Source organism: Penicillium argentinense, assembly GCF_028826775.1.
Source record: "Penicillium argentinense strain IBT 30761 chromosome Unknown utg000003l_segment0_segment0, whole genome shotgun sequence".
Lineage (NCBI taxonomy): Eukaryota > Fungi > Ascomycota > Eurotiomycetes > Eurotiales > Aspergillaceae > Penicillium > Penicillium argentinense.
The window spans coordinates 2,228,540-2,298,444 of record NW_026622662.1 but is presented as its reverse complement, the minus strand read 5'-3'; the positions used below and the strand labels follow the sequence as shown (position 1 = coordinate 2,298,444).

At 49.5% G+C, this 69,905-nt stretch overlaps 14 protein-coding genes across 14 annotated transcripts in view; 9 read left to right on the top strand and 5 right to left on the bottom strand.

Annotated features, from left to right (window-relative positions):
- The window catches only part of N7532_002949 (N-acetylglucosamine-6-phosphate deacetylase), a gene marked incomplete at both ends in the record, with an annotated part of 1,523 nt that extends 1,015 nt beyond the window's left edge, over window positions 1-508 (bottom strand). The window contains 2 exons of the mRNA XM_056615443.1: window positions 1-38; window positions 158-508. The exon at window positions 1-38 is cut by the window's left edge and continues 669 nt beyond it. Coding sequence (XP_056478415.1) covers window positions 1-38; window positions 158-508 — 389 coding nt within the window. The remainder of the gene's footprint in view (window positions 39-157) is intronic.
- Window positions 509-1,146: 638 nt separating this feature from the next.
- Window positions 1,147-3,064, top strand: N7532_002948 (hexokinase family protein; the record flags this gene model as incomplete). The annotated part of the gene is made up of 4 exons (XM_056615442.1): window positions 1,147-1,661; window positions 1,720-1,834; window positions 1,901-2,376; window positions 2,434-3,064. The coding sequence occupies 4 exons, from the start codon at window positions 1,147-1,149 to the stop codon at window positions 3,062-3,064; spliced, it is 1,737 nt and encodes a 578-aa protein (XP_056478414.1).
- Window positions 3,065-3,157: 93 nt separating this feature from the next.
- Window positions 3,158-4,660, bottom strand: N7532_002947 (uncharacterized protein; the record flags this gene model as incomplete). Its single annotated transcript, XM_056615441.1, has 1 exon — window positions 3,158-4,660. The coding sequence occupies one exon, from the start codon at window positions 4,658-4,660 to the stop codon at window positions 3,158-3,160; it is 1,503 nt and encodes a 500-aa protein (XP_056478413.1).
- Window positions 4,661-5,470: 810 nt separating this feature from the next.
- On the top strand, window positions 5,471-7,753 carry N7532_002946 (short-chain dehydrogenase; the record flags this gene model as incomplete). The annotated part of the gene is made up of 1 exon (XM_056615440.1): window positions 5,471-7,753. One exon carries the CDS (start codon window positions 5,471-5,473, stop codon window positions 7,751-7,753), a length of 2,283 nt encoding a protein of 760 aa, XP_056478412.1.
- A 2,797-nt stretch (window positions 7,754-10,550) lies between these two features.
- Window positions 10,551-11,697, top strand: N7532_002945 (bZIP transcription factor; the record flags this gene model as incomplete). Its single annotated transcript, XM_056615439.1, has 2 exons — window positions 10,551-10,637; window positions 10,705-11,697. The coding sequence occupies 2 exons, from the start codon at window positions 10,551-10,553 to the stop codon at window positions 11,695-11,697; spliced, it is 1,080 nt and encodes a 359-aa protein (XP_056478411.1).
- Window positions 11,698-13,681: 1,984 nt separating this feature from the next.
- Window positions 13,682-14,707, bottom strand: N7532_002944 (uncharacterized protein; the record flags this gene model as incomplete). The annotated part of the gene is made up of 2 exons (XM_056615438.1): window positions 13,682-14,041; window positions 14,231-14,707. The coding sequence occupies 2 exons, from the start codon at window positions 14,705-14,707 to the stop codon at window positions 13,682-13,684; spliced, it is 837 nt and encodes a 278-aa protein (XP_056478410.1).
- A 6,545-nt stretch (window positions 14,708-21,252) lies between these two features.
- On the top strand, window positions 21,253-22,613 carry N7532_002943 (epoxide hydrolase family protein; the record flags this gene model as incomplete). Its single annotated transcript, XM_056615437.1, has 4 exons — window positions 21,253-21,509; window positions 21,573-22,119; window positions 22,187-22,262; window positions 22,330-22,613. 4 exons carry the CDS (start codon window positions 21,253-21,255, stop codon window positions 22,611-22,613), a joined length of 1,164 nt encoding a protein of 387 aa, XP_056478409.1.
- A 2,271-nt stretch (window positions 22,614-24,884) lies between these two features.
- Window positions 24,885-26,769, top strand: N7532_002942 (MFS transporter; the record flags this gene model as incomplete). The annotated part of the gene is made up of 3 exons (XM_056615436.1): window positions 24,885-25,333; window positions 25,399-25,523; window positions 25,583-26,769. 3 exons carry the CDS (start codon window positions 24,885-24,887, stop codon window positions 26,767-26,769), a joined length of 1,761 nt encoding a protein of 586 aa, XP_056478408.1.
- Window positions 26,770-36,038: 9,269 nt separating this feature from the next.
- N7532_002941 (cupin domain-containing protein) lies at window positions 36,039-36,428 on the bottom strand (the record flags this gene model as incomplete). The annotated part of the gene is made up of 1 exon (XM_056615435.1): window positions 36,039-36,428. The coding sequence occupies one exon, from the start codon at window positions 36,426-36,428 to the stop codon at window positions 36,039-36,041; it is 390 nt and encodes a 129-aa protein (XP_056478407.1).
- Window positions 36,429-39,206: 2,778 nt separating this feature from the next.
- On the bottom strand, window positions 39,207-40,535 carry N7532_002940 (putative methylaspartate ammonia-lyase; the record flags this gene model as incomplete). Its single annotated transcript, XM_056615434.1, has 1 exon — window positions 39,207-40,535. The coding sequence occupies one exon, from the start codon at window positions 40,533-40,535 to the stop codon at window positions 39,207-39,209; it is 1,329 nt and encodes a 442-aa protein (XP_056478406.1).
- A 5,962-nt stretch (window positions 40,536-46,497) lies between these two features.
- Window positions 46,498-47,714, top strand: N7532_002939 (uncharacterized protein; the record flags this gene model as incomplete). Its single annotated transcript, XM_056615433.1, has 3 exons — window positions 46,498-46,573; window positions 46,635-46,736; window positions 46,792-47,714. 3 exons carry the CDS (start codon window positions 46,498-46,500, stop codon window positions 47,712-47,714), a joined length of 1,101 nt encoding a protein of 366 aa, XP_056478405.1.
- Window positions 47,715-48,021: 307 nt separating this feature from the next.
- On the top strand, window positions 48,022-49,641 carry N7532_002938 (Aldehyde dehydrogenase N-terminal; the record flags this gene model as incomplete). The annotated part of the gene is made up of 3 exons (XM_056615432.1): window positions 48,022-48,149; window positions 48,208-48,573; window positions 48,639-49,641. The coding sequence occupies 3 exons, from the start codon at window positions 48,022-48,024 to the stop codon at window positions 49,639-49,641; spliced, it is 1,497 nt and encodes a 498-aa protein (XP_056478404.1).
- A 7,760-nt stretch (window positions 49,642-57,401) lies between these two features.
- On the top strand, window positions 57,402-63,572 carry N7532_002937 (uncharacterized protein; the record flags this gene model as incomplete). Its single annotated transcript, XM_056615431.1, has 5 exons — window positions 57,402-59,247; window positions 60,100-60,574; window positions 61,427-61,665; window positions 62,530-62,689; window positions 63,545-63,572. 5 exons carry the CDS (start codon window positions 57,402-57,404, stop codon window positions 63,570-63,572), a joined length of 2,748 nt encoding a protein of 915 aa, XP_056478403.1.
- Window positions 63,573-65,733: 2,161 nt separating this feature from the next.
- Window positions 65,734-66,232, top strand: N7532_002936 (GFA family protein; the record flags this gene model as incomplete). The annotated part of the gene is made up of 2 exons (XM_056615430.1): window positions 65,734-65,972; window positions 66,049-66,232. 2 exons carry the CDS (start codon window positions 65,734-65,736, stop codon window positions 66,230-66,232), a joined length of 423 nt encoding a protein of 140 aa, XP_056478402.1.
- Window positions 66,233-69,905: the final 3,673 nt, after the last annotated feature.

The window sequence follows — 69,905 nt, the reverse complement described above, 5'->3', positions numbered from 1 at the left end:
TCTCGTTGTGCACCATTAGGGCGGACAATAGGCATGGCCTGTAATAAAATTCAGCTGAAGATAACATGACGGGAAGTATTCAACAAGAAGAAATTTCAATCCCAAGAAACGGATTGTCCAGATGTCTTGCGGTTGATGGAGTGGCATTACGACTTACAATCTTGAAGGTTTGAGCTTCAGAAGTTACCAGTGTTGGAAGGAAGCTCGTGACACCCATTTCAAGGATTCCTTGGGATGTTCTCCGGAATGATGACGCATAAGACTCCATGTTATCCACAGGAACGTCCGAGAAGTCAAACCCCTTGGCTCCGTTCAGCTGCACCTCTAATAGGCCCGGCGAGAGGATGCGACCGTTCAAGTTCACGACCAGGGCCTTATCAACGCGAGGATCGCTCTCATCGATGATCTTTCCTGTGCCGGTATCAATGAACAAGTCCTCCCGCTTGGCCTGACCGCAGCACGCCAGCACACAGTTGGTGAAGCGGACGATCGATGATTCGGTTGCCATTGTGTTTTTCTTCAAGGTGGTTCTGATCTGATCTAGAGCAGGCGTACTGATATCCGTACGTTATCTATCGCTTCACAAAATCGGACAGGGGAGAGCTAAGTTAGGAGGCAATGAGTAATTTTCCTGCGCTGAGGTGCAGCCTCCCCATTCCTCTTCATGTCACCCTGCCGACAGCCTCCGTCCCACAGACTGCAAATCTGTGATCATGAGGTGAACGAGCCATAGCGAGAGATATCACTTGGAACTGGATTTTGATTGGACCGTCGGAGGAGGCTCTTGCCCCAACGAGGCTACAACCTAATGACCCGCCGTACCACCGTTGCACAAGTGGGGCATGGAAACATGAAGAAGGCAGCTTTGTTGGGGGAAAACAGTACGGACAAAGGAAATGTTGCGTTGTTTGGTCTGTCGTACTCTCGTCTCCACTTTGTGTGAACTAGATGATCAAACACACTCGGGTTCCACCTCATGGTATTTTGCACGGCACAAGAGAGAATGCTGATGATGTCGGTCTCAGTTTTAGGGAGATAAGACACGTCCCCAAGGCGGCTCGCCATCTTCAGCCATGCCTCATTCAGTCAGACAATGTAGGTAGCCGGTAAATTCAGACTCGTCTCAGTTCTCACCGCAGCCGCTTCATGATGCAGTGCACGTCCAGCCCGGCCGAAGCGCCCGCAAAACTATCATCGCCCCCGACATCAACCACCAAACAGCAGTTCATCGACCATGTGGTTTCAAGCTTCACGGTGGCCCTCGACGCTGAAACGCTTTATGAACAATCATATGAACTCACCCGGTCGTTGAGGAGTAAGGTGGATCTCCCAGACTCATTAGCCATGCTACCTTCCTTCGTCGACCATCTCCCGACTGGCAAAGAGCAAGGAGACGTCTTAGCCATTGATATTGGAGGGTCCAACATGCGAGCTGCCATCGTGTCTCTGGAGCCATCCGCAGTCAATCCAATAAACCGGCTCAGAGTCCGAAAGCATCAAACTTGGGCGATCACAGTGACTGTCAAATCGCTCTCGGGCTCGGAATTCTTCAGCTGGATAGCGACCAACATCCAGAACTTTCTATATGAGCTGATGCGGGCTGATCTGGGCTTCGAGCTTGCTGCCCTCCCTGCCGGCCTCGTGTGGTCCTTTCCACTGGAGTAGGCGTATCCCGCTCCTTTTGCTGACGTCAGAATATGCCTAACATGAGCTGAACAGACAATTTGAGCTTAGCGATGGAAATCTTCGGGAGATGGGGAAAGGATTTGTCGTTGGCCACGAGCTACAAGGGCAGTCGATTAAGAAATGCATGGACAAGGCATTTGCGGAAATGGTGTGTTAATTCCTCGCGGCTCGCAGTTGTCTGGCGCCAATATCGAATCTGACGTTATCGTACCAGGGCCTCGAGATCCGGTTAGAAGCTATTTTGAATGATAGCGTGAGCGCGCTGCTCGCTCTGTCCTACGTCGATCCCTCTACCGAGCTTAGTATCATAGTAGGGACCGGGTTCAACGGCGGACTGCGACTACCGGCAACTGCTTTCAACGCCTCGAAGCTGAGACATCGATCAAACCGTCAAGAAGATGCGACGCGAAAGAACCTGGAGATTCTCGTTGACGCTGAGCTCTCCGTTGTAGGGCAAGGAATTCTCCCTCGTGTAAGAACGACGTGGGATTCTCGGGTAGCCGCTTTGTCGCCATTTGGGCCCGACGTACTCGGGTTGGAGCTTCAAGTTGGAGGGCTGTTTCTCGGTGAGCTCGTTCGCCAGGTAGTTGTCAACGCGATCAACACTGTCGGTTTGTTTGATGGGCATTTGCCTGACCTGATTCAAGCACCCATGACTTGGGAACTGCGCCATGGTGCAATACTGGAAAGGTAAGAGGAGCCGTTGTCTAGTTTTTGTTTGTACGCCGCTAACTAAGTTTTGTGAAGATCTGAGCTGACAGCAGCGGACGTCGACCTGCCACAGTCCGTTGCAGAATCCTTCGGTCTTCCTTTCAAGCCGTCCCTGGAAGACACCTGCCTGGTGCGGCAAATCTGCCAAGCAGTGACAGAGAGAGCTGCTGCATATGTCGCGGTTGCAGCTTACTCGATGAGAAGTCTTCAGGTTCTATGTCGAGATGTAGAAGATGACGTAATTGGCATAGACGTATCGAAAGTGTCTTGCCTCGGTTCTGTTATCGAAAAGTACCCAGGCTTCATGAACAAGAGTCAGGAATATCTCGATCAACTTCAGCGGGTTTCCCCGATGTCTGGGCCGAAATTCGGTGGTCTCCAACTTCAAGCATGCTCCAATTCAAGTCTGACAGGTGTAGCCGTCGCTGCCCTGTTAGGAAAGATGCCAGGGTCTGATACAACGAGCACTACAATATCGTCTCCACCGCCGCCGGACGCCTTGGGAAGAACGAACTTGCCGGAACCATGTGTTGCTGTTGACAAGACGACTGAGGATTTTGTTCAGTCGATGAGCGAAGGCTGCGGCATCGATGAAGATCTACCAGGAAAACGACTGGGCATCTGGGCTTGGTTTCGAAGATTTGTTCGTTGTCGCGGGCGTGCGTAGATCTTGACAGTTGTTAAAAAATTACATTAGAGCGAGCCACAAAGTGTCATCGTCGTAACACGTTGAATGTATCATGTGGAACAGTCTATGTTCTTATACCCTAACTCGTTTGTGCTCTAGGTGCGTGTAGTATGGTTTGGTACGATACAAATCCCCAATAACTTCCGAACCCCTTACAATATGAGACCAAGGATGTGGCCAGTAAACTGGCTCAATAGGAGGCTGCCAGCCACTGATGCCGATGGGTATGTACTTATAACGGGATTGGATCTCGCCAGATGTTCTTGGGGTGCTATTTGGCTCCGTGCGCTGCTTCTTAGAGGCATCGCTTGTCTGTCCTTCGACGGACACAGTAGATGTAGTCGCACCCCTAGGAGATGATGTATGCTCTGGTAAGGCGGAATGATCTGGGGTAAATGCCGAAATAGAAACCGAATCTGCGGGAAGAAGTCCATGTCCAGGGCCTTCGTGGAGACCAGGTGCCCAAGACACTTCATCTGGGTTGAGTTCGGCGATGGCACCTTGTCTACATGGTGCGGCCATAGACATGAGATGATGCCCCGACAACTGCCTGTAGTCTGGGGTATCGGTAACACAGTGCTGACTCTCATAGCCTGCACAAACAATGTCTGCCTCTTGCTCCATTGGTTGTTCGGTGTCCAGAATGCTAGTCGAAGTTGTGAGCAGAGACACACTTGGATTCATCCAGTCCCACATCGTTTGGGAATAAACGAGTTCTTGAGAAGGATCGCTGAATATATATGAAGCATACGGATCGAAAAACGAGACTTCTGGAGTTGACGTCCAATCTGAAGCCGAAGGGCCAGGAAGATGCATGTCCAGTCCAGTCACATCGTTTTCGGGCTGGTACAAATCCAATCCAGGCACCTGAGACGCTTCAGATGCAGCAAAGCTCTTTGGGCTTCGGCCCCGGACAGTCAGAAAGGATGATGCGAGCTCGGCGATGAGAATACACGTCCCGTCTTCCTTCGATCCCAATATTGCGATAATCACCTTGAATTGCTGTCGAATTTCTTTCCTTCGCTTGCCATTGTTTGCTGTGGCCGACCGAAACTGAAGTCTCTCCCATGAGAATTGAATCTCGAGATGCTCCGAGCTCGTCCCAGAGGCATCTCCATCTCGACTCGGCGGAAGCAGGGGGATATCAGCTGGCCGCGCACCCCTTTCAGTTGTAGCATTCGATCTGTTGGCGCCTGAGGTGATAGTAACCTCGGTCGAATCCCAAGATTCCACAGCTTTGAGCCGAGCAAACAAGCCCGTGATCTTGGAATCTTGTCCGCTAGGATCGCGAACCATCCCGGATGGCAATGCCCATGTCGGCCATTCGTCAATCGAAAGCAATCCAGCAACACTAAATAGATTGCGTCGGTAACATGTCAGGAAATCCCCGTCGTTGCCCCCTTCCAGGGGCTCCTTAGCCAGAAGGAACCTCCCGCCAAGGCGTGCTCTAGGAAGAAAAGAGACACGTTGTCCATTCTTGCCGTAGAGTATGGAATCAGGCGTTGCCTGCATGGGGAGGAAGTCTAGCCAAGTTTCTGGGACATGACCTGCTGATTCATCGCCCAGTGCTGACATTATGGCCAGGGTTGATCAGTGAAAGCAGCATGAGAGAAATAAAGAACGAATTTATTGACCGAGAACAAGAATACGACGTGAAATGCCGGCCCTGGTGTCCGCGATGATCTGACTGATTGAGATGCGTGACGGGATGAGATGGGGTTCCCGATAACGGTCAACTAGTTAGTTAAATAACCGGGTAACGTGATTATTAGTAATCGGCTGGAGCGTTAACATAACTAACCCCCGCCCAACCGGGCCACCCCCCTGAACGGGCCACCCCAAACCACATACTAAACACGATTTTTGTAGTACCTTATATTTCAACGCTCAGGGCTTATTATCTCGTCGTAAGATATTATATGTTTATTGTACGATGAAAAGTAACCTCTCATGTACGAGAAATATTTTAGAGGGTGATAAAATAGACATATGTATCCACACCCACGAAATTTCGCGAAATATCACGTGACCCCCAGGATATCTGAGATATCTGATCGCACCCACCCATTTGACCCCCATCCCGCGCAAGATATCTGACCGCAGATCGAGCCTGCGAAATCTTGGCAGTAATCCTGAAGCCAGGGATAGCTTCGTACGCGCCCTTACGGGGCTATGACAGTACCTTACGATGAATCAAGGGAGGGGGGGGAGGGGGGATTAGGGATGATGGGGATAGGCGGTAGGAAGGGTGGTAAGAAAGGCAGCTGGTTACTGTGTGAATTCCGCGTCGCGTTCCTTCCTCTCTTGTCATTACTCCTACCTATACGCATCTCATCATCAAGAGAAAGAGAGAAAGAGAGAACACTATTTCGAACCTAATCAAAAATGGCTTTATCATCACCTTCTACTCCCTGCTCCTCTCCTCCATCATCACAGACCCAGGAGCTAGCGCAGATTGAGCTCCAGGACCGATTAAACCTCCACAGCATCAAAGCCCTACACTACATGCGAAGCCAGCGGCCTAAGAATACATCCAAGGCTTATGTTAACAAGCATAAGGAATGGCAGGTAAAGGAACACCCTTGTGACCTTGTCTCTAGTTCGTACGAGAAGCTAAACGAGATGCTACAGAGCTTCTGCAAAAAGCAGGGCTTCCCAGACGGCGAACTAGTCACAGAGAAGAAGCTTGTCTACTTTCTTGACACTGAGGTTCTTAATCGACCTCTTCGGTCCTCTCAATATAAGAAGGATCGTACACGGCCAGATGGATCAAAGGTAGAACAAACCCTAGGAAGCAATTCAATCACTCAATATATCAATGCTATTGTGGACCTCTGGAAGTTCCAAAAAAGCATTGGTACGAATAGCTTCCCTAACCCCCGTGGATATGCTGTTTCCGCCTTGATGACTGGCCGACTACATAAGGAAAGCGAGCGAAAGCGCGAGCAGTATCTTGACCGAGCTGCAGGCACCCTGCAGGATGGATATTCCAAGGATAAAATCAAGGACTTCGTACGATACTGTTGGCAAGGATGGCGAACAAAAGATCTTAAGCATCGAAAGCCTCAAGCTCAGGAGTCCTATCTTCGCACGGCCGTGGATTTCCTTTTCAGTCACAATATGCTCCTTCGTGGAGAATCGCGCCGGCAACTCCAGTTTCCTGACCTGTTCACTATCTCCTTACCCAACGAAGGACCGACCCCCTGTTGGCCAATGATCATGATTATGAATAATGGAAAGACTAACCAGTTTGGCCGCTTGCAGTATATGGGGGTAATGCGCCATCAGGATCCTCTCCTTTGTACGATGAGCCAGGCGGCTTTTTATCTCTTTTATCGCTGGCAGATAGTAGGGGAGTCGCCACCTCGGTTTCGGAGCCGACCAGAGTGGTATAATTTCCACTTCTTCAAGGGCTCAGATCGAGAGAAGCCAATCTCGTACGAAATCCAGCTGAAATGGGCCAATGAGGTCTATAAGGCAATCAATCTCTCTACCGACAAGAAGACACATGCAGGCCGAGCTCAGGGGACAAAACAAGCCGAGCTAGAAGGCGTGGAAGAGAACCAGATCCGCCGTGCTGGTCAATGGAATCAGGATGCCTTAACTAACTGCTATCTGACGCATCTGCCGCGGAAATTCCTTCGTTCTATGGCTGGTTTCCAGCCTGATGCAATTGGGAACTACTATCTTCCTCGAGCAAAAATTCAACCTCCAGATTCCCTCGTACGAGCTCTCTGGCCATGGATCGATCAGTGGCTTGCCTGGTTCCAGTCCAACGATCCTACAAATGAGCCACCTAGCGGGGCTACTAGTCAGGAACAGGAAGACCGAGATGATATGGCAGCCCAAGGCTTTTTCCGGCTACTGAATCAACTACGGATCATCCTCCTCCAGGACTCGGTTCTCCTACAGGCGCAATTTCCCCGGCATTCAATGTGGGATGACCCTATTTTTGCACGAGAAGACTATACTGCATTTGCAGAGCAAATACGGCAGTCCCTTCTTTGTACGGAGACCCCTCAGGAGATTCAGCTCCGGCAGACGCTTCCTATTATTGCCGACCGTCTTAGTGTCCTCCAGAAGGATATCCATCAGGTGGTTGATCTTCATGGTTATCAGGCCCATGAACAGCTTAGAAAGATTTCTCGCCAGCTTCATGATCTCCTTTCTGGTCACGTTACCTTTGCCGTACGAGCCATGGATACCTCTATTATCGAAGCGCGGACACCAGACTCGGACTCATTCACACCGTCCTCTCAGCTAGCAGCATGTCTATCGGAGGCATCATCTTTGCAGCCTCCTGTAGATAAGCAGCAGCTTCTCCCACAGGGGATCGATACTCCCTCCTCTTTATTATCCCCCTCTCGGTCTCTCTACTCGCTCTCTCGTACGATACAGACTGTGCCGGAGGTCTGGAGAGAATGGACATGTGGGTTAGGTGCAAATCCATCTGTCCAGTCATTAGAGAGATCGTATGGTGCGACCTGGCGGCCTTCCTCTCGCGAAAGGGTCATGTTTTGCCGCCGAAAAGTTATCATCGACGAGATCTACGCTAGATATGGTAAGGGCCTGTCTCTGGATGCAGCTGTTGAGGAGCTAGAGCTTGTACGGTGCAGAGGCAAGCTTTCGCTTTACCAGCTATCTCAGCTTCTCTCAAAAGCTCGCTAGCGACTCTATAGTGAATTGATTTTTGATTTTCTGCCGGCAGAAGAAGGAGGGGGGATTGGAATGTAAAAACGGCCCTCTTACAAGGTCAATACAGAAATCTGACCCCCATTCCATGGGTCATGTATTGAGGGCTTGGCGGTTTCGCCATAATAACGCGCGAAATTACGCGGCAAATCTGACCCCCATATATCCTCTATGTATAGTAAGTGTACTGTTGATGTGTGGCCCACTCGTTTCGGTGGCCCACTCGTTTAGGAATCACGTTACTGGAAGTTGACTGTATTCAACCGCAGGCAACTACTGGCATCGGCTGAGTGAATGAAGATATGTTGCGAGAGCTGTAAGCTGTACGCTGTACGCTGCGGATGAAGGTATTTCGGAGCATTGGAGATGGAGAATAGTGGAGTAAGCTGAGGTCGATGATTCGATTTATATTCCTCGATGCGGCGTGCTCGGTCTTGATGATGAGTTGATGACGTTCGGACGGAGCATGAGAGCCCGTTACAGTCAACTCTCGCTTATGGCACACCCCACCATCCAACAGAATTTGCGTGCCATAAGTGAATTGTGCTTATTGTGATCGGATGACTAATTTGGTTATATTGATCGACATACATTAATTCCTAATTAGGAAGTCATCCAATGTCCTCTGTTTCCTCCCATCCAACTGTAGCCTATTGAATAGACGTTCTAACCCCTCTATTTGACGTATATTTTCCTCAGTAGTGCCCTCTTGATGCTGAGCCCATAGGAGAGCTTTCTGAATACTATTAATAGCCTCAGCACCAGACGGAAGCTCTATTGGTGGTCCACATATATATTCGTCATCCTGGTCATCATCATTACCACCATCACCACCACTACCCTCACCAGATATGTCGGCGATGATATCAGATAAATCAGGCTCACCGAAGTCATTTTCATCTGATGGATTTAAGAAATTATCCAATGTCATGACTGTATGTGTATCGCTATCCACATCTGCAGGAAACCGGTTGATTACGCTCTGGTATAGAGGCATTAATTCAAGCGGTTCGGGCCTTGGCGCACTTTGTATCTGATCAGTGCAGCGACTAACGATAGTGCTCTTAACAAAGCAGTTCTGTATAGTCTGATCAAGAACATCATTTCGCCAGGCCTGGGTAAGCCAGCGGAGGGTGTAATTGAGGCTCATTTTCTTGTTCGGATCGAGGTTCCGGTCAAGGATATTAATCATCCATATCATCCATTTCCTCCGATAATGGTGCTTTAGATTTTGGATGATTCCTTGATCTAATGACTGATAAACCGATGTCGCATTTGCTGGGAAAAATACCACCTTGATATTAGATGGTGGCGGTGCGTCTTCAAGCGCACATAGATGTGCGCTAAAATTGTCTAGCAAGAGCAGAACGCGTCGTTGCTTGCCAATATGCTTATAAAACGCGCGAAGCCATTCACCCATAATACCACTGCGCATTCACGCTTTCCTATTCCAGCGCCAGGTACATCCGATAGCTCGGATATTTACCCCCCGAAGAGCGCGTGGTGTCTTTGCTGTACCGATCAGCCATAGAGGCACTCGGTCTGATCCAGTAGAATTCGTCGAAACCACTATAGTGATTCGGGCCTTATCTCTCTTTTGACCAGCATAACCATCTGTTGATAGACCACCGTTTGGCATACGGCGCCAGTAAAGCCCAGTTTCATCCATATTATATATATCCTCTGGTTGATATTGACTGCAGATCGCCTGAATAGGTTTTATCTCATCGTGTATCGAGGTTGGGACTGATGCAGATTCACCGTGGAAGGTATGGTAATGGAGGGAATGACGTTGTTTAAACCGAGTAAGCCACCCATCAGAGAAAAGGGGCACTGGACGTTCAGCATATTCAGGGATTTTCCTCCTGTTAGAGGAAGACGGTAGATCGGGGCAGTACGCGCCCCACTCTCCTTCCTCTCCACTTCTCGCTCCTCTCCTTCCCCTCTCTCCCAGATAGATGCCAATACAGTCAATCATCTGCCACACTTTCTACACTATCTAACACCTCCAATACTCAATAGCTTTAAGCCGAAGTAGTGGGCCTGTTATAGGAAAGCCGGCATCCTGATGTCGTTGCTGCCATTCAAAGAGAGCTTGGTCTAATATAGGCCAATGTGATGTCGATGAGCGCATATTTAGACTTGCTGGACCAGTATCAAGATGCTGGTATTTGGATGAAAGGATCTTTGAGACAGTGGCCCGATCAATAAGTCGACCAAATTGGGACCGAAACCACTCAACGCAGGCTCGCTGAGAAGGCGTAGGTTGTGTTTCGGATGCATAGACGCGTAGAGCCTGCTTCTGAGCGTCAGGTATGCCCTTCCTGGCTCGCCTTGTGGTTGGCATTTTGGCCGAAAGTGCGACTGAATTCTGCATTGTGATTGGTCGGTGTACTATGACTAAGTAAAATAGGAGAAAAAATGTGTGCTATAACTGAGATGTGCCATAAGTGGTCTTTTTATATGGTAAAAGGGGGAAAAGTGGGTCCGTCCACGAAAATTCGGTGCTATAACCCGATGTGTGCTATTTCTGGGCGTGCCATAAGCGAGAGTTGACTGTAGTCTCCGACTCCAGCCAATTTCAAAGTCATAAACTTTGGGCGCAGTTCGGGCCAATCGTGGCGACCCACCGATTTTTCGATTATTCAACAGTCCAGACGCCCCGTCCCCGATGAGTAAAGCAACGCCGTCACGTCCTTTTCGCGCTCTTGGATTATCCATTACATCACTGCATGTCTTCAAGATAAAGAAATGGCCCCAAAAGCAATACACGATGGTCGAAGCAATGCTGACGCACCCGCGCCTCGCAAGAGAGGCCGGCCACGAACTGGGACGGACGATCAGCAAGTTCCCGAGGTGGGTACATCCCGAGCAACTGCAGAGCAACTTGGGAACTGACTCAAGGAATCCAGAGACGTCGAACGCAGCTTCGCGTCGCGCAGGAAGCATATCGAAAGAGAAAAGAGACCGCGATCGTCAATCTGCAATCTCGCGTACAGGAACTCGAGTCGGGCATCGAAGAGTTCAGCGAGTCGTTCCTTTCGTTCAGTGCTCTTCTGTTCGAGGTTGGGATTCTCCAAAATCAGCCTCGTGTCACGGCTGCTCTGCAAAAAATTACACAGCACTGCGTGTCGCTTGCCAAAAGTGGCTGCGACGAGGCCGAACAAGCACCTGCAGCGCCGGCGGACGAATCGCCACCGACGACTCCCACGGTCAGCGATACACGAGATATAATCTCAAATGACAATCCGCTCATAACGCAACTTGGTTCACTGCCAATAATCGGTGACGCTTTCCAGTCCACGTCGGACCTCGCGGCTCAATGGCCTGGGCTATCACAACTACCCCCTACGCCACCCTTCCAACAACAAGCAATTCTACCGTTCGGAATAGACTTGTCATTTCCGAATATTCCCTTCTCATCTACCCCTAGTCCCGCCTTGAATTTCCCGACCATAGTATCGCCCGATAATCTCCTAAAGCAAGGGCGCTGGACACTCTCACACCGTTTGGTCCGACAATGCGGCGAGACTGTATACTATTTATTAACAAGCTCATTTAGAGACGATCCAAGGGTCAAAGCAATCTTCGGCAAACGATTGACCATCGACGAGCGCAACCGCTTCATCTCCGGATTCGTCGATTTCATGCACGACGAAAAAGGAGACACGATCGAGTTCAGGACAAAAGTTCTCAATTCAAGGAGGAACAGCTACTCGCCTGAACAGCTCGCCGTTTCCTCTCGAACGTGGCAAATTGTCAATGAATCGGGTGCTGATGAGTGGATGGATGCGAGTGGTGTGCAAAGGCTGCTACAGCAGCGAGGGATTCGTATTCAGGACCCGAGCTCGCCCCTCTCCGGTCCCCGGTTCAATTCGGCTCCGCAGCTCAACGTAGCGAGCTTCATTAAATGTGAGTAATGCCGAGATCCAGTGGATGTTTGTGTCTTCTTGTCCATGTATTTACTGACCTTGTTGTAGATCTTTCCCTCGAGGCTATCTGTCTCGGGCGCGGACCAGCGTTCCGAAAGCGCGATGTTGAGAATGCTATTCGCCTTGCAACTCTTGATGATCCGTGGGCGTTTAACGCTGTGTGCGAAATACCATAAATTATGTATAATAACAATAATTGTCTACAATAGATATAATCTCCGCTTACTTTGCACATTACCTTTTCTTCCTCATTACCTTCTCTGTCTGCGCTTTACCCCTGCTGCGCTTCCCTAGTACCCGGGAAAAAAGGGGCATGGTGGTTGTGTATGCTAGCAGTAACGGGAAACTACTTCTTTGAAGTAGTGGGCCGTAGCATCATGGTGGTGACCAGAAGGCGCTACAACGGGTATGTTTCCAGCTCGTACCTGGGCCATATCTGTGTGGTATCGCCAACATACTCAACTAGCAAGGCTTGCGGAGACCCTGTGATGGCTCGAGAGGACGGATGCGCATGTCGGTTGGCCTAGAGAGGGAGAGTATTATGCCTGACTCGTACTCAGGTCCCTAGGAGCCTCCTGGCGCGGTATCACCCTTAATACTATCGCCCTTGCGGCTAGCTTAAGGTGCAAACTCCAGAGATGTTTGCAGCAGCAGAACCCTTTGGGCCGGGGTTCTGCCAATAGGGACGGGTAATCATTATCTGAGCAGGAAGTGCCAGGTAGAAGATGGTTATGGAATCGACGAGAATTTGTTAAGGCTTTGCCACAGGCGATCGCGAGTCGCCCAACCCCTGTTGTCTCTGGCGCCCGGCGCCCACAAAGGCCGTTTTTGCCGTGCATGAGAGACCACGGCGTGCTGCGAGCGCAGTGTTGATCCAGATGCACACTGGTCGGATTGCTCTTCGAGAGTACCTGGCTACGCTACAACAGTGGCGCGAGGAGCAGCTGGATATCAATCCCTGCGTCCGCCGCAGACCTGCTCTTGTGAGCAAGGCAAGCAGGATGTGGCACACGTTCTCTACTACTGCCCTCGATTCGCAGCTCTTCGCCAACAAACCCTAGGAGCAAGGCCCTATCTCTCGCTCACCAGGCTGCTTATGCAGCCTGAATCAGCAACCAAAGCTGCAGATCTGATGTTACGAAGCCGGCTCCTCGGCCAATTTAGAGCCCTGCCGAACACATACCGCATTATCCGCCCATCCGCGGCTGATGCGTGATGAGCTATCCTTGGTACTCATTGCCGCTGCGACACCGACCGGTGTCGTACGCGGCGTCGGCTTGCATCGGCGAGCCACCATTCCCCAGCAAAACCACCCAGTCCACACGGCCTCGAAGAAGTGCGGGATTGAATGCATCAACAGCAGTCTGGGACGAGATCTTCCTTTTGACCTCACTGGAGAGAACCTACTAGTCTCCACCGCCAGCGGCCTCAGTTAAGCCAGGCTGTATGAGGACGATTGGAGCGGTGTTGACCGGTAATCTGGTGAAGGAGGAGCGAGGGAGGAGGCTGAGAGGTTGGGGGACAGAAGTGATTTTGAGTCAAGTAATCTAGTTATCCCAGCTAGCTACAGTGTCCTGCCGGCAAATCGGGCTCACACCTGACAGATCCGAGTATGAATAATACTACTACTACTACTACTACTACTACTACTACTACTACTACTACTACTACTACTACTACTACTACTACTACTACTACTACTACTACTACTACCGCCGCTTACTTTGCGTGATGCGACGATTAGAAGCAGGATCCCGCTGTGGAGTTGGGGAAATCCTTCCAGTGCATATGTTCCCTATGTCCGCGAAATTTCTTTAAAAAAGCGCCCTTTGCATCCCAGCCCTTCATTTCGACTGTCACTTTAGCTTCTAGGGACTGGCCTTTAAAATCCAGGGCCGGACTCCAAAATCACCTATATTTTCCATTTACATTTTCTCCTTTTTTGGGTCACGCAAATGCGCAGGCACATTTTCTAGTCACGTCGACGCCAAATAGAGACTCTGTCATGGATCACCCCATTCTTATCCTTGCCCACAGTGTGCGTGCGCTCTGGCTGCCAGTACGCCACTCTCTCCAGGCCCGCCTTGCTGGGCTCTCGCAACGGGTCCGCATCGACAAGACACTTATCGTTGTAGGAGATCTTCTCACCGGGGTGGCTCAGATGCGCCATGTAGGCCTCGGAGGGCGAGGCAAATAGAGGGCCGGGGGCCAAAGGGTCCTTATGACGAGGAGATTCCAGACAGATCAGATTGCTTGCAGGTAAGGAAGCAAGGAGCTCGGTCTGTCGGAGAGCCCATTTAGGACGGAGCTCTGGGCTCAGAGCACAGAAAAACTAGATGGTTGTTAGAAGGAAAGTCCAGAAAGACCAGAAAGATCCAGGGTGGGTCGGAAATGGCACCACAAAATTCTAAAGACAGAGTGAAGCATCTTGCAAGTCCCTCTGTCGGACGCAGAATACAAGTGGAGAGAAAATAATAGCAATGACGGAATGGAGCCCGACAGCGGCATTGAGTATACATACCGTGTAATCATAAATGACATCAAATCCATTTCGAGGTACTCCAATCTCCTTCAACCAGGTATCATCAAAGAAATCCCCCTGGACGAAAGTGACCTTCCCTTTCCCAACTTTCTCATCTCGCACGCGGTACCGGCTATGGTTCTCCTTCTCCTTATTGCACGCTTCGACAGCCGCGGCGCTGCACTCCAGGCCATAGGCATCATACCCAAAGCTCGCGAATAAGAGCACGTCGACTCCACGTCCACAGCCCGGCACCAGGGCCTTCTGCCTCTCACTATCCTGGGCGATGGGCCCGCCAATAGTGCCAGCTCGCTGGACCAGGGTGTCTTCTAGCGCGGGGTTGGGGAAGCCACGATCCCGGGGCAGATTATCACTTTTGTCCCAGAGGGAGGCCCAGCCCTCGACATACTTGTCCCCTTGATATTTGGCCCAGTATGCTTGAATATCCTTCGGATCAATGTTGGTAGGAGTCGTCATGGCTGTGGGGTGGTGATGTAGTTTGGGGAGGGGGGGACGGGGTGGAGTTGGAGGTACTCGCTCGGGCGTAACAGTGATAAATAAGGTGGAAAATAGGAATAGTACAGAGTGGTCAGAAACTATTGACTACACAGAGAAGCAAATAATATTGGGTGCACGTCGCGTGTTCTACTTATGCCTCTCTACACTCGTAATTAAGGGTCTTTAACGTAATTAGACCTCGCCACGACCCGAGGGTAATCCTGACGACCCGGACCGCGACCCGGACCACGCAGGTTTTAGGGTCGTAAGGTTAGACCCTGAAATGGGGTCAGGCTAGGGCCATAGAAGTCGCGAACCTACCCTCAGGGTCGTCAAACAAGGCAAACATTGCCAAGTCACGCGGAGCATAAGTTATGCAGATTTTGTCTGTATTTTTGAGTATCTCACTTACTGTATTTAGAGGAGTAGTTTCTTAATTTGACAATGTAGAATGAATTAAATCAAAACAAATCAAACTAATGAATCAACTGAAAAGAATGCCCGAATCTCGAATTACATATTAGACGTTTCATACCCATCTAGCAACCTTGAACGCTTACGGACTCTGCCTGACACTCGGTGCTGTATCTCTGGCAGAGGTATTGCTTCCGACTCTTGACCATCGTCTTCCTCCTCATCACCTCTCACATAGTCAGCTATATTGCTTATACGTCTTTTGCCGAGTGCTTTTGCGGACGGACCCTGGGCAGCCTGAGAGGTTGGTCGGGTCTGCGAGATAGCTCGGGGCTGGGACCTGGCTCGGAGCTGTGTCGTAGACGCTTCATCCTCTTCATTGTCGCTAATTGGATCAACAGCGAGTTGCTGCTGTGTTCTCTCTTCCTTTGCAGCCTGTACCTCCTGAGCCGAAAGATATTCAGAAAGCATTATTCGCTCCTCTTCATGAATCTCAAACCGTGATGTACACATATACATCATAAGATCTGAGATTGCTTGAGGTTGGAGAGAGCCTCGACGATAATGACAGATATCTCGTGCAGAGCTAAAAAGCCGCTCTACCCCTGCACCACTAGCTGGGATAGAGAGCACATCGCGAGCAAGCCTTGCCATCGTAGGGAACTTATCTTGATGGTCTCTCCACCAGGTCAGAGGCTGGGCATTTGTGACTATATCTAAAGGACAAGTCAGTAATTGCTCAAATAGAGATCATGAAATACTTACTGCTATCAAGATACCTTGTAAGCTCATCTGACTGTGCTGGCTGTGAAATTTGAGACAGCTGCGACTCATCTAGAGCACAAGCTAAATCAAATTCATCCGATATCGAACTTATAGTCGGACCACCTAACCTTTGATGGTCCTCGGCAAAACTCTCAGAGTACTTCTCGAGGAAGGACTCAAGGCTCTGGCGATAGGCTGCTCGGTAGTCGACCCCAGATCCTGGGTCTGGATCCCAGTCGGGAGTCGAGAAGAACTTGAGTTTATCCTGTGGAGAAAGGATTGTGCCAACTGCGTAGAGATGACTGTCAATCTTGTCGGTGTCTCTGTAGTAGGCTGAGAGCTTGAGTTTTGCTGCTTCGAGGGATATAAGCATCACCTGCTTCCAAGCAACCTTCTTCCGTCGAAGCTGGTTAATCGACTTTTCAAGATGATCAAATAGCTTGTTGTAGACCTTGAAAACCCGATGGATAGTGACATTCTTTGTTTTGCACAAAAGCGTTGTGAATCGGCGAAAAGGCTCAAGAATACAAAGGAGATAATCAACCTGCCGCCACTGCTCCTGGCTTAAGGAAAAGTGCCCTTGGTCATACTGGGAGGAGAAAGCATCGAAGGCCTGCCGGAGCTTCTTCGCGCGTGCGAGCATTAAGAATGTAGAGTATCATCGAGGAGTAACGTCCTGGATTGGAACTAGCTTTTTCTCTCTTGCCTGCAGGTTGTAGAATGACTCCTGGCGCTGAGAGCTTGCATTAATATAAATCGCAAGGTTTCGGACCTAAGGAACAAATCAGGTTATGAATCGGAATTAAGTAAGACGTCTTACCTTGCTTAGAGTGTCAACAATCCCTCTTTCCTGCTGCGTCGCCCGCAGAGCTTCTACCCGATCATCAGACCATGTTTGCTCAGCCCTGTCATTTTTTGGAATAGCCTTCATCTTCCCAAGAAGACTTTTTAGGCTAATCTGGATCACATGTGCAATACATGGTACCCGAATGATAGCGACGTCGCTCGAGGATTGTAGACCTTCAATCGCCTCGTTGACACTCTCCATAAGAATTTTGTTGTTTGAAGCGTTGTCGGTAGTCACCGAAAGCACTCGATTCGTGATCTGATGCTCTTGTAGCAAGTCGAAAACCACCTCACTCAGATTTGCACCAGAATGAGCTCCATGTAAGGGCTGAAATCCAAGTAATATCTCACGGTACTCCCAGTCTTTGTCAATGAAGTACCCAGTGATAGCCATAAAAGCCTGTTTAAATGGAGATGTCCAGCAATCAAGGGCAAGTGATAGCTTAGCACCAGAAGGAAGTGTCTGAAGGGTAATCTTTTGGTTCTCACGGACTAGCTCTCGAAGCTGCCGGCGCATAGCTTTAGCGGATGGGATATCTGGCATTGATGGTGCAAGCCGGGCGTAAGAGATAAGATCACGGAACTCAGGGTGTTCAAGGAAAAGGAACGGAAGATGTGACACAGTAAGAAGCTTCGCAAGCTTCTGCTGCCAAATATGCGTATCGAATGTTCGTACGGGTGAATTCTGAGCCTAGGCGTAGAAGTAAGTTAGTAAATAGAGCCGATAATAGGGTGCTGAACATACAGCATGCTCTAATGCCAGCTTGATATTTGGCTTCTGCCTTTTGGCTAGGGCAGCTTTCCGACAAGTCACCCCATTATAGTGCTTGTTTATTGAAGTTGTTCCGCTATGAGCCCAACCAGGGTGATCAAGAACCTTCTGACATTGCTGGCACATAACTCCTGGTTTCCCATTTCTGTCTAAGGCGACCTGGTCAAAGTATTCCCAGCACTTTGCGCGTTTCCCATCCCAAGCCATCCGTTTCTTCCTCCCAAAGTCGGTCTGAAGCCACCAAGTCACAAATTCATCACTCATTTCTGGAGTATATAGAATGTATGTTCTGATCCGGTCCGGGCAAACGCGTTTAAGGCATTCGGGGGCTCTCAGAGGCTCGTAGACGGTCTGTTGGCTTCCGGAGGGGACGGGGGAGAAAGGCTGAGGTGGTGTAGAATTAGCAACGTATTCAAGGAAATCCGAAGGTGGCGCATCATGTATAGAGGAGAGGAATATATCAGATGACTGAGACATGATGAAGCTGTGTATAAGAAGGAAGGACTTACTGAGATTTTTCTTTGGTGTTAGGCGAAAGGACTTAGGGGTGTTGTAATTCAAAGGAAGATTGCTTGTTTTCCTTCTGGACAGAAAACTTGAGGGTTTATATACACGTGCGACCTCCAGATTGATTTCCAATCAAAGCTGGTAATTCCGTGAGGTCAGGAATTGATTCCGTTACGATACGACATATCACAACAAGGGGTAGAGGTACATGCTGATTCTGCATTATCTGATTTTTTGCTTGATAGATCACATCTAAACCCCGCTTTTTATTCAAATCCTCAAGCTAATTGGGTGACCCTCAGGGTAGTCAGACTGACCGTGGGAGGGAATTTCCTATCCCGAATCCCACCCGAATATTATGGCATAGGATAGGATTCCCATAGGATTTCCTTTTCATTGCGATAGCCACGGTCGTTTCCTAGGTCACTGACTAGGTTTTCAAGACCATCACCGCAGGAGTTAGGATGGTGTTTAAGTTTTGCGGAATGTAGTGCAACTATCTCATACATTCGAAATATATTTCCGCATCCTTACACATCAATTTCACCAACTTTCTATAAAACACACCACAACAATTCCTCTTAGATAGAAAAAAGGGCAAGTTTAGTATTACAAAACCAGAAGACGTATTCAAAAGACTTAATTCAAAGAATTACATAGGGGGTGAATGAAAATTGATGGAATCATAGTTAGACATACAGAACAGGTATAAGAAACAGTAATATATAATGATATGTCAGCGAATTTATTCATCCTAATCAGGAAAGGCGTAAAAGAATTATGCAATTCAGGGTAGTCAGGGTCGTAGTCAGGGTGACCCTGACGAGATTTTATGACCCTGAGGGTCGGTCCGGGTCGTAAGGCTCGGAACCGGAACCGTCCAGGTCCGGGTCGCGAGTCGGTAGGAGGGACCCAATATCAGGGTCGTGGCGAGGTCTATGTTGAAATATCACGGTTACTGGGATAATCATGGGGGCTGGGATCACGTGCATGCCTATATATCTGTTCACCAGTCTACCTGTATCTTACACAATCAACTCCCCTAAACAACATGAACACTGAAGCATCACTTATAAATCAACAGTCTAAACGTAATTCACGGGCGGACCGCCAACACGGGCGGCCCGCCACCCTACCCCAAAAACGCGTCACGCTAGCTACCTACCTTTTTCAGCCACCTACCATGCCACCAAAGCGCACTGAATCTCGTCAAAAATCAATCGAGCAGGAGGGCAAGATCTTATTAGCCCTCCAGGCTGTCCAAAATGGTCAGATTAAATCAATTTTCGCAGCTGCTAAGCAATTTGGCGTACCCCGTTCAACCCTACGCGACCGCGCTAAGGGTCTCATATCCTGCGTGGATATACGCGCAAATAGTCATAAATTGACCCAATTAGAAGAGGATTCGCGTGGTGCAGCGCCTAGGCCCTCTACCGTAGGAGAAATGGCCAATATTCTTCTTGCAGCGCGAGGATCAAACCCCCCATTAACCGTTGGTGTTAATTGGGCATCAACCTTTGTCAAGCGTCGCGATGAGCTTCGCACACGCTTCTCGAGACTGTACAATTATCAACGTGCGTTAAACGAAGACCCAAAATCACTACGAGGGTGGTTTACGAAGGTTCAAAGCGTGATCGATGAAAACGGTATTCAACCGGAGGATATCTACAACTTTGATGAGACAGGATTCGCAATGGGCCTTATATCAGCACAGAAGGTGGTTACGCGAGCTGAGTTTTATGGTCGCAGGGCAGTCCTACAACCTGGAAATCGTGAGTGGGTGACTACAATCGAGTCAATCAGTGCCGCTGGTTTCGCACTACCACCAACTATCATCTTTAAAGCCAAAAACCACAACACTAGTTGGCTTGAAGGGCTTCCAAACGACTGGCGAATTGAAGTCTCACCTAATGGCTGGACTTCAGATGAAATCAGTATTAGATGGTTAAAAAACCTATTCATCCCATATTCACAAGTTCGGATGAAAGGGAAATATTGCCTTCTGATTCTTGATGGCCATGGTAGCCATCTCACTCCTCAATTTGATCGACTATGTGCTGAAAACTCGATTATTCCACTCTGCATGCCAGCACATTCATCTCATCTTCTTCAACTGCTGGATATTGGCTGTTTCGCTGTTCTTAAACGTGCCTGTAGTTGCCTGATTATCAATCAAGCTCGGCTACGATATAATCACATCGACAAGCTAGATTTCCTAGCAGAATAACCTCAGGCACGTCAGGAAACATTTAAACGAGAGACCATTCAAAACAGTTTCTCAGCCGCAGGTCTAGTTCCACTAGATCCGGAACATGTCTTATCAAAACTCAATATATCACTCCGAACACCCACACCACCACCCAGCCGCCCTACCAGCCGATCAAGCTTATTCGGCCCAAAAACACCTAAAACTATCAAACAACTACAAAGACCGTCTTCTTATATCAATGGACTTCTTAGAAATCAATCAAGAAGCCCCCCTACTCGCACGAAGATTGCCCTAGATCAACTGGTTAAGGGCCACTTTCACACATCACATAGCGCAGCGCTACTAGCGCTGGAAAATGCTGATTTACGTGCACTACATGAGAAAAAACGGCAAAAACGAGCACGAACGAATCGCCTATTCGCTGTGAACAGGGTGTTACGGTCGGCGAGGGCCTACCGCCACCAGCGCAGCCAGTGCAGCCAGTTGAACGTGTTGAACAGCCCCCGCCTACTCCGGTTGATCACGTTCAAACACCTATTTATGCAGCGAAGCGTGCACCCCCTACATGTAGCGCATGCAGGCAGATTGGCCATATTATGACCCGTTGCCCTAATAAGTAGTTTTTTGAATTAATGGTGTTTTGGTGGTTTTATCTGCTTTTGAAAATGTGGTAGTGGGGATGGTTGACCGCTCGGTGGTAGTTGACCGCTCGGTAGTGGATTACGTTAATTATTGTGGAATTTACGAATAATTTACTCATCATCATTTCAGACCTCTCGGGTTGAATAATAATCAAACCGACCGCAAAGTTAATATGGATTTATAAGCCGCGGATCCTCAATGCATATCCAAGGTGACAAAACTGACAAATACCTAATTCCTCAGAAATGCATGAGGAACATTTATAGGGCTACGCCACGCAGGTCATTGGGATTTCCATCAAAAATCGCTGAGGCCACGCAATTGATTTCATTTACCAGTATGAGGGTTAGCTGGCGGACACTACTTGCCATGGACTGCCTGTTCCGGGCTGGTCACGGAAATCCACTGCGCGAAAAGGATGAATATAAGCTGCATCCTTTCCATATTGACCTCTCGTCGAGGGTACCGCGGATGCTGGACCAAATACAACATACTGAACTTCCCAAGCAGCCTGTCTACGTCAACAAGGGCACTGCGCAGGGAATCGGTCTAAGCGAACTGAAGTCGCTCCAAACGGAATGGTTAACTCGGTTCGACTGGGAGCACGAACAAGACGAGCTGAATAAGTAGGACATTACAAACATAAAGCCTCTGATATAGTGACATGTGTTAACCAAAGTGCCCCTCAGATTCAACCACTACACGGCCCAGATCGAAGGTCTGGAAATCCACTTCATCCACCAAAAGAGCAAGGCTCCAGGTGCTCAAGCTATCCCCCTCCTCCTCCTCCACGGCTGGCCCGGTTCATTCCTCGAGTTCGTCCCAATAATCAACAACCTCACTGAGAAGGCCACCACAGCAGCGGGTAAAAATGTCTCATTCGACGTAATCGTGCCGTCACTCCCAGGTTACGCTTTCTCGTCCGTACCACCAGTGGAATGGACCGTGTCCGACACAGCCCGCGTGTTCGATACCCTCCTAACAAAGGTCCTTGGGTACAATACGTATGCCGCCTTTGGAACAGATTGGGGTGGTGGTATCGCGTACACCATGTACAACCAGTTCAGCACAACTCTCCGCGCGGCGCATCTAACCTTCTTGCCATTTTTACCCTTGACTGCCAAACAGCTCGCTGTGGAGAATATCACTCTTTCGCCGCTGGAGGAATTCGAGCTGGCCATCACAGAAGAGTGGAGCAGCTCCGGGTCGGGGTATTGGGTTGAGCAGGCTACAAAGGTAGGCATTTACCATTGAAGATACTCACCAACTGGAGTCAGGACTGTGCTAATCTTGCCAACAACAGCCCAATACAATCGGCCTCGCACTCCACGACAATCCCGTGGGACAGCTCGCATGGATTGGAGAGAAGTTCCTCAACTGTAAGCTCGACGACACCTTAAAAGGACAACTTAGCAAGACCACTTTTTAACCTACACCTATTGATAGGGTCCGACCCCAACGCTGGCCACGCCCCATCTGTCCTAACCAACAACGAAATCCTCCGCAGCGTCTCCCTCTACTACCTAACAGAAACGTTCGCCTCTTCCGTGCTCATCTACGCACAGAACCCGAATGCCCCCTACACAGTCTACACGAAGGCTAACACAAACGCGCCACTGTTATTCAGTGCGTTCAAGTACAATGTCGCGTTCTGGCCGCCGGCCATGGTTGCGAAGGTGGGCAATCTGGTGCGGTATCAGAGTAGGTCTTTTGTTTTTGTCTATCTCTGACTTTTCCTCATACGCAATCCATGCAATAGTGGCTGATTGGGTTACTGTATCTTGCAGATCATGAGTTCGGCGGCCATTTTCCTGGTCTGGATAATCCTTCGGCTTTGCTTGGGGACTTGCGCGAGATTGCGAGCTATTGGGAGGACTGAGTTTGAAGCATGAAGAACCTGCGAGCGTTAGGCGCCTTTCTACTCCATTGGGATCGAAGTTGAAGTGATATGCTTTGCAGGTACTGCTGAATATATTTTTAAGATTACTGTTCTCCTGGTACTCATCTTGCCTTTGGTAACATAGGTGACCTCTCCATGTCTTGTTTCGGACGGTTTGTTGGAAGCGGAAACGCAGATGTATGTAATATCTTGGGGATACACCCTTAAGCTCGTAATTGATAGTTTGACCAATTTTCTTGTACTCGAGGCGTGGTGATAATCTGATGGCCTGGATAGAGCACTCGGAATGGAAGAACTGCTGCTGCACCTGTAGGGAGGGGGAAAGAAGCTCATATTACAGGCTTACCTCGCCAGGAGACTGTGTCAGGATGTCGGATACGTGTATCATCTAGTATCGAGGGACGGCCAACTGATGCATGAGATGGATTAACGAGAGTGTGTCTGTGTGTTCCGATCTGTTGAAAAATGATCCAGGGGCTATAAACTGCGTATTACATCACAGTTCTTCCGAGAATGACCCGAATTACCATACAATTACTATTGCAATGTGGGTGGATGCTGAATAACCAAGAGCAGTGGAGAATCCACAGTATTTTACCTCTCTCAGAGTTGACAGACTGGTATATAAATAGCGAATAGAGAAAGACATTTCAACGTAATTTGTAAGTCATATCCTTTGCTGAGACGGTAACTCCGTGAAATATTGCCGTCAATGATGGGGAAATTCACCGAGTGCCAGTGTCTGATGATTGACTAGGGAATGGCACCCAGAATGATTCCTAAGAAAAAGTGAATTTTTAAGTTTGACCTACTTCCTAATTCCGACTTTCCAACGGAGGAGATCCTTGGTGAGATTCAAACTGCCCAGCAATTTCTTAAATTTGTCAACGAAATGTGGCGTAGCGCCCTGTGCGATTGGCTCAAATATGTAGATGCGACGCCGTTTTAAGGTCAAAAAAGCCTCACTTAGATTGATTATTCATACATCTATTCACCCGGGCTCATTGATCCTCCGAGAACAGTCATATCGCTGGGACCGGGTCGTCAACTACGATAGAGTGTATCTTGTGTATCCCTTAAATCCGGGAGTTCTCGTTGTCGTCAGAATTAGTGCCTTATCTCCGGTCTTCCCAAACCAAGTCGCCTAGATAGCGCCCGTGAACGAAATCGATCAACTTTCCAACCCCCGGGCTTATCTGAGATCTCTCCGCATTATGTTCAGCTACAGCAAATTCACTACTTGCCAGACATTTTGTTTGAATCTGTAGACGAAAATTCTGGTATTTTGAAGAGATCTACGCGTGGTCGACCTTAGTGTTGCATATGGTGTGATAAGGGACACTCGAGACCACGGCTGACCTTCAACCACCTCACTCAGTCGGGTGGCTCAGGTGGCTTTCTCGGCCGGGAACGGCGTCGTTATCGTTGCAAGTTCATCATGACTGCTGACAAATGATGGTAGCGCTCAGTCGGGGGGCTTGCTCGGTCGGGAACGACGTTATCACCGTTGCAATTTGTCATGACTGCTGACAAATGATCGCAGCCTCAACTTTCGAACTGGCGAAGAAAAAAAATAAGGTTAAAAATAAAGTTCGTACCCTTTGAATTGTTTCCAGATACAGCCAGAGCAATACGGTTTGACACCCGACAAACAGCTCGGTCCCTACAATAGTGCTTGTGGCTGTAACAACCTACTAATTAACATGAACTCATGAACTCATGAACTTGGTAAAATTTAAGAATAGTACTAGCTGAGTGCTTATGTTGATCTATCTTGAGTATTTTACAGAACTATTTACCATCAACTATAGCGAAAGTCAGTGTTTAACGCATTAATTTCAGCATGATCATTGGTCACGGCGTGATTAGAATATCACGCCGTGTGCAGACCCACAAAGCTTAATCAAAGTTAATGTGGGCCTTGAAAGTCAAGTCTTCTGGTGATTTGGCTGCTTTAACTGCTTAACTCTCCCCGCAGCGAATATTATAAAGAGGGATTATTTCACCTCGGAGGTCTGTGATTGATCTGCGAAAAAGTTATTCACGTGCAGTCAGACTCTTCTACTATCTAAAGCAGGACTCCTGTTCAAACGTTCTCGCCATGGAACGCATCGTTCGAACGAGCTATGCAGGAAAGTTCCTGAGAGTGGTCACAGGAAAGAGGATCCTGAAATACCCCGAAGAAAGAGACGACTTCCAGCTTCCGGTCTGCTATGCTGCCCCGGAGGTATCGTTACAGAGCCGCGTCGACACAGCTCCCGACGACGAATTGATGGGTCGGCGAAACTCATCCCAAGCTTCAGAATCCAACACAATATCCAAGATCACCACGAGATCAGACCTTGAGAGAGTCCATACTCAGTTAGACGTCGAGAGGCTTTGTACCGCGGCCGCGCAAAAGGACGAACTGAAGCATACTCCTAGCCGGCCAATCGCAGCAACAAAGGCTTCAGATGGAACAATTTTGGTGGACTGGTATTCTACAGATGATCCAGAAAACCCCCGAAATTGGTCCAGTGGTAAGAAGATTTTTGTTGCTTCACTGATCAAGTAAGGCTTGTATCGCATTATATGCATCATACCCCCCAAAACCAAGCAGCGCTGACATTTCGTAGCTTATATACGCTTGCGGTGTATACGGGTTCTTCTATATATACTCCCAGTACCCCGGCTGTTGAAGAGAAGTTCGGTGTCTCTGCTGCTGCTGCATCGTTGGGTCTGGCTCTGTATGTTCTTGGATGTGAGTAACCCGGAGAGTCCACTGTTCGTAGAGTTTGAGTAACTGACAATATTGCCTAGACGGTACCGGGCCAGTAATCTTCTCGCCACTCAGTGAAATTCCCAGTATCGGTCGAAACCCACCATACATTCTCACCTTTGGCTTATTTGTCATTCTCGGTGTCCCTACCGCCCTTGTGGATAACTTCCCCGGACTTCTGGTGTTGCGGTTTCTCCAGGGCTTTTTCGGCAGCCCTTGCCTGGCGACAGGAGGTGCCAGTCTCAGTGATTTATACGATTTCCTCCAGCTGCCGTATAGCATCGCCATCTGGGCTGTATCTGCGACCCTAGGACCGGCCTTGGGACCCGTGGTCTCTGGATTTAGCGTGCCTGCAGAGAATTGGCGGTGGTCGCTGTGGGAAATCCTCTGGATGGCCGGACCGGTCTTCTTGGCCATGCTCTTTTTCCTACCCGAGACTTCGCCCGATACTATCCTCTTGAACAGGGCCGAGCGTTTGCGAAAGCTCACAGGGAATGACAAACTCAGGTCGCAATCTGAAATTGACCAGAAGAAGCTCACCGTTTCCGCCGTTGCTGTGGCTGCTTTATACCGACCAATCCAGATCGTCGTTCTTGACCCTGCCATGCTCTTCGTGAACCTGTACACCAGCTTGGTTTACGGAACCTACTACTCCTTCTTCGAGGCATTCCCGATTGTCTACATCGATATATATGGCTTCAACTTCGGCCAAATGGGCCTCGTCTTCCTCTGCATTGTCGTGGCGTTGGCCATTGCCGTGCCGCTGTACTTTCTGTATCTGCGCAAAGTCTTCGAGCCTGAGATCAAAATGAAAGGCCTCCTGGCGCCGGAGCGACGACTGATCCCCGCTCTCGCTGCCTCATTCCTGCCGCCGATCGGTCTGTTTATCTTCGGTTGGACTGCGCGCCTAGAAATCCACTGGATTGTGTCAGTCATCGGGATCACCATCTTCACTATCGGCATCTTCCTGGTCGTCCAGTGTATTTTCATCTACATCCCGATGACCTATCCGCAATACGCTGCAAGTCTGTTCGCAGGGAACGACTTCATGAGGAGTGCGTTCGCTTGCGCGGCCATTCTGTTTGGTCGGCCTCTCTACATCAACTTGGGTGTTGGTCCAGGTGTCAGTCTGTTGGCCGGTTTGGCGGTCGGCTGCATCGGGGGTATCTTTGCCCTGTATTACTTCGGTGCCAACCTTAGGGCTCGCAGTAGATTCACCGCGAAGTGATCCAGAACAGCACTGCAAGACAAGGACAAAATGGGTTAATTTCCGGCGAGCCTCGCGCATTCCCACACGAGTTGCGCAGTCGCGCACCCCATAGGGCTGTTGCGAATACGAATATTCGCAGGAATCGGTATTGTTGAGTATCACGGTGGCTGAACCTTATGGCAGGGATTGGGAACAGATATATAAGAGGCATCTGGCCCCTGTAATAGATCACTCCTTAAGTCAATCAATAAGATTCAATCAGACAATCACATATCTCAACTGGTTATGAGCCCGGGTGGCGCAACCTTGGGCGCAATTAGGCAGCAGAAATTCAAACCGACAGCCTTTTGACAGCCATCTACAGCTAAGCTTCCCTATTAAGTGAAAAACTTGATCAATTCAAGGATCTGACCACATTGATTCAGTAACATGGTGAAAGAGTATCGAAATCAAGAGTTCAAACTCTCTGGATGAGATGAAGTGGATGGACTTTCCTCTACTAGAGAATCCCAGGCATCACACCATCATCACACTATCACACTATCACTATCGCAGATATCACATCGTCACAAGATATCACAGTGACGCCCTCTGTGATTCGTCAAGTGAAACAACACCAAGATGGAAGGGAATTGAACCCCTCATTTAGTGGCTGTCGACGCAACCTTATTGCACAAACATAAGAGCAGATGAAACAATGTCACCTTCTGCAGCGAGCTCAAGATCTGCTTCCTCGCGGTTACCGTCTCGATCTCAAAAAGGGTCATCTCAACCTCCAAGGAGAAGCACTAAACGACAAAGCAGACACAAGTGGACCGACGAGGAGCTGAATCTTCTTTCGCACCTTCGATATCTTCATCGCTGGGGCTTCAAACAAATCCAGAAGTCATATTTCCCTTCACTTTCGCCAAGCGCACTCTTAGGAGCCTACTGGCGCCTATCCACTGAAGACCGCGTACGCCGAGCATCAAAGGGCGCTGCTCCAATCACCACCCCTCGCAATACTACAAGAGACTCTTGCAGTGACCCCAACGCTCAATCTACGCGTCCTGGCCTTGAACAGGAACCAAGTTATCCTCATCATCCTATTTCTTGTCCATTCTCCCAGGCGAAAGGCAGCACTGAGACCTCGATCTTACCTTCGCCAAGTTCTGCTACTGGAGACGAACCTGTAGCCCAAAGCAGCAATGCACATCGCTACAACCTTCGGCCAAACAGACGTACAACCTTCCCGCAAAGGAAACCGCGATATCTAGTTGACCGGCGCCGTTTCCCTCACTTCTCCAAGTCGTACAGGTACCACCTGAACCTGCACGGGCTGCCAGACAGAGACTACGTCCCGTTGTCCCACACACCTACGCCAGACTCATCGGACCGTAGCCCTTCCGTCGTCTCGAGCCCGCCTAGTGTCGCATCAAGCCTAGAGCTCTTTGGCTTAGAAACGCGTTCCCTCAACTCATCAGATCGTGGTTCCTCGGATATTTCTAGTTTATCCGACGACATCTCCAGCGCAGAATTCTTCAGCTCAGAGGAGCGTCCATCTATACCATGACTGACATCGCGAAATTTGAGCAATTTGGATTGAATACATTCTACAATGGCATCCCAACACTGGATAATGCCAGTGACTGGTTTAAGTGGAATCAGAAGGTCAATGAGTTCATTCGGATATCTGCCGTCGCCGATGATGAAACGACTCCACCGATAGAAGAAGAAGAAGCACGGCAATGGACTCATCGCCAAAAGTTCTACTCTGCGATGATCACGGCAAAGCTGACCCACAATGCGGCACAAAGGATCAACGCCTTTGAGATCTCTCGAGTCCACGCACTCTTAAAGGCGGTTAAAGACAACTTCAAACCAGAAGGCACTGGCACATACGTTAACCTCCAGCGACGGTACATGTCACTCACAAGAGAGAAATGCGGAAGCGCTCAAGCCCTCGGAGCCGAGATCAGGACGATCCATGCTGAGAAACTTCTCCTTGACCCTGACTGTGTGACCTCGGAGATTGAGCGAACATTCTTTTTCATGCACGCATTAGGCCATGAGTATGAAAGTTTCCGTGATCATATATTTCGGCAAATGGACCTTGTTAATGAAAGAGATGCCAATGGTAACATCACGAAAGCGGCGCCCACGTTCGACTACATCGAGAACAAGGCAATTGAGGAAGAACATAGGAAGGGACAATTGAGCAAACAATCAACCGAGGCGCAAGCGCTTCCTGCTCTCGCTATAATCCGAGGGCCAGGTGACAAGAAAGTTATACCAGCATCCGACGGAACGACATGTCGAATCGAGATCGATAACGTCCCATATTGCTCCTTCTGCCGGAAACCCTACCACGTGGACTCTGAGTGCTTCAGCAAGAACCCCAGACCGAGAGATCAGAAGAAAGACGGAAAGAACCACAAGTCAAAGCCAGGCAATTCACATACAGGCGCACGCAAGCCGTTGAAGCGTCGGCCCTCGGATGACGACGACGATGATGATGATGTCGGTGGCCCGAAGGATCCAAAGAAGCCCACCTTCATGGCGACAAAACCTCCGGAGAAGATGTTAATAAAGTATTCGGAAGGGACGTTGAAGGTAATTTCGCCTTCTTCGACCACATACCAACAATGATGGCTACAAAAACCTTGTCGATCCGTGACGCGTGGATCGTCGATAGTGGATGTGCTCAACACGTCTGCAATAACGTCTCGAGATTCGTACAGATGGACAAGTACCATGGACCACCGCTGAGAAGCGTCGATACTTCCACGACTCCCTCAGGAGTGGGAACAATCAATGTTCTATGCAATGTACGAGGCAGAAGAAAATGGCTTGTGCTTGATAATGTCCTTTACGTCCTATCTGCACACGCAAACCTCGTATCGGTGCTCCAGCTTCTCAAACGAGGAGCAAAAGTCGAATTCTCAAGTCGAAGTGCTAGTATTCGCAACAAGTCAAGTGGAAAGAACCTATACACTGCCAGTCAGTATCATGGGGTCTACGCACTCAATTTATGGACAAATCTCACCTTTCCCTCCTACCATGTCAGTCCACAAATGACTCTTGGCATAGCCGGCTAGCTCACTTGAGCGATGGGAACCTACAGCGGCTTAAGAAGCAGGCGCACGGCATCCGGGATATGGAACCACGTCAGCCATGCAACCCATGCCTCCAGGGACGAATGATTGAAAGGCCCCACAACCGGTCAGGGCGGAGCAGAAGAGGGGAATATGCCATGGAATTACTTCACATTGACGTCGCAGGACCATTTGACGAGGGTCTTGATGGCAGTCGCTATTGGCTCACCATCGTCGACGACTTCACGGGGTGGATTGAGGTTATCCCTATACCACGACGACAAGAATTTGTTGTGGAATCACTTCGATTCTTTCTTGATAATAACGAACGCCCTGAACGAAAATGTAGACGAATACGCCTCGACCGAATCCCTGAGCAAGTGGGAGAAGAGATGAAGTTCATACTGTTCTCACGGGCAATCCATGCCGAGGTCACGGGCGTTGATCAGCACCAGCAGAATGGGGTTGCCGAGAGAGCCCATAAGACAATTTATGATCGAGTTGGGCCCACACTAGCACATGCGAGACTACCACCAAAATTCTGGCCAGAAATTGCTCGAACCGCAGCCTTCCTCTCCAACCGGTCGCCGTCATCAAAGATCAACATGACTCCGTATCAAGCTTGGTATGGCGACAAGCCGGACCTATCACGACTCAGAGTGATCGGATCCAAAGGGGAATACTTGATCCCACCCAAGCAGAGGAAGAAGCTCACAGAGCCAAGAACCAGGCCATGCATTCTGCTAGGCTATGAGGGAAATACCAACTACCGTATCCTGCTGGAAGACGGAAGAATCGTTGGGACCCCAAATGCTGAATTTCACGAAGTCCTTACAGCTCCTTCCACACAGACTATAGAAGATGTGGGAGCCAGACGAGACGGCTCACCTGAGGCAATGGCTGCTGCCGCAGGGGGGAGTGAGACGGTGGGACTATTAAATCAACCGTCGGTAGGCATACGGCAAGCATCCGTGCCCGCCTCTGGGCGCCAATTGTCGATGGCACCGCCAGAGCGAGCCCTACCTAAGTCGAGGAAAGATATCTCGCACATACTGCCTCGATCGAGTAACGATAACTCACGAGTGCTAACCCAGTCGAGTGACGAAGACTCGCAGACACCAGCGTCGTCTCAATCGAGTGACGATGACTCGCAGCCACCTGTTGCTGCACAGGGAGACAGGACCTTGTCGCCTACACGGATCGATGATACCTTTGGACCATTTGCAGATGATTTACAAGACATCAGCCAAAGGAATGACTCGCCACCCGGCGGCGACCAGCAACAAGACGACGCTCAACAAGGTCTAGTTTCAGGAGAATGGCAACGATATCCAGAACTCCAACTTGACCGCCCAGTTCATGAAGTGCGACAAGAAGCACTAGAACACCACCCTGAACTCACAATTCGCGCTCCGCAGGTCACACTAGATACTTTTAGTGATAGCGAAGATGAGCTTGCGTTAATGAGTATACCTGACGGGAATGTCATCCCAACGTTCTTAACCCTGGCTGCAGAGGAAACAGAACCTTTTGAGCCAAAGACTCCTCAACAAGCAAAGAACGACGCAAGCTGGCTTGAATGGGAAAGAGCAATGCTTGACGAAGTGAACTCACTCAACCAAAACAAAACGTGGGAGCTTGTTGATCCTCCCAAAGATCGCCGGATTCTCAGCGGAAAATGGGTCTACAAACTCAAGCGAGGACCGCATGGCGAAGTTATCCGTCACAAAAGTCGATGGGTAGTGAGAGGCTTTACACAAGAAGAGGGTATTGACTATGACGAAACTTTTGCCTCGGTTGTCAAGCCAATGAGCTATAAAGCTCTCTTCGCAATCGCGGCGGCCCTGGATTTAGAGATCGAGCAAATGGATGTCAAAACGGCGTTTCTTTACGGCTACATAGACCACGAGATCTACGTCGAACAGCCTCACCACATGACCGACGGTACATCCAGGGTCTGCAAACTTCGAAAGGCACTCTATGGCTTAAAGCAGGCTCCTCGGATCTGGTATCAGACACTTACAAATTTCCTACGGAATCTTGGCTTCGAGCCAATCAGCGCTGATCTTGGGATCTTCGTCCGGAGCAACATGTACATCGCCGTGTACGTCGATGACCTCCTGATCGTGGGACCAAGCATTGCGGAAATAAAGAAGATCAAGCGAAACCTCAGAAACCGTTTTCAAATGACAGATCTCGGACCATGCAGCTACTATCTCGGGATGTCCGCCCAGCGAGACCGTCAAAACAGGATACTGTACCTAAGTCAAGAAGCGTATATTGACAAGGTCGCTCGTCAGTTCGGAATCAGCAACGGCGCTCCCGTCAGCACACCGATAGAAACCTCGCCACTTCCAGAGAATAGTCCAGAATACAGATGCCCTCCAGATCAAAGGACCACCTACCAACGCCTTGTCGGATCTCTGATGTATATTATGCTTGGAACCAGGGGGGACGTCGCGTATGCCGTCTCTGTGGCGAGCAGGTATCTAGCAAATCCTGGACCACAACACATGAAACTCGCTCGACGCATCCTGCGATATCTCAACGGCACGAAAAACCTCAGGCTCACGTACAAGGGTCATCACCAGATGCTGAAAGGCTTTACAGACGCAGACTGGGGTGGATGCCGCGACACCAGACGGTCAACAGCTGGATATCTCTTCAACCTCGGGAGTGGAGCAATCAGTTGGCAATCAAAGCGTCAAAGTGTCGTTGCCCTCTCGACCTGTGAAGCTGAATTTCTTGGCCAGACACAAGCAACCAAAGAAGCAATCTGGTTGAGAAGACTCCTCAATGAGTTGAACATGAGCCAAGGAAAAACCGCAACGATTATCTATGGTGACAACCAAGGAGCCATCGCCCTGTCCTCGAACCCGCAATACCATTCCCGCACGAAGCACATGGAAATCCAACGCAAGTGGCAAGGGGAGGTCCAAGACCTTGAAACAGTGGAGCTGAAATACATTACAACTACTGAGCAAGTTGCTGATGGGTTCACGAAGCCTCTTGCGCGAGGACGATTTGAATGGTTTCGGAGAGGGCTTGGCATCGAGTGACACCTCCCGATAGACGGATCTTGGCCAGAGACCAGGTCTCATGGGTACCCTTTCCTTTTTTTTTTTTTTCCCTTTAAAGGGTTTTTGAAGGTTTTAACGGGGCCCTTCACAACCGTGATGGATAGTCGCTGGCACTCTTGACGGTGGTTGCCATCGAGTGGGAGTGTTGAGTATCACGGTGGCTGAACCTTATGGCAGGGATTGGGAACAGATATATAAGAGGCATCTGGCCCCTGTAATAGATCACTCCTTAAGTCAATCAATAAGATTCAATCAGACAATCACATATCTCAACAGGTATTATTCGTTATTCGTATTCGCAACACACGAACACTGCGAATATTATTCGCAGTTTTTGTTGAGATATGTGATTGTCTGATTGAATCTTATTGATTGACTTAAGGAGTAATCTATTACAGGGGCCAGGTGCCTCATATATATCTGTTCCCAATCCCTGCCATAAGGTTCAGCCACCGTGATACTCAACACTAGATTTCCACCCATTCATGTTCTTGCATCGAATAAATCGTGAATAGTCTATGACTGTGCCTGGCAGGGTCGCTGCGGTCGGCGGTTGCGGATTTCGCGAATTTGATGGGGTGTGGGTCTTCCGGGCACGCACTCTGGACCAATGGGAGCGCGGATAAATCAAGAAAGCCCTGTCTTTTTATGGCATTATGGATTAGGCAATGAATCTACAAACTGGTGACGCGCGCTGTTGCACGCTGTGGCCCTGAAACGAAACAAGCACGAAAGGTGAATCATAAGTTGAGGAATGATATATGGAAGTCGAACGATTAGTTTTGATAACCCACCGGAAAGGTACACACGTATGCCTGCTAGGACTAGCCAATTATATACAGACTGAGTGACGTAGCAAAGTTTTGCGTAGGGAGTGATGATTGGACGAGCACGCGAGCGAAAATATATCCATAAAGTCAAAATGAATTGAGAAGAGCGGGGCATGCATAAAAAGGAGATAGTTCACGCGATACATGAGCTCGTTATAAAAGTGAATTTGTCTTCGAAAATTTACGACTTCTCTTGGGTCGACGGCCCGGAAGGATTGTGTCAGCCGACGAACCGTCTTCCAGGCGAGTCGGTTGGTCAGCAGTTGTATCCTTACCGATGGGTTCTTCGCAGAGCTCATATTCTATCAGAAGGCGAGGGTCACTAAAGTGACAAGTCTGGACATCGTCGTCTTGTGGTTGGGAATCAGAAGTCGAGGTCAGCGTGCGAGGTCTCTTTGTTGGAGTAGCTGAGTTGGCACGACTGTTCCATCTATTTGCTTGTTTCTGCTTTCCCACCGATGAGGTAGGGGTCACTGGAGCTGTAGTAATGAAGCTGAGATTTGGAATAAAAAAAACATCATCCACGCCAATTGCGAGCCGAGGCGTGTTGGTAGTGATGCCGAAATTCTCCCCGTAATAAATATGCGAGATTGCCTAGAAAGGACGGGAAATTTTGTCCAACGGTTTCCGTTCCTGAAGTAAATAGAAACCGTAAATGTCCCAGACGCTTTGTTGGAGACGTCATAGACATTAGCCTCGAGGTCGTAATGCAATAGATTAGACCCATTGTTCAACTGCCCCCCCTCCGCCTCGGACTATTCCCAGTAAGCTAACTGTAGGGAGAGCGGCCTCTGGGCAGTGCATATTGTATGCATGAGGATCAGAATGGTCACCAGGATGGCTAAGGAAACCTTCAGCGGTGGGGAGGCAAGGGTGGCGTTGTGATACGGGATCTCACCAGTCAACCTCATGGGCGTGTAAAATCAAACGTAGAGACCCTTCCGGGTCGACACAGGTTAAGAACGAGCCCCAAGCATAGATGAATTTGTTGGGTTCGTAAGATTGAGGGTTACGCGGCGAGGCAAAGAAATGTATGGTAGTCGGAAGCTCATTCAATTCAACATCGTCTGAGTAGAGATCCGGTTGGAAAGGAAGATGTAAGGACGCCTCAATTTGTAGAGCAAGTCCCTGGCTGGGCCGAGATGGGTCGGGTCCCACGCTGTCTATGAAGTCCCTCAAGTGAAGAATAGCGGGCGAGTTAACCTGAGGCGGCATAAGGGCAACGATCTGGGAGGGAATAAAGACCGAGATAGTGCAAGTCCGAAGGGTGATGGACAACAAGAAGTGGCATTCAAGACTTTCACAGAGATATGAAATATATGTGTAAAGAACATCTAGTGTCTGGATATCAAATTGATACAAGGTTGCAATGCAATGAAACGTACAGTATTATTTCCAAGCCACACGGAGAGATTTGATCGTATATAGCGAGCGAGAAGGCTTGGGAAAGTAAAAGTGCAGAGCGCATGATCACAACACCAATAATAAGGCCAGAATATCTTTACTAAAAGAGAATGATGATGTCGACAATGTTGGGCCAAGAACGTAGACAACGGTCCGGATACGAGGTCCACGACGAAAGGGGGCTGCATGGGTGCTAGCATGTGTTAAAGTTCGGGAAACGCGAAGCCGAACCCAATAAGAATCCTTTCAGTGATGTTAGCGCGAACGCCATCCCCGAAACGAAAATAGCAGCAAAAACCCAATGGTGCGGATGGAGTCAGAGTGAGCAACAACACTGAAAAGCTACAAAAACGCCAGCAGGGGAGCGGATTGGACAAAGAACGGAAAACTAGAGTCGTTTCCGGTATAATTATTGTCCAATATCACTGGAAGCATGCGTCCAATATCACTGGAAGCATGCGTCCAATATCACTGGAAGCATGCGTCCAATATCACTGGAAGCATGCGTCCAATATCATTGGAAGCCTTTGTCCAATAGCACTCAAGCCTTCGTCCAATGATACCGAAGCACGGCGAGCCAATCATCGCGATTTCGGTCCATTTTCGCCACGATTTTGTATGGACTTTTGGCAGTCTGTTGAGTCGCGAAAATATGAAAAAATATATAGTTCGTGTCACGTGCATTCGTTTCCCCTTACTCTCACTTCGTTCGTTTCAGGGCACTCTCACTTCGTTCGTTTCAGGGCATTCGTTTCCCCTTACTCTCACTTCGTTCGTTTCAGGGCAGTTTTTTGTCACGTGCGGGACGTTTCCTTCCTCTCACTTCGTTCGTTTCAGGGCATTCATCAGGACGGTGTACATATACACCGGATCAACTGATTGTATGTAATTACAGGATCTTAATTGACGCCCTTCAAATCATCCGCCGAGACTGGATTATACCATTCCATGCCCCCAAATGAAATAGCACGATGAATCATGGACCCGCCGTCACCCGCTCCGTGCCAATGGACCGTACCAGGGGGGCACCACACGATATCGCCCGCTTCCACTTTCCGGGGCTCTTGTCCTTTGTCACAGACCCAGCCCGAGCCAGTGGTGATTTCCAGGAGCTGGCCTTTCTCATGATTGTGCCAGTGTGTCCGGGCACATGGGGCGAATTGGACGTCGAGAATTGATACATGCTCGTCTTTGTGCAGGGGGTGGAAATACACGTCGCCGCTGAATTTTCCCAGGGTTTCTTTGGTGAATAAATCCTCGCGTGCCTTGGCTGCAGTAATGATGGCCATGATGGATTCAACGGTTCGGTTGTGGTAAGGAAGAGGAGGGCGAAGGTGGATTTGGGCAACCGCAGACGCTGAGAGATTTCTTCCTGTGCCTCTTATTGTATTCCGTAATATTCTGGGTCGGGCCCGCCTTTCGCTTAGTCCTCGACAACAAATCCTTGGGTCCTAGACAGTATTTGTGGAGATATATTACGTTGCATATCGCACGTACCTAGTCCCGCTCGAGGAGATGGATAATCCTACATCAAACCCATCCGTGAGGGTCCAGATGCCCACATCTCCACTGTTTTCTGGGCCAAACTGCAGGGGGCTGTATGGTAACAATATGTATAAATCTCGCTTATATGTAATTCTGAATTCTCAAATAACGGCAGGGCTATCTGGGTATGTATCAGCTTCCTTGGGAGGACATATATGGTGGAATTCCTAGCCAGAATACCTACCTAGTGAAGAGAGGGATGCGCGATGGCGGTCTGCGGAACAGACTGGACGAGAGGGAGCAGCCAAACACCGCACCATGTCATACCAAGGTAGCACGGTTGGCGGCAGGGAGGGCTCATGATGTCGACCTAGTATGCAGCATGCATGGTGGTATAAAACCGAATGGTAAACATCTGCTTCTTGAACCAGAATGTGAAGGGTAGTTGGATATTCTATCTGATGCCGCGCGAAGCCAAATCCATCGTACCGAAGTTACGGAGCCCTATTTCTTAGGCATCACATCAGATCAGCTGATCCCTCACTACACTAGGTAGGTAGGGAGTATAGTCGTGGAGCTGTTGTAATGATACGACTCCTCAAATTGTTCCTACATTTATGTACTTTGTACAGGCCCACTTCGTACATGCATTAGTGCATGACGTGTAAAGGGGCCGATCTGCATCTCATGGAAGTTTATGCCATGCTAGCTCCGTTGCATTAGCCCCAGTCACTCCTCCACCCACTTGCCAATTTGAAACAAAAAATCGTGCCCTGCGGCAGATATTGAGTCGAGGTAGTTCCGAGGACAGGCTAGGATTCTCAATCTAAATAAACCGATGATAGGCCTCAAGTTAGCGCTGTATCCATTAGCGATCAGCACTGACAAGGCTTATTACCCACTTTATGCATCGCATCATTCATCTGCGCTGCTCTCTCTCTCTCTCTTTACCCCGCCACGCCACCTTCCTAGTGGGAAGCTAATACAGAATTACGAGTTTTTGGGTAATGAGCAGAAGTTCCAATGTACAGTGACGCGACATAAGTTTTTGCACCCCCTAGCCCCACACCACCTAGATTATCTAATATTCTGCCGGTCCAAAACCTCCACAAAATTGATTCAATATAGCTAATAAGGGGTATACCAGCCTTGAGACTCAATAATAGCCTCCACACGATAGGGCATTGTTTCTGATAGGTGCTGTAGATGCCTTATTTCCAGTTAGTCCCATACTTGCTGCGTAGTATCCATCAAAATCTCCTTTGTTTCGTCGTTATTCCTTATATAGATAAGATCAGGTCGAATTTCGTATATCTTACCCTTTAATAACGCCTAAAGGTTCTTAATTGGGTTCAAATTAGGCGAATAAGGTGGCTATTCTATAACCTCGATATTCATCTTAGTAATAGCCTCTCGAATAATATATACAGTATATATTAGCGCGTTATCGTGCGAAAAAATGCTATCTTCGTTCGTTATTAAAATGGGTAAGATCCGGCGATATAATTCCTTAATAATAAAGCGATTTATACTGCCTTATTCAGATCTTAGATCTCTAAAAAGAGGAATCAATCTAGTACTCTGTTTAGAGCCTAAAAACGTAGCCTAAAATATCTGTTTTACTTGCTTCCTACGTTAAAGTAATCCTTAATATTATTTAGCTTTTAGCTAATCTTTTAGGCGTATAAAAGACTATTCTCGGCGAACACCGATCCCACGCTTAACTATATACTTATCAGACCAATAAACTTAGGCCCAATCCTTAGGTATAAAATATCGATATTAAAACGCCTATCAAAGGCGTTATAAAGCAGTTTCCTCGGTTAAATAAGGCCGCTAACTATAGTGCTACTTTCGTAAGTTCACGGCTTATAATAACTATTAGATTATGCGATATTTAACCTTATAATCGACCTCTATAAGAAGGTCTTATTATATGATCTTTAGGTCTCTATAAATCGTATTCAAAATCCGGTCTTTATCGGCTTTAGTAAGCTTTTTTAGCCGGCTAGATCGAGCCTTAGAGACGCCCTATCGTCGTTTATGCTCCTTTTTAACAGTATATCGGATAGTAGATAGTGGAATATAGGGATATCGGCCGTGGATACACTTATATCCCTATCCGATTACGTGTAGCTCGCATATCCGTTCGCGAATAGCTGGGGTAAGCTCGTTTGATCGTGCTATAGTGTAGAAAGAGCGTAGAAGGAGGTAAAAGTAAGTGATATAATAACAGAAGCTATATTTAAAAAGTAATACGCGTAATGCGAATTATAGCGTGTTACTGCGGAGCGCGTTTTAGGAAAGCGGTATAGGCGGTAGGTGGGTGGGTCTATTAGGGGGGTGCAAAAACTTATGTCGCATCACTGTACTTGGCTGGTCTCATTGAGATCGGTGATACGTCATTCATTTTGGCCGGGAACTATTACTGCTTAGATAGGCATTGGAGTTGCACTATATGGACAAGGTTCGGAGTTGACTTGGATGGAGTCAAATATATTGAAAGCGTAATCGTGTATGAAATAGCAATAAGGCTCAACTTTAGAGCTTGATGCCAGTCCACCATATTCAACCATACCCTGTCACAGGTGTGCGCCGTTTCTATTAGGCTGGACCCCCAACAGCGTTGACTCTGATTCATGATCCTTTTGCTTAGAAACGCAATCGAATCTTTCCACCAACGCCAACGTTCGGAGCATTTCATTCGTCAAGATCATCACCCCTTCATCAGCCCCGATCCCCGGCTTTGAAAGGAGAAAGTCTGGCTGCGTTGCCAATGCGACTTGGGCCGTAATCCGAGCTGAGATGTCGGTTTCGTTGGCAGATCCTCCAAGACAGCATCCGATATTCTGCGATCGACAGTATATGGCCGCATCGATGGAATTATGCAGACTCCCCAGGTCCGGGAGCTTGACTTGGACAAAGTCCACCGCGTTGGCTTCGGCAAATTCGCGTATGTCTTGGAGAGTGTTGCACCACTCGTCCGCGACAATTCTGACGTTTATGTTTCGAGTATGGAGGCTTTTCTTCAGTTGGCGGAGACGCTTGATTTGCGCTTCTTTGGTGGCTGCGACAATAGGTGATTCAATGAGGATGTCATAGGGATACGCAGCGCGCTCAACTAGCTGCAAGAAGTCTGGGATCTTGTTGTCGGTGAAAGCGTCTCCGATCGTGCCATAGACATCAAAGTGCAGTCGTGGTCGGTACTTCGGGTTCCCGCGTTCTTGGATTCGTTTTGACACCGAGTGTACATAGTCAAGTAGGGCTTGTCCTTTCGGTCCGATATCATTCACATGGACAAAAGATGCATGAGGCAAAAGTGCCACTTGTTTCATGATCATTCTGTCCAGCTGCAGCTGATCGTTGCGGTGGCAGGACGCAAGAAGTCCTACTGGGCGGGTACTGATATTCAGCATCCACTCACGAGAAATGACCTCGGAGATGGTGCAGTGCCAGAAAAGAGCCGTGGCTGACAGCAGCGCTTGAGTGAGGCCATATCTAACGGCCGTGTGAAGCCTTTTGTTCCCCAGAGCATGCCATGGCGCATCCACTTCGACGGCATTCGGACGAAACGTGGAAACGTCGCATTGGAGAAGCCAAGGTCGAATCACGTCGTTCAAGAATGGGAGATGCTGTGCCGGTATGAATAAAGGGTCGCGCGACGCAGCCCCGGAGAAGATGACATCGGCACAGTCACCGATGGCCACGGAGCCATTTGGGAGACGAATCAGGATTGAAATGACTTCGCCTGCCTGGACGACCTTTTCAAATCCTGGGGTGACAGCGGCGATGTTATTAACGAGAGGATTATACTCGGGGCTCAGTTTCACAGCTTGGAGGTCTTTGTGAAAGTAACCCGAGAGTCCGGACACAAACCGAACGTCGGTTGGTTGGACTCCAGCCCGAGTCATTGCCAATTGTAGATAATGGCTCTTGTCACAAGATACTGGCCAGAGATTGTTGTTGTTAGATCTAGCTATTTATGCCCGTCTTCTCTAGGGAGTCTACTTACCAGTCGACAAGGGGGGCTTGGAAGAAGGATTCAATACAATTTTTCAGAACTCAATGTTGATCTACATGTTTGATTCCCCAATTCCCTTCCCTTGCCCCTCATCGTGTTTTGTATTGACGCAAGATCCTGGGAATGGGCTTCGGGCTGTGTTGGCTTCAGCTGAAGTATGGATTATACACACGGGTGGTCGGTGAAACATGGGATTCCCGATGAAAATCAAAACTCAGGGCTCAGAGACTTGATTTTGATTGGCTTTAATGTCAACTCTGAGAGAGGTAAAATACTGTGGATTCTCCACTGCTCTTGGTTATTCAGCATCCACCCACATTGCAATAGTAATTGTATGGTAATTCGGGTCATTCTCGGAAGAACTGTGATGTAATACGCAGTTTATAGCCCCTGGATCATTTTTCAACAGATCGGGAACACACAGACACACTCTCGTTAATCCATCTCATGCATCAATTGGCCGTCCCTCGATACTAGATGATACACGTATCCGACATCCTGACAGTTATGAGCCCGGTTAGCCGCGCCGCACACGTGTAACTGCGAGCGTACCACCCCTGGCAGCACTGCAGCAGCGATTCGCACGATCGGGATACCCCTGAACGCACGCATCACGCGAGAAATTGGAACCTCGCCCCGCGCTCAACGCAGCAATCCCGTACCCTTGAACCTAGTATCAACACAGTATCAGTATCATCGCGAGAGAAGACAGGATGGCCGATTCACAAAGAGAGGAGATGGCAATGATCCCACCCGATCAGAAACTACGGGCGGAATCGCAGTGGAGGATCTGGATAGGACATATCAGGTCAGCAGCCATATCTGAAGATGTGTGGAATTATCTTGACCTCGAGAAGTCGGACGAAGAAGTTGAACAGCTTCCAATCGCACATCGGGAACCTATGATGCCTGTGGACCATCGCGGTAGAGAGAAGGATATCATGGATCTCACTGATGATGAGTTAAGGAGATGGCAGTTGCAGATACAGCTGTATGAGCGGCAGGAAACAAAGCGACAGCGGCTTGTTAAGGCTATGGCGCGCATGAATAGCCTTATTACCCGTTCAGTAGCCACTGAGTTTCACTATCTTATTGTCGATGAGGAAACTCCAAGGAAGAAGCTATTGAAACTGGCGGAGACATTCAAGCCAAAGCCTGAGAATCGACGACAGGAGCTCCGACGTGCGTGGAGATTGATGATCAGGCAACCTGCGAGAGATGTTAGCATTGATCAGTGGCTCACACAGTGGGAAAGCTTATATGAGGAGGCAAAAGCTGCCAAGGTTCCTGACTGTATTGAGAAAGATGATGCTATTCATGACTTCCTAGATGCTGTGCAGGGGCTAGATGACACCTTCTGCTCGGGATGGCGACGTGAGCTTCGTATGAACACGACTGCTACGTTTCATGAGGTTATTGCCGATTATCGCAGCCGCCGTGGAGATCTAGCACTCACTTCTGGAAAGAAGCAACCGAAGATGGCCTTCGCAACCCTGGATGGTCAGAAAGAGGCAAAGCCAACTGGGAAAACAGAGAAGACTTATCGAACGAAGTGCCCATGCGGATACCCTCGACACCACTACTCGGAGTGCTGGTATATTGATGAGACCCTGCGAAGTGACGACTGGAAGCCAAGAGAAGGAATTGCGAAGCGCTTAACTGATGCTATCAAGCAAATGAGTCCTCAGGATCAACAGAAGATCAAGCAGCTGATGGAGAAAAAGAAGGAAGCACCACCAGCGCAGGCTCAATTAGCAGTATCAGAAGAGAAGCTTAGCTTCTTCATTGCAGCTGCAGCATCAACTGGTCAGCATCAGGTGGCCAAACCGCTGAGAAATCGCTGGATTCTTGATTCAGGCACTACCCTGCATATCTGTAATGATCGTGGGCGTTTCAAAGTGTTCATCAAAGGGGAAAGCTCTGTTAAAACAGGTGATACTATGACTGCTACTACAGGGTATGGCACTGTGGACATGGTAGGCCAGGACCCTCAAACTGGCGAGCCTCAAGTGGTAGAGCTCACCAATGTTCATTATTCCCCGGGCTTCCATACCAATCTGATATCCTATTCAAAGATTGAGGATAAAGGATATTGGTGGAATCCTAGCAAGAAAGCCATTGTCAACAACAGCGACAGTCCAGTGTTACATGTGCGAAAGGAAAAGGGATTATACTTCATGGAATACTGCTCTTCTGATGCAGCCTTTGCCACCAAGCAGTCAGAAAAGCCACTCATTTCAGCAGCATCAGCCAGGCGCTGGCATCGTCGGCTAGGCCACGCATATAGCCAGAAGATTGAACTGTTGCCAGCGATGGTGGATGGAGTCAAAATTGATGGAAAGAGTGAAGACAACTCTCATGGTAACCCTGAACGATGTGAGGTCTGTCAGATCACCTCTGCGAAACGTCAGATATCAAGAAGACCACAGGGAGCCACATACGGGAAATTTGGGAGAATACACTTTGACCTTGTTCAAATTGACCCTGCCTATAATGGTGATCGCTGGTTATCCCATTTCTATGTGGATGGAATTCGATTCCATGCAGCATTCACTCACGAGAAGAAAAGTGGTTGTCAGCAAGCTGTGACACTCTTCTGTGCATATGTGAGGACCCAGTGGAACCTACCAATCCGAGCCTTTCGCTATGATAATGAGCGTTCAGCAGGTCGTACGGTAGAGCAATTCCTAGCAGAGGAAGGCTTTGTTGTTGAGCATAGCGTCGTTGGAACGCCAGAGCAAAATGGCTTCGCGGAGCGATCTGGGGGGGTGATAGTCACTATAGCACGCGCACTACTGCAGGATGCAGGTCTTCCGAAAGACCTGTGGCCAGAAGCAGTCAAAGCAGCTGTTTGGATAGTTAACAGATCGCCCACGAGGATGAGAGATGGAAAGTGGATTGTCCCATACCAGGAAGCACTTCATGTCCAGCAAGACCAACCACCACGAGTCAACCTTGCCAACCTCAGAATCTATGGATGCAGAGCGTATGTACGCAAGCAGGGCATCCCGAATGCAGCGAAGATGGAGCCTCGCGCAGAGATCGGTTATCTCGTTGGCTATGAAGCCTCAAATATCTGGAGAGTATGGTTTCCACAGAGAGGAGCTGTACGGGCAGTGCGAGATGTTGTCTTTGATGAGAACCAGTTCTTCAACCCACGAGAACTAGACAAACCACCAGTCAGCGATATAATTGAATCAATGCCTTGGATCACTGAACAGGATGAGGAAGAGGAGATACAACACCAGATAGTCCCTCTTTCCTCAAATGAAGCAGGAAGCAGAGAAAGCGCTGCTGAGAACATGCATGAACAAGCAGCAAGACATTCAGCAGGAAAAGCAACAAATTCGCAACAGAAGGAGGGACGACAGATGGCTACACCTTCACCAACGCCATCAGCATCACAGCAACGGGCACCTTCGCTTCCACCAGGAACATTCCCTAGCTCACCGCCACGGGAGTCATATGACCATGCTGAGCAGCTTCAAAATGAGCTCACAGCTGCATCACCCGCACAGGAGACTCCCAGAGCACCTAGAGATATCGATGGTGACATTTCAGAACGAAACATTGTGAGAGGAACGAGAAAACGACGAACAAGAGAGGATGACAACTTTGTCAGCTTTCAAGCTATCTCTGAGAAGGAAGAGGATAGCGTACTCGCAGCCTTCGCTACTGGATTAAACAGCTCCCGCACACACGCGCAAGTGCATCAGGATGAGTTACCTCCAGAGCCAGGAAACTGGAAGGAGATGATGAACCATCCTTACCGAGAGGGATTCCTGGCAGCTTGTGCTCTTGAAATTCAGACAATCAACAGGAAAGGCACATATGAGGTCATACAACGACCAAATGACCACAGCATACAGATTCTACCACTCCGTTGGGTGTTCAACTATAAGGTTGATAGCAATGGCTATCTCAGCAAGCTCAAGGCCAGAATCTGCGTGCGAGGAGATCTCCAGAAACTTACCACAGAGGAGAAATACTCGGCAACCCTCGCTGCACGCACTGCACGAGCAGTCTTCTCATTAGTGGCTGCTTTTGACCTTGACACTTACCAGTATGATGCTGTCAATGCATTCCTTAATAGTTGGATTGATGAGGAGATCATCACTGAGATGCCAGAGGGTTTCAAGGAACAGAGGCAGTGCTGGAAACTCAAGCGAGCTCTCTATGGCTTACGAAAGTCTCCAAGGCTATGGCAACAAGAAGCTTCTAAGGTCCTGACTTCTTTTGGCTTACAAGTTGTACAGGAAGACCTCTGCCTCTTCTCCACAAACGGCATCATTGTTTTCTTCTATGTGGATGATATCATCATCGTCAACCATCCAGCCCAGCGCACACGCGCAACGGAACTGCGCCAGAAGCTTAATGAGCAGTGGGAACTACGTGACATGGGAGAAGCAGCGTGGTTTCTTGGAATCCGAGTTGTTCGAGATCGGCAGGAGAAAGCACTCTGGCTCTGTCAGGACTCTTATATCTCTTCTATGGCAAGCCGGTACCATCTCACAAATGGCCGCAAAGTTGACACCCCACTGCCCTCAGCACTGGCACTGAAGCCATATGAAGGAGAAGCAACTCGACAGCAGATCCATGAGTATCAGCAGAAAGTTGGATCAACGCAATATGCTACCACAATCACCAGACCAGATGCAGCAAAAGCAACCTCTGCGCTTGCACAATTCCTCACAAATCCAGGACCTGAGCACCTTGACGCCATCAACAGGGTCATTACCTATCTATATCACACGCGTTCTCTTGCTTTGACGTATCGCTCACGTCCACATGGAGACATTGAAGCAGTATCCTTCTTCAGCGATGCATCATTTGCGGATAACAGAGATAGGAAGAGCTCAGAAGGATATATCTGCAAGATGTTTGGTGGAGCGGTTGATTGGCGTGCCAGCAAGCAACGTACGGTTACCACTAGCACCACGGAAGCAGAGCTGCTAGCGATTTCGGAAGCCGCGAAGACCATGGAAATGTGGAAGCGCCTATTCTTATCCATCCGCTTTGATCCTGAACACCCTTTATCGATCAATTGCGATAACCAGCAAACGATTGGTATACTCACCAGGGGAATACCTCATTTACGTACGAAGCTTCGTCATGTCGACATACACCATCACTGGCTTCGACAGGAGGTTCAAACTGGCCGGATACATGTTGAATGGGTGGAAACAAAGGATATGGCCGCGGACGGCCTAACAAAGCAGCTCCCACGACAGAAACACACCGAGTTCCTGCAACAACTGGGAATGGAGGATATCCACACTTTGTTGGAATAACCTCAGCAATGAGAGCGGATGCTGGGGGGTGTGTCAACTCTGAGAGAGGTAAAATACTGTGGATTCTCCACTGCTCTTGGTTATTCAGCATCCACCCACATTGCAATAGTAATTGTATGGTAATTCGGGTCATTCTCGGAAGAACTGTGATGTAATACGCAGTTTATAGCCCCTGGATCATTTTTCAACAGATCGGGAACACACAGACACACTCTCGTTAATCCATCTCATGCATCAATTGGCCGTCCCTCGATACTAGATGATACACGTATCCGACATCCTGACATTTAACGATGGACACACTTTGCACGTCAGGACACTACTGTAATTTACAATCTTTTGGTCCACATCTGTGCCTGTTTCTTGGCAATGACCGCATAACTTCTCCGTGGCTGGCTGAGGATCCTTGGGTGTTGATGACATCTGCATCCTCCTTCATACCACTAGTCGGTATTTACCTCGTTCGACATTTTCACCCCCAGTTACGACATATAGTTTCCGATCGGGCACACCTCTTTTACTTCTCACCAGCCCTTCCAGTCAGGACCATTCAACGCGAATATGGCGACACAAACCATCCAGACCCAGTCTGCTCCCCTCCCGCTCTATGTCCATCCACCAGAGACTAAGGAGCCCAGTAAGTCCTGGTCTAGATGATGTATGTATTTCTTTGGGGCTCATACATAATGGTGAAATAGTCAACTATGCAGACTTGGCCATTATCGATCTTGGTGAATTCGATAAACCTGGGGGTAAAGAAAAACTCGCGGCTCAGTTGAAAGACGCGGCGCACAACGTGGGTAGGTGATGCCCTTGCCGACTAGTAAAGTCCCCTGTTGATACTCACCCGAAAAGGTTTCTTCTACGTCACCAACTTCGGCCTCAGTCAAGACGAGATCAATCGTCACTACGCGATCGGACGTGAATTCTTCGCCCTGCCGGAAGACGTACGCAGGTCCTACCGAGCACCCCTCGAAGAGGGCATCTACAATGGCTACCGGCCACTGGGATCCATTCAAGTCCTCCCGGGTCTGTGGGACAACATTGAGTTCTACAACATCATGAAGTTCTTGCCGCAGTATGAGCGCGACCACCCTGAAGTATTCCGTCGGCGCTGGCAAGAGATCGAACGGTTCCACCGCCACGTCCACGAGCACATCGGGTACAAATTGCTTCAGCTTCTCGCCATCATCCTCGAGCTCCCCGAAGACCAGATCTCAGACGGTCATCGGTACGAGTCGAATTGCGACAGCGGTCTCCGCTACATGATGTACCGCGCCCGTCCAGCGGAGGTGAACGAGCAGTTCAAGGACCTCTATTCGCGCGGCCACACTGACAACGGCACGATTACGTTCCTTTTCCAACAGCCGGTCGCCGCCCTCCAGGTGAAAAAATACGAGGATTCCCCCTGGGAATGGATTCGGATTCCTGAAGGCACTATGTCTGTCAACATCGCCGATATGCTGTCCATCCTCTCCAACGGGTATCTGAAGAGTGGCGTGCATCGCGTCACGGTCCCTCCCAAGGACCAGCAAATGCAAGACCGTTTGGGTCTGTTGTACTTTGTGCGGCCTAGCGATCGACTGACTTTGAAGAGCTTTGACAGTCCCCTCCTCCGGCGCTTGGGGTACTACCAGGAGGGCAAGAACAATGAAATCGATGTCCCTGCTCCGGAGTGGACGCGGGCGCGGATCAAGACGAACTGGTCGCGATCGCCGACGGATGTCAATGCAGGGACTCAGTTGGCGGGGTTTTCGGTGAAACACTTCCGTGATTAATTTTGATGGTTTCTCTTGTCTCTTGTCTAATTGAATCTGGACCGTGTCTTGGCGGAAATCCACAGCCCAAGTGGGATGTAATTAGTAGTATGAACACGTCAATGACAAGGAAATGATCGGAAATTTTGGATCGTCCGGAGCATGCATCAGAGGTGGAGCACAAGGTTGGCTGTATGGATCCTTTTTCATGCATGAGGTCAAGTTCCTCGAGGCGTATTTTCAGCTGCTTTACAAGTCCGACAAGATTTATGTCCATCTTCTATCTGCCATTGAAAGTCCCCTCTACACAGCCCCCCTCCTCATCAAAATGTCAAATCTAGTCCAGAAAATCACCGCCCCGAATGGCGTCGCCTATGAACAGCCCCTCGGTTTGTTCATCAACAACAAATGGACGACGTCCAGCAACGGCCAGAAAATCGTCTCTATCAATCCGACGTAAGTTTCTAAACGCCCATCCCAACACCAATCACAACAACTAATCTTTTGAGGATAGAACCGAGTCGGAGATTGTTTCAGTCTATGCCGCGACAGAAGACGATGTCGATTCAGCCGTTCGTGCAGCTCGTGCAGCATTTGAGAGCGAGACTTGGTATGGCATGGATGGTACTAGCCGTGGCCAACTGATGGTGAAGCTGGCCGACATTGTCCAGCGTCACGAGCAGGTTCTGGCAACCATTGAAGCCTTGGATAATGGAAAACCCTATAGCAAAGCCCTGGGGGATATAGAGGAAGTGTACAATGTCTTGCGCTACTATGCAGGTTGGGCAGACAAGCACTATGGTCAGACCATCGAGACGTCTCGCGCAAAGTTCACGTACACCATTCGCGAGCCAATCGGTGTTTGTGGCCAAATTGTTCCGTATGTAACTCCCTCTGCATTCATGGGCATGTGAATATCATTTCTGACGGATTTTTGCGTCGTAGATGGAACTATCCCATCGGAATGGCATCATGGAAGCTGGGTCCAGCTCTGGCCTGCGGTAACACGATTGTCATCAAAGCTTCCGAGCAGACTCCACTGTCAATTCTGTATTTCGCCAATCTGGTCGCGGAAGCAGGATTCCCTCCGGGTGTTCTTAACATTATCAATGGCCATGGTTCCGAAGCCGGCGCCACACTCGTTCAGCACCCCGCAGTCGATAAGGTCGCCTTCACTGGAAGCACAGCCACTGGCAAGGAGATCATGAAGCTGGCCAGCCGGACCTTGAAGAACATCACCTTGGAGACGGGCGGCAAAAGCCCACTGGTGATCTTCGATGACGCCCCGCTCGAAAGCGCCGTCAAGGCGGCGCATTTTGGCGTGATGGGGAACATGGGCCAGATATGCACGGCGACGTCTCGGGTGTTTGTGCACGAGAAGATCTACGATTCGTTCATGGATGCATTCGTCGCCTATGTTGCTAAGATCAACATCATTGGCGACCCATTCGACGATAATACGTCCCAGGGAGCCCAGGTTTCGAAACAGCAGTTCGACAAGATCCTCGCGTATGTCCAGGCTGCAAAGGATGAAGGCGCGACGATTGTTTCGGGTGGTGCAGTCGCAGATGACAGACCGAATAGCAAGGGTTACTTCATTGCGCCGACTGTTGTGGGTGATGTCAAGCCCAACATGCGCGTGTACCGGGAAGAAATCTTCGGGCCGTTCGGTGTCTTCGTCAAATTCAGCGATGAGAATGAAGTTATCCAAATGGCCAACGATACAGATTACGGTCTCGCAGCTGCTATCTGTACTCGTGATAACGCGAGGATCCACCGCGTTGTGCCTAGACTCAAGGTCGGGATGGTGTCTGTTAACGCTACCAACAATAGTGACTTCCGGGTGCCGTTTGGGGGTGTGAAGCAGAGCGGAATTGGGAGGGAGCTTGGACAGGCCGGGTTGGACGCGTATTCTAGCATGAAGGCTGTTCTGATGAATATCACCTAGACCGGGATATACCGGAGTACCCTTGTGCCCTGTTGTAATATCTCCTTGTTGCACATAAGTGTATAGGACTACATTAAGTACATCGAGCTAGTGCTTTTTAGCAAATCGCCTTTAGCAATACCACGCCGCCCCTGGCTCTAGGATATTTCGCTCAATCTATTTTCAGCATGGTAAATAGACGATACAAACAAGCCCTTCTTGTAACCTGCCTCACTTCATAAACCTACCTACGTGAACCTTCTAGATAATTTAGCATCAGTTTGTCGATCCTGCTCATCTCTTTCCTGAAAGTCTCCCTTGGTTTTGACAATTCATTCTTGCCCATTCCTGTCTGTTCCTCTCCCTCCCTTCTTCTTTTTTTATTTTTTTTATTTTTTTTTATTTTTTTATTTTTGCGCCTAGGAAATGGAAATGGCTGTCAAGGTAGGGATCATATAACTGTAACGGGTCTATGATGAGTCGAAATGAGGAACATAAATGATTGATTGATTGATTCATTCATTCATTCATTTACCTGATTTAGCTAATTCTATATATTGAACTACTATACGGGAGTGGCCGGGCCTGCGCCGAAAAGTGTGGTTCCTAGTATACCCTGTCGCGGTTTCGAACCTATAACCATGGAGTTCTGCTACCGTGGAACAAGAATGTAAACATGACAAAAGGAAAGCTAGAAAACGAAGGTAGAAATGCAATATAACGAAAAGTCGGAAAGAACGGGTAGAAAGCTGCCCCGAGATCTCCGCGCCCTCATCGAAAAGCTCCCCACGGCGCTGCACTATTGAGACCTCTGTCTATGAAGCCCTAGCTGCTTCGTTCCTACTGCTTTTTTATTCACTTCTTCCTCACTTCCTTATTGGCTCACTCGAATCACCGAGTCCTTGTATCACCAAGATCGCTAGGTTATGTGTATGCGTTCCGCCGTAGTACCGTCCCCGGCTGCCTTGTTACACTAAGGATCTCGAATCGAGTTCGCCTCACCAAATTGGAGCAATGGAAGGCTGTTCTTTTGAGGAGCGATTTGCTGTGCAGAGGCGTGATCGATGGGGTCCGCAGGGTCGACACGGCTTATTTCGGACGGGGTTGAAAGTGAACGATAGAAATTGCCAGGTGTCGGTGCATATTGTGATGTATTGTCCCACGGATCAAACGATTCACTGAGTTCAACACACTCACCACCATGGCTAATGGGAGTGCTGGGCCTCATTTCTAGGCCTATTGTAATGACAGACTGATGGTTAGTGATTATTGGTTGAGGCCTACGCCATCGGTTACCAAACGGCTATTGTTCGCCCGTAAACAATAGAACCCTGGTCGAGACAGTGGTTCGGCGGATGTAATCAAAAAGTCATAACGTAACTCGTAAGCGAGTGGCCATTGTAAGCGAGCGGTCACTCCCAAAACACCATAGTTAAGGCGATATTCACCAACTCTATAACTCAACGACCAGCGATTGATTGATATTAATATTATATATTGAGGCTATTATAGGGATAAAAAGTAACATATATCAATCTGGAAATAATCTGAGATCATTTTGACTAGATTACCAAAAATACAGGCATATAAGCGCACTTCTGGCTACAAATATATATATCTCAATTAGAATATCTCGAAAAAATTTTGTACTTATCCAGTAGGCTATTTTTATAGTAAAGAGATTATATCTCTAGTAAGAATTTATAATAAGCTATGGTTGTTTAGTTATCATATTGTATTTTATCGCCTTAACTATGGTGTTTTGGGGGTGGCCGCTCGCTTACAATGGCCACTCGCTTACGGGTTACGTTAGAATTGAGGGAGGGAAAGGGATTCAACGAGGAAGATTGAAGCCACCTAATGGATTTCGAAGGATCCACTTCGGGGTTCCATGGGTTTCCATAAAACTCCTGTACACATTGTGTAATATTTTTTTGCGTATAATATACCATACATGATGATACAGAATGCTTTTTACAATAACCCTCAATTAAGTGCAGTCCGCTCAATAAATGATATACGCTAGGGACTTGGCGGTGGGTCCTGAGAAGAGATACCAAGAGTGCATTGGTCAAGCCGATTTCGAGAACGACTGTAGCTGTTGAAAAACTACTCTGTACTAACTGGAAGAGCTGTTGAGCTGTTAAGAGCGATCTGAGACGACCGTGGGGAACCGATTCCTCGTGGTTGATACTATTGCGATCTGAAATTGTTGTTTGTGTACCGAGCGGGAGCTAACCCCGGACCGATGGCGGACCCACCTGCGGGGCCTCCCGAGGCCACTCCCACAAACACCCAGGAGACCAATTTTTCGGTTGAGGATTTCCAGCCTAGGGTGACCAATATCCCAACGCGAGCCACAAGAAAGAGAGGACGGCATAATGAGAGCTATGCATCCGAGGAGAGCACCGGTAGGGTCACCACCCGGGAGGTGTGGAAACTCATCGACGAGCTGAAAGACATCGTCCATCGCCAAACCACGCTCATCGAATCAACCAAAACCGAGCTGCAGGAGGTTAAAAGTGGACAGAATATCCTCCAGGAACAGAACCAAAAGCTCTATGAAGAGGTCAAAGCTCTGCGGGCACAACTCGACCGTCCGCCGCCGACGCCCTCGGCTCGGTCGTGGGCCGCCGTAGCTGCTAGTGCGGGCAATGTGAACCCTCAGCCAAGCAGCCAACGCCCAGACAAAGACCAGAATTGTGTCCGAATCAGTACCCAACAGTCTCCCATCAATGCTGCCGAAACGGAAGGAATAGTGAACGGATTCGGACGATATATGTCCATCCCCGCAGCGAACAACCGGATCAGATCGGCGTTGTTAAACGACCCCTCCACCCAAGACGTACAGGTTGCAGGAATCGGCACCACGAAGACTGGATACGTGATCCGATTCAAAGACTCGGCGTCAGCCGAAACGGCGCGTAAAAACAACGAATGGCTGCGCGACCTAGGCAACGAGACTAAGCTGGTCAAACCACGATTCGGGGCAGTCGTACACCACGTACCAACAGGAGGATTGAACCTCGAGCAAGACAAAGAAAGGGCCATCCGAAAGATTACAGAAGAGAACGACCTCCAGGAGCGCGGGTTCCGAATCGAAGATATCGCCTGGCTGAAGAAACGAGACAAAATGCTGGGGCCATTCGGCTCCTTGGGCATTTGGCTCGACTCGGCGGAAGCGGCACAATGGTTGCTCGACAACGGCCTTGTGATCGACCAGCACTGCGTTGGGAGGGTGGAGAAATTCGAAATCAAAAAGAAGCGGTGCTTCCGCTGCCAAGGGTTCGGCCACCTCGCATGGTCGTGCAAGGAGGACCCCCGTTGCGGCCACTGCGGCGGCCAGCATGAACGAACACGATGCCCACCAGGCATCAGAGCCCACTGCCTAGACTGCGGTGGTGAACACGCCACCGGAGACCCCCGATGTCAGAAGCCTGCCAGCGCTCCTACCCCACAATGTTAGAAAACAATCTCCGAATCCTACAGCTGAACATGATGAAATCGAGAGCAGGAATGGAGGCCCTCATCAACGATCACCAGAGTCAGAACCTAGACGTGCTTCTCATCCAGGAGCCACCTATCACCGCATACCGAACACATGTGAACCACAGTGCATGGCGGCTCTACCGGCCGACGGTGGAAAGCGACTCAGTCCGACTCCGAAGCCTCATCTACGTGAACCGGAATCTCTCAACGTCCTCCCACCGGCAGCTACCATGCAACCACCCAGACCTGACCGCCCTCAAGGTCTGGACCGCCGACACCCAAATCCTAATCTTCTCAATTTACATCCCGCCGGTGCCAATGCATACGCCTGAGGAAGCATCGGCGGCAACGGTACTATCAACTATCCAAGATACGATACAAAACACCCTCCAAGACGACAACAGGAGCGCTTGCCTTATCCTCTCTGGAGATTTCAACCGACACCACCCAGCGTGGGGCAGCAACCACATTCAACCCCGGTTCATCGAGGATGCAGGGGAGCTGATCGACTTCTTCCAAGACAACGGCCTCCAAAACTGCCTACCCCGCGGCACTGCGACATTTTGGTCGCTAAGCCACCCCGGGCGAAACTCCACCATCGACCAGACCGTGACCGACAGACCCGACCTACTCATTAAATGCCACCTCTACCACGAAAACTATGGTTCCGACCATCGAGCAACGTACTCGGAGTGGAAGCTCCGAACACGGCGTAACCCCGCCGTCAAGGCAAGAAAAGCATACGATCGAGCCGATTGGGAAAAGATCGGATGGGAGGTGTGGAGACTCATGAGACCCTGGGAGACCCCGACCACAATTGAGGCACTTGACGCTATGGTAGAAAAGCTCACAGAAGAAACTGCAAGAGCGGTCGACCGACATACTCCGGACCTCCGGCCGTCTCCTTACGCAAAGCGGTGGTTCACCGCTGAGTTGAAATCTCAACAAAAAGAGGTGAACTATGCACGGCGCAGATGGCAAGAGAGCTGCGCGACAACGGGGCTGGATGACCCCTACACCATGGCACTCTTCGAAGATATGCGCCAGAAGCGACGGACATGGACGCGAACAATTGAGAAAGCCAAGACTTCACATTGGAGACAGTTTCTTGACGAGGCGGGCGAAGGAAAGCTATGGAAAGCGGCAACATACATGAAACCACGAGACTCTTGGGGCTGTATACCTGCCCTCAAAGTGGGTGACCGAGAGGTGACCGATAACCAGGAGAAGGCGCAAGCCTTTATGGACTCGTTCTTCCCTCCTATGGCGCCCGCTGAAGAGGAATATTCCGCGGAACCCTCTGCTGAACTCCCGTGGCAACCGATCTCCGTAACCGAAGTCTACCGCTCTCTGAAATCAGCAAAAGGCTCGTCAGCTCCAGGGGAAGACAGCCTTCCAATGCTGATCTGGAAACGTCTGTGGAAACACCTAGGGAACCTCATCACCAGGATCTTCGCAGCATCGATCGAGCTAGGATACCACCCCCAAAAATGGAGGAGCGCCCGTATTGTGGTGCTACGAAAACCTGGAAAACCAGATTACTCACTCCCAGGAGCCTATCGCCCGATTTCACTCCTAAACACACTCGGCAAACTACTAGAGGCAGTGATGGCTAAACGGCTGTCCTACCTCGCGGAGCACCACGGACTTCTCCCAGACACCCAGTTCGGGGGACGCCCAGGTCGTACCACCGAGCAGGCCCTGCTAATACTGACCAACGCAATCGACCGAGCGTGGCATGGACAGAGAGTGCTTACCTTGATAGCCTTCGACCTGAAGGGAGCATTCAATGGGGTAAACCAGACAAGCCTAGACGCTCGCCTCCAATCCAAGGGAATCCCTACCGTTGCCCGGAGGTGGATTGCCAGCTTCATGAGTGGACGACAGGCCAACATTAAATTCGATGACTATAGTTCAGAGGTAGCGCCCCTCCACAATGCTGGACTGGCGCAAGGCTCACCCTTATCGCCTATCCTCTTCGCATTCTTCAACTGCGACCTAGTCGATCAGCCCGTTGACTTCCACGGCGGGGCATCAGCCTTTATTGACGATTATTTCCGCTGGCGGGTTGGCAGGTCTGCCGAAGAAAACCTAGCCAAAATCCAGTCCGAGGACATACCACGGATCGAAGCATGGGCTCGGAAGACGGGGTCCAGCTTCGCCGCGGAGAAGACCGAACTCATCCACATCACCAGGAAGAGAAGCGAACAATGCCAAGGCCAGATCACTATGAACGACACAACCATCACACCATCAACAACCGCTAAGCTCCTAGGTGTGATCTTCGACCACGAGCTACGATGGAAAGAACACGTACAACAGGTAGTCAAGCGAGCCACTAAAGTCAACATTGCTCTCGGAGGACTGCGACAGCTCCGCCCGGAGCAAATGCGTCAACTATATGAAGCGTGTGTCATACCGATCGTCGAATACGCGTCGACGGTCTGGCATGACCCGCTTCGGGACAAAACGCACCTTCGACACCTACGCACGGTACAACGAGCAGCGCTTATCCGAATTCTCTCTGCCTTTCGGACCGTGGCAACATCCACGCTCGAAGTCGAAGCACATGTGCTGCCGACCCATCTTCGCTTGCGCTATCGCGCCCAAACCACCATCGCCAAACTCCATACGCTACCACGGAAGCACCCCATATGGGACACCTTACGCCGCGCCCAGAGACGACGGAACAATATCGGGACGCACGCGCGGTTCCCGCTCGCGGAAGCCCTAAAAACAATGTCCCTAGAAAGGTTGCACGCACTGGAAATGATCGATCCAACTCCACTTCCTCCGTGGCGAACTGAGGCTTTCTCGAACATTGAGATCGAACCCGACAGAGAGGCCGCGTTAGAGCGGGCGAAGGCGGCACGGTCTAAATCGGACGTCATCGTCTACTCAGACGCTTCCGGACGCCACGGTCACCTCGGCGCAGCAGCTATAGGATTCAACAAGAACTCACCGGAAGCAACCGAACGCCTACAAATCCAGGTTGGCCCGATGGACCGATGGTCAATACATGCTGCCGAACTGCTAGGGATCCTATACGCGATCACCCTCATCAACAAGATCGCCCTCCAACATCGGAGATCAATGGACACGCGGGTCAAATCCGCGACCATCCTCAGCGATAGTATGTCAGCTTTACAAGCAATCCAGAACCCAGGGAACAAGTCTGGACAACAGATTATCCACACCATCCTACGAACAGCCACGAACACCAAATCCCACAGCATCGCGGTTCGTCTACAGTGGGTACCCGGACACTGCGACGAACCCGGAAACGACACAGCAGATCGGCTAGCTAAAGAGGCGGCCATACCAGGCCAAACCCACCCATTTTCCCCCTTGCTATCGCGCGAGAGGGCCCACATCAGGAACGGCATCTACGCCCAATGGCAGAGCGAATGGAAAGAATCCCGCAATGGCAGCCACCTTCGCAAGATCGACGGCGCATTGCCAGCCAAATACACGAGACAGCTCTATGGAAACTTACCTCGAAACCGAGCGTACCTCCTGACGCAGTTACGGACAGGACATTGCTGGTTATCAACATACGCTAAGTTGTTCCGTCACCGTGACGACGACTGGTGTGTCTGCGGCGCACGGGAAAGTGTGATCCATGTCCTCCTAGACTGCCCCGCGCTGAGGCACCTACGCAGGGAACTGCGGGAGAAGGTTGGAGACGCATTCAACAACATATCAACCCTTCTAGGGGTAGGAGGACCTAGAGGAAGCGACACTGCTCCGCGAGCCAAGACAGTTGAGGCTATCTTGGACTTCGCAGAAGCATCACAACGGTTCCAAAGTCGCGCGCCATGAGGGCAGCAATCCAAAATAACGGCCACGAGGCCACGGCAGGCCCCAACGAGGCTCTAAGTTCGTTTAAGAAGTGACACAAGACACATGTACCTACATTGATATATAGTCGTGGTATGCTGCATATCGTTCGCGAAGTTGGATCCCAGGTCAGGTCACGTGACATATAGATATTATCATATTGGAGTGGCAGCCTATCAGGCTGCCACTACCACTCTAGGCAGAAGGTAGCTACTGTGACTACAAATAGCTGCGCTTACTCGCATAGCTAGAGAATGATTAACACACTGGTACCTCAATTCAGGGTCTCAACTGGTTATGAGCCTCTTTTTTCCATTCTAGACTTTGGATTGAAGCAGGTGACCAGACCCCAGACACCTGACCCCAGACCCAGACCACACCCAGAACCAGACCCAGAACCAGACCCCAGACCGAGACATTAGCTCTCAGCACCAGACATGACAAACTTCGAAATGGACGAAGTCAAGGCCGACCGCAAGCTCAAGGGCAAAATCAACTTCATCAGCTGGAAGCGCGAGTTCGAGCGTGCGGCCAAGGCGAATGATACCTTTGAATATCTCACAGGTGAAGAAGTTGTTCCCCCCAAACCTAGAAAGGAAGACTACTTCACGAAGACTGGCGAAGCCGAAATTCGTCGCTCTACACGGACCAAGAAAATTTCAACTCCAACAGTTGACGACGGTGATGAAACAGATGATGCCCAGGCTATTCTGGTTACTACCAACAACAACCTCCGATGGCAGATTGACTACAATGAACATAAAAATGCCAGGGAGAAGATGAAGCTCGCTACCAAATTGCTGGACACTTGGGTCTCAGACGGCATCAAGATTGAGATCGAGGATTGCACCAACGCCAAGGAAGCCTACGACTTCATCAAAAAACGATACGCAGTCACTCATGAACGTGCGCGTGACAGCCTGTTGAACCAATTGAGTCTGATCAAGCTTGACGACTGTCTATCTGTGACCGACTATACGAACAAAGTTCGCCAGGTCAAGGCTGACCTCAAGACCGTCAAATATGACATGACCGACGATATGTTCGCTACCGCTCTGCTTCATGGCCTTCCTCCCAGCTATCGCGCCTTCAAGGAAAAGTATGACTGGATCCGCTCGACCAAGCCCGACGACCCTCCGGATCTAGACTACCTTTATGAGCGCCTACACGTCGAAGAAGCTCAACAACTTCGACTGAGGGAGGAGAGGAGGGCCCGCGAGAGGGCCAGAAAGGACACGAGCGTCGACGCTGGCAACAGAGGCTACAGCGGCCGATATAAGCCGAGTCGCGCGGATAAAAGCCACTTGAAATGCACCTATCCCGACTGCGGTAAAACCGGCCACACCGAGGAGACCTGCTGGGTCAAGAGCCCCGAGAAAATCCCACGATCTCTCAAGGACAGATTGCCTACCCACATCGATAACAAGCCCATGAGCGAGAAAGCCGGCATGGCAGGTGTCGTTAAAACGGATCCTGTCCCCGACAGAGATGTCTCTATCCGTGCTGATTCCCTAGGTACGACTCCCTTCTCCACAACTCACGTAAACTCAGCTGACTCTTCGCCACAGAAGCGTAGTGCTGTGTTGTGCACCGAATTGCGAGAATTAGGGGGAGCTACTACTAGGGGGTCAGGAATCAGGAAATTGAGTTTCTCAGAGCGGGTTTTGGGAGCATTCTTGACAGGCACCTTCTGTACCACAGACACATGGCTAGCTGATACTGGAGCAAATATGCACATCGTCAATGACATCAAGTGGTTCAAGGATAATACTTTCCGTTCGTTCAATTCAAATATCAGCACCGCAGATGGATCTACTACCCTTGAAATAAAGGGTGGAGGAGTCGTTCAGCTCATTCTTAAGAGCCCTGATGGGTTCCCGGTTAAAGTGTCGCTATCAGAGGTCGCCTACGCTCCTCAGGGAAAATGCAACCTATTCTCGGGCGGCTTGTTTGTTCAGAAGGCAAAGGTAACTGGTGTCTACAACGATCGTTATATGACATGGATCAATGATCATGGACACACTATCGGACATGCCATCTTTGGCAAGGGCCTGTATCAACTTGATGCTACAAGACTCTCCAAGGGACATGACCCAATTGACGGCATTGCTGCCACAGTGGATTTCGATGACCCTGTTTGGAAATGGCATCGGAGACTGGGACATCTTGGATTCCAAAACATGTTAAGTTTGTTGGATTCCTCCACCGGAATGGAGATCACTGCCAAACAGATCAAGGCAAAGCTCAAGGCCGTTTGCCCTATATGTGCGACTACAAGGGCCCTGGTAAAGATTCCCCGTGACCCCGCTAAACGTCATGCCCAAACACCGGGATGGATGGTGCATGCTGACGTGTGGGGACCATACCCAATCGAGGGATTTGATGGCACTAGATATTTCCTCTTCATCACGGACGACTGTACACGGTATACGTGGAGCGCACGATTCGATAAGAAATACCAGCTCTTCGAAGTTTTCAAATCGCTAGTGAAACTGATCCAGAACGCTTTCAATATCACTATCCGGTGTTGTCGCCTTGACAATGAATTCGAAAGGGGGCCGATCGGCAGGTGGTGCGAATCTCATTCTATCGCCCGAGAACCGATCGAGCCCTATGCTCATTACCAAAATGGAGTCGCGGAAAGGACTAACCGGACAATCCGAGAAAAAGCTGCACCTATGGTTCAGGAGGTATCCATTTCCGGGCAGGTCTCCAAAATCATTGCGGAGAAGGGCACCGAGCTCTTACGTAACTCCAGAATCCCCGAGAATCTCTGGCCTGAAGCCATACAACACGCAGTGTGGCTCAAGAATCGAACTCCAGCACGTGCTCTGCGCAAAAAGGACGCAAAAACACCATACGAAGCTTTAAGGGGAACCAAACCCGCGCTCACAAGAGAGCGGATATGGGGGAGCCGGGCATATGTTACCTATCCTCAAGAGCTGAGGAGCACGGCAGAGATGAAAAAGTTACACAGCCCTCGTGGATGGTTGGGCTACTTTGTTGGATGCGAGAGTGAGGCGATGTATCACATTTACTCTCCGGAAAAACACAGGGTTTATCGAATTGGCGTTGCCAGGGTCGAAGATGGTGAAGGTTTGGATGACCCTCAGAATGCGCCCTGCTTGGAGGATAGAATCTCCACCCCAGATGTTGCGGTCTCAAGCAACATCCCCTCGGAAGATGAAAACGACTATTCTAGTGACGCAGGCAGTGATCACTCTGAAGACGAACACCACATCAACACTCCTGAAATTCCTGTCGAACAGACCAACCAGACGGCTGCCCGAAATAAGGGCAACGTTCCGAATGACGGAGAACAACCCATTTCAGAAATGACGCACGAATCGGAGGACGGGGTCGACGACTCCGACGACGAAGATGAGGCCAGCGAAACAAAGTCAGGATCTAGAGTGGTGTCTAAGTATTGGAATCGATTCAGTTATGCTGGCATGGCCAAACGCAAGATTGATGAGGACACATTAGTGGCACCGAAAAACAGCCGTCGAGCCACTCACGACCTACGTGGCACCAACAAGGATGATTCCTCCTCAGATCTGTCGGACTTGAATGATGACTCATGGTACTACTCAGAAGATGGAGCTATTTCTCAAGCTTACTGGAGGTTTGTCGCAAAGCATGGCGGGAATCATATGAAGAATTTCTTTCCTGATAATGATAAATGCGACCGTTGTTTTCGGAATGGTCGAAAGTGCGACTCTGCCGAAAATGGGATGCCATGTTCAACCTGCAGAAAGGACAACCAAGCATGCAGACCGCAGTCAAAAAGAACCAAACGGCTAGTACTTCCTGAGAACCGCCGTAGACAGAAACGGATCGGAAGATTACAGCAGGAGCAGCCATGCCGAAGGTGCTTCCAGACAAGCCGCAGCTGTTTTCTTATTGACCCTAATATCCAACAGTGTGAGGGATGTCAAAAGTCAAACCTACGGTGTAACTGGAGCCTGGACGGTGCAAGGAGATCAACCGCCCGTCAAGAAAAGAGAGAAGCTGAGCGACAGGCAAGATATGAAAAACTTGGATTCGTCCCAGTGCCTCGTGACCAGAAATGCTCCAGATGCGCCGCGAAAATCATGGCTTGCGATGGAAAAATCCCGTGCAACAGGTGCAACACTCTACTCCAGCGTCTATCGTGTCGACCACAGGGCGTTGACGATTTGCCTCCATGCGATCAATGCAGTTACCGAACTCAGATTGGAAGTGGGAAAAAGTGTGACCGTGGACGACCCTGTAAGGCGTGCATCAACAGAAAGTCAACATGCAGTTACAGAGCCCAGAACGGTCTGCTGACGAGACTCTACCACGTACCCGACTCACCGCTCCCGATTGGCTTCTCTTCAATAGGCCCATTGGGAGAAGGAGAGTCGTCCGACGAAGAATGCATACGCTGCCGAAAGGGCAAATTGAATTGTGACGGAGAGCAACCCTGTTACCCATGTGTCAAAGCACAACCTAGTCCCCACGTCGCTAATTGCAACTACCGACGCTCTGACGGGACATACGAATCATGGGCGATTCGCCCATTTGAGTTGAAACCCCTGGGCGGGCCAAAGCTTCGGGAGGATTACGAAAAGCACACCGGTCGAAGGAAGTCTAGGAGAGAAACATCCGAGACCGGCCAACAGGAGAAGAATGAACTTGCCCCATATGCAACGCAAGAGATTATCGACACCGACCTCGATGACAACAACGTCAGTACTGATCAACAGGTGGCCAAGAATAGCCACAAAAGTTTCAAGTTCGGGCTGTCTGCATACAGTGAACGTACTCCACATGCTCTCCAATTAAAACCGCACAACACTTCCAGTGCAAAGTATCATCAGGCTAAGATAGAAGAGCTGAAATCTCATGAAGAAAAAGGCACATGGAAGATCGTTCCTCTCAGGAAAGGGATCAAACCGATTACCTCACGATGGGTCACCACCGACAAATACGGACCAGACGGTATGGTCACAAGACATAAGGCTCGGCTGGTAGCCAGAGGTTTTCAACAGGAAGAGGGTCTTGATTTTGAGGAAACGTTTGCGTCCGTGGTCAAGCCCGCTTCAACCCGCATCTTGCTTGCATTGGCGGCTATTCTTCATTGGCATATTCACCAAGCAGATGTCAAAACAGCATTCCTGAACAGCACCTTGGACAAACCAGTCTACATGAAGGCCCCGAGAGATGTACAGTTGCCCGGTGGGTACTGCTTGCTTCTCATCAAGGCACTCTATGGACTGAAGCAATCACCTCGTGCGTGGTACGAAAAGCTCCGGGACACTCTGATTGGTTGGGGCTGGCGCATGTCCGCTTACGACCCATGTGTTTTTATCAACGACAAGTTCGGGCTCTTGCTGGAAGTTCATGTGGACGACATAAACGTCATGGGCAGAAGCCTTCAGGCAATTCTTGATTTCAAAGTTCAATTCGCAAAGCAATTTCCGATTTCCGACGAGGGCGAATGCTCCTGGTATTTGGGCATGCACATAGAGCAGAAGCCTGGGCAAATCCACGTCCATCAAAAGCAATACATCGACCAAATCGTCAAAAAATATGGATTCGGAGACGCTGCCCCAGTTAAGACGCCTCTGGACAAAAATGTCAAGCTCGCGAAGCAAGACGGCTACATCGCAGACTCGAAATTTCGCAAAGGATATCAGTCGAAGGTCGGATCGCTCAATTTTGGCAGCAATCAGACACGGCCAGATATTGCCTTCGCTACAGGTTACGTAGCTCGGTACGCGTCCAATCCAAATCAAGCTCACATGGACGCCGTGGATCGCATCTTCGCCTACCTGAAAGGTGATCCGGCGAAGGGAATTGTCTATTCGGACAAACACGGTCTTCGGGTGATGGGTTTTGTGGATAGCGACTTTGCGGGGTGTGAGGACTCGCGTAAGTCAACGACTGGGTGGGTTTTCACGCTCGCCGGAGGCCCTATATCTTGGTCGTCTCAAAGACAAAAGACTGTGGCCACGTCCACTATGGATGCAGAATATATTGCGTCCGCTGAAGCTGCGAAGGAAGCAGTGTGGATTCGCAACTTCATTAATGACCTTCGCATTCCCGGGGTATATGTCAACGCAATCCCACTGTACATCGACTGCAACTCGGCCTTGAAGCTTACAAGAAACCCGGAATTCCACAACAAGTCCAAACACATCGACGTAAAACACCACTTCGTGCGTGAAAAGGTGGAGGAGGGGCTAATCAACACCCAGCGCGTCAATACAAAGGACAATCTGGCGGATGTCTTCACCAAAGCTTTGCCCAGGGCTACCCATGAGGACCTGGTTAACCGTCTGAACCTCCAGTCAGGGGGAGGTTCTTCGGATTTACCCAAAGAAGGAAAGGTGAAGAATGACTTGGATTCTGGGATCTTTTCAGGTGCCTCGGCCCCTCCGGGTCCTTGGCACAGGGGGAGAGTTGGATCCCAGGTCAGGTCACGTGACATATAGATATTATCATATTGGAGTGGCAGCCTATCAGGCTGCCACTACCACTCTAGGCAGAAGGTAGCTACTGTGACTACAAATAGCTGCGCTTACTCGCATAGCTAGAGAATGATTAACACACTGGTACCTCAATTCAGGGTCTCAACTCGCGAGGGGTCAGCGTAAATGAAATCATCCATCCATCCATCCGACTGTAGCTGTTGAGATATGTGATTGTCTGATTGAATCTTATTGATTGACTTGAGGAGTGATCTATTACAGGGGCCAGATGCCTCTTATATATCTGTTCCCAATCCCTGCCATAAGGTTCAGCCACCGTGATACTCAACAGTAGCAAAAATTCCTGGTGATTCAATTCTCGGCACGTCCCGATACATTCGTTCACCGGGGAACACAATGACTGATGAGGTTCCCCAATCTTCAGTGCCACAAATATCAGTCTCATCCTTGTGATGGATCATCAAGTATTGACCATCAGCGCCTGTAAGCATGACATTCGGTCTGAATCCCTTGAAATTGCGTTTGGAGGGGGTAGGCATTTGATTATGAAGCACGCGCTTATACGCAATCAGCCGTTGGTGAAGAATCTTGATGCTGAAGCAGCTGGCCCTAAATGAGCGACAAACAGTCGACACGGTGACCAAGGTGGGCGGGTCTGCATAGTGAAAGCACAATTCTCTCAGGTCAGAATTGCTAAAGAAAATATGGGATACTGGACTGAGGACGAGCTGGACAGCCTTCAAACATAGCTTTGAGACTTCTAGCCTGCTGTTTTGAACAATGTGCGCGATCACTCCGGTTGACGTGGGTTTTTGGTGGCAGAAAGGGAAGAGGGTATCACGAGTTAAGGTACGGTAAAGGGAAGATACTGATTGCTTTGCTATGCGCTTAGCGTGGTGATACGATAAAAAGGAGAAAATAGAGGAGGGTGTTGCGGAGGGTGAGGCGGAGGTAAAGTGCGGGGAGAGGGTTAGTTGATATGTTCTATTCGGGACTGTTGCATGAGAGCCCCGTGCGTCGGGCCCACGATATTCCGTGCTGGACATCGCACACAAATATCGCCTGGCCTGCCCCTCCCTCGAAAAGAACATCGCCGTTTCGAGGGAGAGCCGGGCTCTCTCCGCGACGGCTTCTTCCCGCCCACCGCGGAACCCCCCTCATGTATATACCACGTATGCTCCCGCATAGCTATTTTCCTCCTAGAATATACGGAGTGCCACGGGCCCGCCTGCAGCCCTCACGGCGCCGTAGCCCTCCGTCAACGAGGTCTACATCGCCAGTGTTCAGACCGCAGGTGCCCCGTGCGGGCCGAAATATCTCATCCGTCTCTATCTGGGCCAGTGTAGCAATGGTTGGAATAGAAGTACTATCTTTAGTTAGTACTACTAACCCAACCACGAAGAGGGACGAGAATACAATAAATTATAGGTTTAGTATAGTCCGGTAAGCACTCCTTAGCCCATCCATAGTAGGGGGAGAAATAGTATGTGTAATAGCAATACTAACGTATTGTCATAATAGCTGTAACGGGCCGAAGCCCGATAGGGATCAAGTGCTCCCACGTGACCCACACCCCTTTTGTTTACTGATTTGGCGTCGCCTCATATTCTTTTCTCTAAGCTTTTGGATAACTGCAAACGGCCTAGCTAGATTGAATTTAAGTCTGGCTTTAGCCCTTCACACCGACTTTTCGATGACGGGAGTTCATGCTCCATATCCGTAATATATAGGTACTAATTGAAAGATGTGTTTTGGAAATGTACACTGCTTATCTCTCTTACTGATTGTGGTTTTCCTGTTGTAGAGTAGACGTGTGCCCTGGAGGCTTATTCGCTGGTACGCTCACGCCGCCATATCACCTGTCTCATCCTGGAGCGACACCCTAACACCCTGGAGACCTATCTCAAGAGTCAAGAACAGGCATCGGAGCAGCGACAAAGAGCCATTCAAGGCAGCTTTTGAATGGGCTATTTGCCACCAGAGTTCGCTTGGCTAGGCATATAACGACCTCGACTTCTCGAATATCCTAGTTGACGCTTCTAGCATGCCGGTCCTAATTGACTTTTGACTCATATCTTCGGCTTAGGCAGGAGTTGCCTAGGCGGAAGGAGATTCTGCCGGGAGGATTTAAGGGGCCTCTTTTGCTACCTCGTATCTTCTTCCTTTCTTTCCTCTCCTTAGCTTTAGTTGTTCCGTTGATGGTACAGCATCATCTTTTGCTTTCGACTGCTTAACACTCTCTTGAAAGAATCACTAGAAGCCCAGTCCCAGTACCCAACTCGAACATATTCGTTCAACTCTGCTTTGGTATGACCTTTCGATTAAGATGACGGACAAATGCCTAAAATCCACCTGCCATTGCGGCGCCATCACCGTGATCGTGCCTCATCATCCAGAGGAAATCAACGAATGTCAATGTACAATCTGTCGGCGCTATGCAGCCGCTTGGGCGTACTTCAAAGTGAACGAAATCAAATTTGACATGAAAAAAGGTGCCAAACTCTCTCAGTACATTTGGGGCGATGGAGAGATCTCGTTCAATTTCTGTGCGAATTGCGGATGCGTGTAAGTCTCGATCGACTCATCATTTGTGTATCTAGATCTCGATGGGTTGGCTGAACTTCTTTTGCTCTGGACATAGCTGCTATTGGTGGCCATTGGAAGAAAAGAAGCCAGACGGTGGTGCAGCTGACTTCGGCCTGAATACGAGGAACATGGATCCTATGGAAATCTTGCACATCAACCGCAAGATTGACAACGCCTACCTATTCCACCGACTCAACGACAAAACCATGGCGCATGAGCAGGATCAGGCTAAGTACTGAACTGTTTGTGTAGAAGAGTTGTTGCGATATCCGAAGTCTTCGACTTCTTCGTACTCTGACCCAAACCAATCAAAAGATGAATAGCTATCTACGCGCTTCGCAAGCTATAGTCCATCGTAAGGATGGGTTCGTCCTCGATATCCACAAACTATCCGACAAGGGCTAAATTCTCCATTCCATTAGGAATCACACCTACACCGTATTCGCCACCTGGCACCGACTCGGTTCCAGACTTCGGGCCAATCAGGAGGGTTCTGCCCGGGTGGGCGGTCGGAGGTCCGGGGGTCGGATCCAGAGAAATTTTGGATCCGGGTCCAATTCCTAAACGCAGGGTCGGATTTCCTTCAACTTTTGCACAGTTTATAGGCATATCGTAAATTTACTTAATATTAAAATTTAAAGTGAATCGAAGCATGGGAAGGTCGCTTCATGAAGGTGGTGTTCTAGGTTTCTCGAACTGCCCGTGGCGGAACAAAGTCCCTGCCTGTAACGTGCCACCATGTGGGGTTCCAAGATACAACCTCCCCGGCCGCCCGTGGGGGGGGGGGGATCTTATCGACGGTGAATATGCTGCCAGCGGCTAGCAAATCGCGCAGACCTGGGAGGTCCGAGCATCATCCGCCCTTTTTTGTACATACATGATCCTATCAGTACTGGGGGCCTCACTTAACGAGAGACCTGAGCTCCGTATTACTTGTCTAACCTAGTGCGGTATCCCGACAAAGCCCACGACAGAGAAACCCCCAAGCAAGTTTTCGAAGAAGTAATCGTAGCGAAATTCGTTCCAATTGGATAAAAGTGTCCGCTTTATATCTCACAGCACCGATATGGCAAGAACCAGCAGTCAGCGAACAGACAACTTTGGGCCCGGTGGATATGTATGCGAATATAAGCGCCTTTGTGCTGCAACGTCCATCAACCAGTCCTCTAAAATGCGATTTCAGGTGACGGTATAGCAATAGCACCATCAGCCACCAGCACCCCAGTCCCCGATATATCAATGCGAGCAGACAGCAAGTTTCTATGACGGCTCACTGCTAACTTCATCAAACTCTCTCCCGATTTTCAAACCTTGCACTACCTCAACGTAAACAGGCCCCGAACCTTCATTTTCGAATGCAGTTATCATCTCCCTGGCATTATGCCACAGATACGCCGCCAGAGGCCCTGCTGCGGACCCAGTAGCTGGATCCTCCATGGACATGCCTGGACTAAAGAACCGAGCTTCAAATCTAGGAACATCATTTTTGCCTTCAACAGTTGTAAAAGCGTAGACGCCACTATTGTGACTATCTGTGCTAGCAAGCTCTTAACCAATGCGTTCTTTCCTGCTGAACGTGATTCGATCGAGTACTTCTTTGCTGCGAATAGGAATCAAAAGATGTCGAGCTGGTGAAGTGGACACAACTCGCGCCTCATCAAGAATTGCGGTACCCGAACGACTTTGAAGACCGATATCCGCAACCGAAATCCCGAGGGCGTCAGCCAAAGATGCTTTATTGGCATGTCTGTTCAGAAGCTGCGGTTCCCCCTGGCGCATGGATATGTTGATGTCCCCAGGAGAGTATTTAGAGACTTTCACAGGCAAGACAGTCTCGCCGAGCTGTTGGTGGTAGGTACATGTAGCATGGTTTTGCTTTGTGTCACAAACTCCTGAATAGACAGCCCACCACCAGGCGCCGAGAGAGTTGTGGCCGGCTCCGAAGACCTCTTCCCCGTTGGGAAGAAATCCTCATTCGGCGATCGACTCGATCGAAAGAGTTCCGAAGGCTTCCTCTGCAAGTTATTCGGAGGCGCAATCGACTGGCGAGCAAGCAAGCAGCGTACGGTGACGACCTCCACGACGGAAGCGGAGTTTCTGGCCATGTCCGAAGCAGCAAAATCAGCGATCTTCTGGAAGCGCCTCCTCCAAGCAGTCAACCTCCGCTGGGATGACCACAGCAACCTCGAAATCCAGTGTGATAACGCCCAGACTGTTGATCTTCTCGTCAAGGAGACCCCACAGCTTCGTATGAAGCTCCGGCACGTCGATATTCACCGGCACTGGCTACGTCAAGAGGTTCAAGCTGGCACCATCGCCATCCGCTGGGTCCCCACCAAGGAGATGGCGGCGGACGGGCTAACGAAACTCATGCCGAGCCAGAACCATGCCAAATTCATGGAACTCGATTTGGTGGATATCAGGCACCTGATCGAATAGGTGGCCTAAATTCATCGAATTCAGTGCCCATTGTGGGATACACTGTGCACTGGGGGGGGGTGTGTCGAACGCAGAATTCCTAGCGCACAGCGGTTTATTCAACCACCGCAGGTTATTTCCTATTTCGGCATCAACTGCTGATTAAGCACACACAAAGCTTGTCAAATAAACCGTCCATCATAGATTTGAATATACACATCACATTATCCGGTCAATTTGCACCTTATTGGTCGACCACGGTAATGAGCGTACTGTATCCTCCGGAATCCACAGTAACCCGTCCATTCATAAAATTTCATAAAGGGAGAAGTTTTATTGGGGTTGCCTCGTGTTGGCCACGCTGTCTCACGTGACATCTACACCGACATTTCGGAGGGCTCCTTCTTCCTACAACTGCCTCTGAAGAGTCAGTTGCTTGCTTCTGGTGGTAGCTTGTCGTCTCTCACGCAGTCAAGACTCGATTTTGTCCCTCCCACCTCCCCTCTGTATATAGAAACCAGTATTGCAATATACAGACACATTGCCTCCCTACGAGGGAGCGCGGACGGGCCTTCTCTGACGCTACAGTCTAATGCGTTTACGCATAAGACCGCAGCGACAGGTGACCCGTTACGGCCAAACTGTACACGTTTTCTGTTCTCTTCTTGACTGCGAGAGGTCACCAATAAATTACCATTTATGAAACGGCCCGTTAGTGGTTTTATAAGGCAGCAACTTCCCAGGCTCAATTTGAGACCTTACGCCCATTGGAGTTATTCCACCAAAAGGAGAATGTCGTATAACAGTCTTCAATACTCAGGTCTGCTTGCCGAAATGGCCTCTAGCTCTGCCTTCTTTTGCCCCAAACTTGTTGATGCACCCACCATTCCAGGAATGCCTGGAATTGTTGGTCGGGATCATCTGCGTAATTGGCAGCCAGGTGAAGACAACCCGGGATGCTAATATTGGCATGTTACGAGACGTGTATTTCGAGTTGACGGGTTTACTTTATAACGATTGGTTGGATGCTGGATCATCCTATCCTGTTATTGGTAAAATATCACGGCTCAGGTCGACAATAAAGTTTGGGGTGAAACTGCCCAACTTCAAAAACACGAGCAATAGGATTTGTCATCATTAGAGTCAGGAGGTTCGTCAAAGGATGGCCATGCCGTAACTTCCGTCAGGTATTTATCCCCGGGCACTTCGTCTAGCAGAAGACAACAACTGGCTCTCACTGCACAGTGACTTCTTATATTGTTCCCTGTCCAGTGTCAAGATTATACAAGGATCAATACTTCTGATGTCCACTCTTCGATATCACATCATCGATGTCTTTTCTTCTACGGCCTATAAAGGCAACCCACTGGCCGTAGTGGACGACACCTCTAATCGCCTCAGCATCCCGCAGATGCAGCTGATAGCGCGCCAATTCAACTTATCTGAGACGACCTTTGTTTGCCCACCAACAGACGCTAATGCCGTGCTGCGGCT